Source organism: Ceratotherium simum, chromosome 38, assembly GCF_057802395.1.
Source record: "Ceratotherium simum simum isolate JZ-2026a chromosome 38, ASM5780239v1, whole genome shotgun sequence".
NCBI lineage: Eukaryota > Metazoa > Chordata > Mammalia > Perissodactyla > Rhinocerotidae > Ceratotherium > Ceratotherium simum.
Window position 1 is genome coordinate 1,150,856 of NC_141937.1, and position 60,948 is coordinate 1,211,803.

Consider the following 60,948-nt stretch of genomic DNA (forward strand, 5'->3'; position numbering starts at 1 on the left):
TCTGAAGGGGATGCAGCAGGTGGACCTATCACTGCTCTTCTCCCTGACAGGTGTGGGCTCCCCTTTAGATCCTGAAAACTTCCAGCACTGAGAACTAGAAGTCATTGCAGTGTGTAGTGAAACCTAGAAGTTTTACTGCCACTCGAATTTTCCGGGAGGAAACTGGAGGCAGGAGAGAAGAAGTGATGATAGATACATCTTGTATCACTTGCAACAAGTTCAGGGTAAGTAATTCCACTCTCACCTCTGTAAAAAGAGCAGACAAAAGGGAGAGTATTCTGTGCTATGCCCCCATGGCTTCATATTCCCAGTTCAAGTAAAGGGGCCGGTGGAAACTTTTCTGAGTTCGGAGCCTGGGTTAAGGGCTGAGATGGGGAAGAGAAGACCCCTGGGACTGTGGATTCTTGTCAAATATCTGAGGCCTGGCCTCTCCCTCATGGTGTCTGGACCTCACCAGTGGACAGTGATGGGCACGGTTCCTACAGGGCCAGAGCTCAGCATCTTCAGGAGGTCATGAGAGACTCTAGGAGCCAAAGGAATGCAACACATCAGCAAACACTTCCAACACCAAGAGAGACAAGTGTGGACATCAAACCCAACGAGGCAAAAGCAAATTCAGAGTTCTCCTTGAACCAATTGCTTAGAGACTGATATTGATAGAATTGGAGGGAGATTTGGTTGATAAAAACCAAGCAGAGATTCCAGGAGATTTCTTTAAATGGCTGTGCCTTCTCTATGAGCTGGTGGTGGCATGAAAATTGGGTAGATTGAGGTGATTCAAAAGGCCAGTGTCTGGCTGAGACACCATAGAAATAACCTTTCTACTTAAATAACTGATCCCTCCTTGATGAGTTTCTAGATGGCCCCCTTCTAAACAAGTATTTTTATATTTGATAGCATTCTACTTGTATTGCTCCATACTAAAGTATTAAATGACTGGCATAGCCCATTTTTGAGAAGATTCCAGACAAATTATGAGATTGATTCCACATGGTGTGTAATCTTCTAAACCAACATCATGTGTTCCAAGTGAAGAAATATTCAAGTAAGATTGGGAGCACATGCTAGTTTTTCTTTTATCATGATTTATGTAACACATGTTTTTTTAAAAAACATATTTGGAGATTTAGAGAACACTCAGTAGAATTCTATTATTTTAGTAGTAAATTAAGAGTAATTCTGTTGTGTCATTTAAGAATTTGGGGTGCATACAATTTATGTGTTTCTATGAGGTAAAAAAAATCCCTTTATTATACTCAAAGGAATTGTATATTTCTAGAATTCCTTAATTAGACCAATGATTTTGTTTATAATTCTTTGGATGTTATAAAATAAATTTATATTTAAAAGATTGTGCTAGAAACCACGAGTTTGTCTAGGCACTCAGTTATTTTCCTGGTGTCATCACAGGATGCTTCTTATCCTTCTCACTCTCGCCAGATCCTTCCAGGGACCATTGGGGTGAACTTGGGAGTCAGGAGTCCATTTTGCATGGCTGAACATGGAGACAGGCTCACCCAGCTGAAGAGAGATTCACTAAACCATACAGAAATGCAGCCCCATGACCAGTGTCTCCAGTAGCCTGCTCTCAAACGCCATCCGGCCTCAGATACACATAGTGCTAGTCTACCCTGTCAAAAAGGCAGAATGGTGTTTTCTCATCTCAGGTTATGTAGAAAAGAGTTTAAATGCCTTTCTTCTTTCTATTTGCACTCATCTTTCACCATCTTATTTCTGTAGGCTCTACTGAGGCACCTGCTGAAAGGAGGCCAGACACCCACCTGGGGCTGTCTGTGTGGCTCTCTCTGGTGCTATCAGGAAGTGGCCATCAGAGTTCTTTTCTGACTTCATTTCTGAGAACTCTGCCCTGTTATCAAACAGTGCTGTGAAAAAAGGAAGAAAGAAACCATTAGGCTATGTGGCAATTATCAGCTATTCTTCCTGCTCCGTTCGTATGGTTTCCATTTGAAATGATGGTATGTGGGCTCCAGGTGCTGTCCACCACATCATATGTCTCTTGAAAGAAATTATACTCTTGTTTGGCTTCAAGTATCTTGATTTTTGTGATCCGACTAGATGGTCATAGCTCATATGTCATTTATATAGGAATAAAACCAGACATACAGACAGGAATTTGAGATATTTGTGGATAGCCTTAAACAGATACCAATAAATACAGTGTTTGTGTGCATTCAGAAAAACAGACTACAGTAATCATGTGCATGAGAGAATCTAATCAAATCTGTTGTTAATATTTTAGCTTTCTGCATATACGGCTTTGTGTGTGCATGGCTGTCTTTGCCAACGGCGAAAATGAAGGAGACCACCTAAATTTGGCATTCTTCCTCTCTTGTTCCAAGCAGATTTGGGATTAATTATAATAAAAGCTATCATTTGTGGGCAATTTAATTTTAAAATGAATTTTGTATACATACATATATATATTTTACATGTATCTATAACATATTATATATATATTTTTTTCTATACGCATAGCATGTTGGTTGATAGCACAGTCTAGAGCTTTGCTGTGTGGACTTGGGTAATTCAATTTACTTCTCTTCCTCAATTTCCTCATCTGTGAAATAGAGGTGATAATAGGACCTGCCCACCTCTGCTCTTAGGGGATTTAAATGAGTTACTGTTAGTAAGTGTTTAGAACGGTGCCGCAGAAATGTTTGCTGACTCACACACTGTCTCATTTAGTTCTTTTCACGGCACTGTGTGGGGTGTTATTTTCCCTTTTTACAGAAAACAAAGACTCTGGTCTCTGAGAAGTGAAGGGACTTGCCCAAAACTGTACAATGACTTTCTTCTCTCAACCTTGAGGTCTTCCTGGCTTATTTAAACTGAAGCATTTTGTGAAAGAATATGTTCTCAGACATTTTTCAGTGTACATGGAGAGAGTTTTTTTAAATCATCATCATCAGACCGGCGTTTATTGCTTTACTGTTTGTTTTGGTCTTCTAGAAGCTTTACAACCAATCCAGTGCATATTTTCCTCATCCTCACCCCTGTGTCTATTAAGCATTAACTATAGTCACCTTCTTGGGGGAAATGGCAGATGTAGCGTTTTTCTTACCTTTCAGCCTTGTCCTCCTTCTGGCTGGAGCCTTATTCTTCAAACAATCTTTTTTTTTGTTTTTGTGAGAAGGATCGTCCCTGGGCTAACATCTGCCAATCCTCCTCTTTTTGCTGAGGAAGACCGGCCCTGGGCTAACATCCATGCCTATCTTCCTCCACTTTATACGGGACACAGCCACAGCATGGCTTGCCAAGTGGTACATTGGTGCGCGCCCGGGATCCGAACCGGCAAACCCCGGGCCGCCACAGCGCAGTGAGCGCACTTAACCACTTGCACCACCGGGCCGGCCCCCAAGCAATCTTTTTATATAATCCATTTCACCTACTTCCCGGGTACACCTTCCCAGGGCTCCAGAGCTTCCTACCCCAACCTGTTCTCTCAGTGTCCTATTCTCATAGGAAGAAAGAAGATCCATTGAGCCAATTAACATTAAGCTGCAAATGGTTGGTATTACATATGTAAACGGATTAGAAACAAAAAACAAATGTTTCAAATGTTTTTAAATCCTAAGATTGTGGATTTATTCCAGCTGATGATCATGGAACAATTCTCGAAATACCGAAGATGACACAATAATGAGTCAACAGTGTTATCCTCAAATGATCATAAATAGTGATTCATTGGCCATCCAAAACACATCAAAGGTATTTTGTCTTCATAGAAGAGATTCGGGTAGAGAAACTGTTGCAATATTTCCTATAAATTACAATCCCATCAAATGCCTACTTTCCTCACCAGAAATATTACCCAGTGCCCAAGTGAGAGGAGAATTTTTTGAATAGTGTATATACCCTTCCTCGTAAAACAATGGCCCTCTCAGTGCCATGTTTGAATGTATGCATATTTGCAGGTCTATACGGCTCAATTTGTATGTTTATATGGTTTAAAAGTGCATGTGTCTGGGCTGGCCTGGTGGCGCAAGGTGTTAAGTGAGCATGTTCCGCTGCAGTGGCCCGGGGTTCGCCGGCTCGGATCCCAGCGCGCACCAACGCACCGCTTGGCAAGCCATGCTGTGGCGGCGTCCCATATAAAGTGGAGGAGGATGGGCACGGATGTTAGCCCAGGGCCGGTCTTCCTCAGCAAAAAGAGGAGGATTGGCAGATGTTAGCACAGGGCTGATCTCCTCACACACACACACAAAAATAAAAAGAGTACATGTGTCTGTGTGTCCTTATATGGTTTCATACACGCCACTGTGCATGAAGTGTGAGGACTGATGTTCTTCGTCTCATTTTACAGTGGAAGGGGCCGCAATGGCTGTGATTTACCCAGTGAGGTGTTGCTGGTCGGTGGTGGAGCCTGTTCTCAGACCAAAGCATCCTAGCTCTTGGTCTGGCAGATTCTCCACTTTGCTCTACTACGTCTGCTCTTGGAACTTTTTATAGCTCTTTGTGACTTTTCCAACTCAAGGCTTTTAACATTCTTTTATATTGGGATGAAATTCACAAGATATGAAAGTAACCATTTTAAAGTGAATAAAATGGTGGCTTTTAGTACATTCGCAATGTTGTGTAGCCATCACCATTATCTAGTTCCAAGACATTTCCATCACCCCAAAAGAAAAGCCTATGCCCTTTAAGCACTCACTCCCTTTTCCTCCTGCCTCTAGACTCTGAGAACTACCAATCTGCTTTCTGTCTCCATGGATTTGCCTATTTTGGACAATTCATATAAATGATATCATACTATATGTGGCCTTTTGTTTCTGATTTCTTTCATTGAGCATAATGTTTTCAAGGTTCATCCAGATTGTAGCCTGTATCTGTACTCCATTCCTTTTTACGGCTGAATAATATTCCATTGTACAGATAGAACACGTTTTGTTTATGCATCCATTGATGGACATTTAGGTTGCTTCCATCTTTTGGGAATTGTGAATTGTGCTGCTGTGAACATGCGTGGGCCTGAATATGTTTGACCTCTAACATTTTTGAAAACTTACCAAAATAAAATTTTACCTTTGGAATCAACATTTAGTAATCAAGACATTATTAGACATTTAATGTGAGAAACAGAGGATAATTAGTTGTTTCATGATGTTTTGGGCTTTGATGTTCATTATTAAGTATAAATGGTTATTTGTAATTCCCCAAGGACTTTTAAGCTGTCGTTTCTTTCCTAAACCCTATGATTATTTTGGAGAATGATATTTATGGATGACCATTTTACGAGTGTTAAACCTGTAAACACTCCACTCTGAATCCTTCATCTAATGCCAGAAAAGTTACTCCGGGTCCTCACTGTCTGTAGACAGTTAGGATTCAAACTAGTTAGAAACCAGCAAATTTAAAAATGTTCAGCTTTTATGGAGATAACCTAAGGTTGAAAGACTGGAGGATCAGATTTAGCAAATCTTTAAACAACTTTATCTAGGTTACCAAAAGAGATTTCTGAAAATGACAGAGTGGGTAAACATACTGAGAAGGCATAGGAACGACCATTGTGCTATTTATGGAAAGCATCACAGATGATGTGTCCCTTATTTTCTATTCCTAAGCAGAGACAACACACATCTGCAAAATACTGTCTTATGATGCTCATAATATAGACTTATGCTTTTCTTTGTTTCACGTTTGTGGTTTACCTCTCTAAGTAGAAACTTGAAATTATTAAATTACTCTCTTTTGACTTATTGGTTCAGAATTATGGGCTATCAATTCAATTTGTTAAGAATACTTTGAATGAATTAGCAGGGAGTGGCTGGTAATTATAATTTATTCATTTTGTCGTTTATTATCTATTTAAAAAACATGAATTTGACTTATCTTCTATTACTGGCCAAGTCCTCTGGTGATAAAAAAGAGAGCAGATTATCTCATGCCTTGCTCGGGTGTTGAGGGGGTATTTTCTTAGCATTTATGTTCTACTCTTCCTTAGAGGTGTGTATGGATAAATTTAATTACATAGAGTGAAATATTTATCTAGTGAGGAAATTTATACATCCTGTGGTATCAGGAGAAGAGGAAAATGTCTTTAATGACATTGAATTTGTATTGATAAAGTTTAGACAAAATATGTTTAGAGGATTGAGCCACTGCCCTAAAAATAGAACATTAGCTGAGGAGGCAACTTGAAGAAGTTAAATGCTCAAAATACGCACAGTAGTTTTATGTGTTAGTTTCAGGTCTTCTAGCACAAGGATACTTACAAGAAGGTGAATCATCTAAAATCTTCAAATAACACATATTCATTCATATTTCTCAGAGAACAAATATAAGTGGGGATATCAATACCTTTTAGTCCCTTAGCTCCTGATAATGCTAATGCAGTTATGTTATTGCCATATGAAAGTAGACAGACACGCCTCAGGACCACACTGGGGTCTAGGAGGCTGAGGGCTCCTACTTCTGTGCCCTCAGGAGTTTCAGGCTGACATGGGGGTCTGATTACAGATGACATTTTTGATGGTATCTCATATTTGTCTTCTTTGAAACCATCCACACCTGACCTCACACCAGAGAAGCTGAGTAGGCAAATACACAATTCTCTTGGCATGCAGGGATGGGGTGGGGAAAATGCCCAGGATGCTCACACGTAAATAATCTTGTTACTGTAATAACTGCTGAAATAGGTCATTGAATTCAATCTGGGTGGACACCCAGCTGGCTGCTGGAGATTGGAATCTGGTGTCGATGGCAAATCAAGATGAATCTCTGCTCTTCCTGGATGAAAGGGGTCCAGTGCATCAACCTGCCACCAGCTGGCTGTTCTGCTTTCTGAAAGGATACCGCCTAATTAGGGGCTCAGCATTTGTTTCTGTATCTGAGGATTAAGCATTTGACAATGACAGGCAGAAGCCAAATCAGCTGTGATCAGTAGAACCCTATGCTGTTGGGTCAGGCACAGCCCTCACTCCTACTACTTCCGTGCACCCACTGTGCCAGCACTGTGGGGGTTGCCGCACAGGGTGGGTGAGTCATTTTGTCTACTTAACTTTGTGTGTGTGTGTGTGTGTGTGTGTGCACCTCATTAGTGGTAGATGTTCTCAGCAAAGAAATAATATGTAATAAAAAGAATGTCACTCCCATAGGTCATGATCTCCATTTGCAAAAGCCATGTGCCCACTCCCATAGTCCATATTGCTCACTCGCAGAGGTCATGATGCCTACTCCACAGGCCATGATGTCCACTCCACAGTCATGGTGCCCACTCCATGGGTCACAGTGCCCACTCCACAACCGATGATGCCACTCCACAGGCCATGGTGCCCACTCCATGGGTCATGGTGCCCACTCCACAGGCCGTGGTGCTCACTCCACAACTCATGATGCCCACTCCACAGGCCATGGTGACCACTCCACAGGTCATGTTTCCCACTCCCACAGGTCATGGTGCCCACTGCCACTGGTGCACCCACTAACCACTTGTCCAGCTCCTCTGCTCTTGTCACCCTTCTCCCTCTAAGCCCTGCCCAAACTGCCAAGCTATTCATCTTTGCTCATGTGTCTATATATATTTTTACTTTAAGTCAAATCTGTTTCACAAGCTGCACGTGATGACCAGTTACACGGCCTGAAGTTCTGCCCCTCAGCTGCTTCTCGGGCCATACCTGAGGGGGCTGGTATGCAGTGACAGCTCTCTATTTTCAGTTTGCACCTACATATTGAGATTTCACAACGGTGACCGAGCTTGTCCCTTTTCCTTCTCTGTTAGAGGACCATTCAGGACCCAATGGGTGGTCACAGGTGTCAAGAGAGGCAGAGGCTCCGGGCAACAGTGGTGAGTGGCATGGCTATTTACACTTGCATTTTACATTTTGGGGCTGCTTGTGCTCAGTCTGCATGAACTATTTCCATCTCTCGGGCCCACCTCACCACGTGGTGTGCTGGTGGATGCAGGATTATGTAACATCCCATGGTGAGACATTCCTCACTAGAAGAGATTGGTAACTCCCCAGGACCTGGATTTTGAATGGCAGATCATTCTCTGCTTCACATGGGATAGACTGATCCTAGCATTTTAGGAGCCAACATTGGGATTTTCCTACTGGGGACAGTTGTAAACACTGAGGGTGCTTTTTCCTCACTACAGATGCCTCTAAAACCATGGAGTCTTTGGGTCACAGGACCGAAGTGGCAGGGCAGATTGTGTCACAGCTTGGATCAGTTGCACCACTGCACTGGTCTCCTGCTGGAGAAATCATGGTGTCAGCAGCCATGACCAGACATTCAACCAAGGATGGTGCTCCACAGCACTAACCTCCAAACACTAGTTATTCTTTTACAATATGCTGGCAGTAATATGTTTTCTGGAAATCGTTAAAAAAAAAATGGTTGTATTCAGGGAATATTTACATTTAGCACGAAATGTAAAGGTCTCCTTTGACCTGGTTTGACCTCCTGGCATCTCCAACCTTCCAGTCTTTAAACCTGAGATTGAAGAATCAGGACACAGTCTCTATGTTAAGTGGAGGGATGATGCAAGGGTTCAGCCTCAAGAAAGTGTTTTCCTCCAGGCTGGTATTTGAAAATCCACGTTGATCCTTAATACCATTCCTTGTCATCAAAATGAAGGGAAATAATGTATGGTTGGAGATCCTGTGGAATCACCAGAAATAAGACCAGTAAAAGAAGATTGTATAAACCAGATCACATGTGCCTTAAACGCAGACGGTTTTCATCTACTGGCAACCAGGAAGGCTCCTTGTGATAAATAGGCAACATTTTTTCAGTAAGAGCATCCAAAGTGCAAAGCCAGCAAGATGCTCACCTCTGCCACTTTTGCTTAGCCAAAGCACTGAGCCATCGTGATAAAAGCAGCTTGAAATCTAACATCCACCTAATAATATAGCCTGGGGGAAGAACATTAGAAAGTATTTATTTAATACTTTAATAATAATATACATTTTTAGCAATAATATACGTTTTAGCAATTTCTACCCAGGCGCTGAGTGGTACATCAGCAACCCTGCCAACCTCTCTCAGATTCTCTGGTTAAGCTTCTGGAATTATCTGTTCTTTTCTTTTCTTTTTTTCTCTTCCCTTCCTTTCCCTCCCCTCCCCTTCCCTCCCCTCCTCTTCCCTTCCCTCCTTCCTTCCTTCCTCACTTCCCTTTGTTTCCCTTCCCTTCCTTCCTTCCTTCCTTCCTTTCCTCCCCTCTTTCCTTCCCTCTTTCTATAAAATAACTTTCAAATTACAGATATGGAAACTAAACTTTGTTTTTTTAATTTGTTTAGATTTTCCTTAGTCACAATTTATATGACATAAATAACTAGAAAAACACATAAATCATTCATGCCTTATTCTCCCACAGGGCATCTACTCTAGGCAGGCCCCACTCTGGGCATTGGGTCAGTGACATCCCTGCCTCTAGGTTACTTTCTCCCAGGAAGAATGTTTACCTTTACAAATGCTCGTTTTATCAGGACACTTTACCTCCAAGAGGAAGGAGCCTGGTTTTCAGGAAAGAGGGTTTTGATCCTGGTAATAAAGAGCCTTTAATGCAAGGCAGCTGGGGCATGTGAACTTGAAGATATATTTTCATTTTGGGTGCTTTGCTCCTGAAGGAACTGTCAGTAATCTGGTGTCCACATTGCCTTGTGTTAATAAAAATGGGGCAAGTGAGGAAGAGTTTATTTCCTAACGTGTGCGGTTGGAGAAAAAAATCACTTTTTGGAAAGATCATAACGTATTTTTACAGTGTGCTGAAATCAGAAGCTGAAACCCTGACTAGAAGCAGAGTTCCCAGCCATGGCATCAGTGTGGGTGTGCCTCACCTTCCCCAGCCCCACTCGCCCTTCTTCCAGGCGGAAGATCCACCCCGGGAGGGGATGCGTGGAAACGTTAAGTGGCTGTGTGGCTGGAAGTTCAATGTATCTTCTCCACTCTTACATCTCCCTGCTGCTGCTCGGACAATAACAGGTTATGACACACGACGTCCTCCATCTTCCTCCATCCGGAGCACAGTAAGGTGGCCAAGAAATTCCACCCTCACCAGCTGTCATGCCACGAGAAGTTGCAGGACCTTATACCAACAGCAGCAGGATGGACTTATAAAAACTGATTTAGCTGAATTCAAAAATACTAGAACAAAATACTTCTTTTACATGAAGGCAGAATATGTCTGGCTATGGATACACAGTAAAGAGGGAACAATACACATGAAGTCTGGAAAAGAGGGTTATATCCAATTATTATATTATAAATTGAGAGAGAGCTTCCCTAGTCAAGATGAGTCCAATGAATGAAAAAAATTAAACGGAGTCCATCTACATGACGCTGTGACGACTTCTCCTTCTAGTCCAGCGGGATGCTCTCCCTCTGATGTAGGGGAAGTGGCTTTGCCATTCCTATGGCACATATCATATCTAAATCTCAAAAGGGAGATAGATTTTGCCCCCAGCCCTGCCTCCATACCAGTTGTGGAGGCTCTCAGAGAAAGATTCTGAGGCTCAGAGGAAGACTGGCCCAGGAAGTGCTGCAGAGCTGTGCAGTGTGCTTATGGAGCCGATCCGGTTATTATGATTTTATTTCTCTCCTCTATTGAAATGGAGGCTTATGGAGGAATGCGTCTCTGTCTAGTTTTTCTTTGACTTTCTCATGATGGCTCCTGCTTAACCTCGCAGAACCTCAGTCCACCACAGTTTCTCTTTATTTCTATGAGCCTTCTTGATGCCAATGTCTTTCTTTAACCATCACTAACAGGTGGTTTATCTGCTGGACCAGAGGCCACTGATTCCTTGGTCCATGGTACTCTTAGTGTCACAATAATTTTTTTTCATAACGCCCCCTAGGCCAAAGGAAATATCCAGCAGGTGCTTTTATTAAGCAGTTAGATCCAAAGACCTTAATATGTGTTGGTTTCCCCTGAGCACAGCATGGCTTCTCATACTTGGGAATCAGGCTGGACACTGCCACCTCATGTCCTCATCACCACGTTGATTTTCTGAGGGTTCTTCCTTTTAATCACAGCACCTGGAGAAAATCCCGTGAAGACTTGACATCACTGAAAGGAAGGTAGAGATTTGGTGAAACTGAATTACCTCAAGCTCATCATAGTTCCACAGACAGATGTCACTCTATTTCTCTCAACAATTTACCTCACTCAGTGGCGCTCCCCGTGGAGCCTCAGTGCACAATTTGAAAACCATGGTGCTGGACCAATCTTTTCATTTAAACGCCTCTGGTGGCTTCTTGTCTCCTTGATAAAGCCAGATCTGCAAGCCTGGCTCTCAGCGCTCTTGGCCACCTGGTCTGCTCAGATCTGCTTCCCACCTTGCCCACCAGGCTGTGTGGGCTGATCTTCTCCTGCCCACAGGTCACTGTGTGACTGCCCGTAGGTTGATCCTCGTGTTCTCCTGGAGTTGAATGCTCTGCTCTTCTGAAAACAGAGCCTCTGACTAGCACTTGGGTTGTGTTCGTTGGGTTGGTTGACTTGGGAGTTGATCAAAGGCAGCAGGAGTGAAGGAGGAGAGAGTCAAATGAGAAAAGAGGAAAAGACAATGAAGGTGCATTTCCCAGGTGGCTGCTATGGACAAGGGAGGCTCAACCCCACAGGGACTTCTGAGAAGAGACAGACGCCTCCCAGAGGGATCCCTCTGAGGGATGCAGGCTGGGGCACTGTGCATGGGTCCTCACGCACCAGCAACTGCGGGCTGCCCTGAAGTCTCTGAGTCCCTGCTCTTCCAGGCTGAGCTGGCCTCTGAAGCTCAGGAGAAAGCCCTGAAGCAGAGCAGTGGAGAAGAGCAGGCGCTTGCTCCAGGTGGATGCTGCCAGAGCACACAGGACTGCCCACCCCAGCCGGGGCTAAAAGTAGGGGCAGCTTGGGGATGTGACACTGGGCACAAAACACATCTGCCTCATTGCTCTGTTTCACTCATAATTCTCAAGTAGCCCAAGGAGCCAGGTGTTATTACTGTTATCTCTGTAGGGAGGCTAATAAAACTGAGACTTAGAACAGCAACTTAGCACACCCAACGTCCTTACAGGCGTCATTGGCAGACTCCAACCCATATCTGTGAATGCCAAAGCCTTTGTCTTTGCTGTTACACTTTGCAGCCTCCACAAATTCTTTCCTGACTCATATCCTCATTAATCACTCATTTCTCTGCTTTTGTGTCATATACATTAGCCTTGAGTTACATAGGATTGCTGATGAAGCAGATCCTAAAATTTTGGATGGAGATGCTTCTAGCCCTTCTCTTTATAACTCAACTCAGCAAATCACCAAAATCAAACTTTCTATGTTCTAAATATCCTTGAATTATTCCTAGTCATTTATATATAGGTTAGTAGGCTCTCAGGTGATGTTGATGTGTCTATATTTGGGGTGGGTCTGGATCATTTGTGTACAGAATTTCTGGAACTTCTGTGAAAGAAAAGACTGTCACTCCTGCAGATTTAGGCTAGAGAAACACGAAAGGGGCAGGTTACTGACTGGCACGTCCATGCTAAGGAAGGGATACTACAGGTCCTAAGGGACAACTCCTGTGAGGGAAGGAGGAGTTTGGGCTATTGTCCTTGATGCGTATATAGACACAAGGGTCAAAGGATGGGTGAGGGCACGTGGTTTAGTTTCCTATTGCCACTGTCACAAATTACCACAAACTTGGTGGCTTAAACAATTGTCATAAGTTGATTATGTTACAATTCTGAAGGTCAGAAGTCTGAACTAGTTCTTAGTGGGATAAAACCTAGGTGTCAGCAGGGCCGCATTCCTTTCTGGAGGCTCCAAGGAAGAATCAATTTTTCGATATTTTCCAGATTCTAGAAGTCACCCACATTCCTGAGCCCATGGCCTCTTCCACTTTCAAAGCCAGCAAAGGCTGGCCGAGTGTTTCTAAGATGCTATCTCTGGGTCTGTCCCTCCCATTTCAGGACCCTTGTGATTACATTGGGCCTATCTGGATAATCCAGGATAATGAATCTCTCTATCTAAGGTCATCTAATCAGCAACTTTAATTCTATCTGCCACATAGTCACAGGTGCTGCGGATTAGGACGCGCAGATCTTTTAGAGGAAGAGGCATCATTCTGCTGACCACAGGATTAGTCTCAGCAGAGTCCGTGACTCAAGCTGGAAGCCGTTCTGTACTCACCCACCATTGCAAGTTCTCATAGCCAGAAAAACCGCTGGTTAGTGTGCATAAAAGAATGGAAACTTGGAACCTAAGGGTGGGGCAAGACTAAAGTTGGTGATGGATCTGGATGAACAGGGGCGTGATCAAAGCTGGGAATAAATCTGTGACTGAATGTGTGACCCAGTACGTGGGGCAAGGGCTTTGTGTATCTGAGTATACTGAGCAGCTGAGCTATTGGGTCATACTGGCTTCTGTGGTCTTTTCCGGGAAAGTGGTCTCACTACCACACTGCTCTTCTCTGTAGTAATGCTTTCCGCCTTCTTCTGATGTCGGTAGGGCTGTATGCAGCTTCTTTTGTTAAGTGCCTGCATGCTGTATTCTTGTATTTTTTTACTTTTGACCTTATGTGTCCTTTTATTTATGATGTGCATCGTTTTAGTAGCATATCATTTTTTAATCCAGTCTGACAATCTTAGTCTTTTAATCGGAGCATTTAGTCAATTTATAGTTAATGTAATCGCGGTTATATTTAGGTTTTTATCTATCACTTTAGTATTTAGTTTCTGTTTGAGCTACACCAGCACGTGTGTTTTAACAGAAACATGGTGTCGCAGTGAAGAAGAAAAGGATGCTGGTAAACTCATCAGATTCTCCAGGACTGTGTCATGCAGAGCGTCCCCACCGTTTGGAATCATAACTGCCTCCTTTGGGCACGGAATCTTCCAAAGGTGTGGGAACATTCCTTCTGGAGGTGTTTGTGGTGGGTAAAGTGTCTGTGGCCTGCGTGAGATTCACGTGACTTCCTATACTAATGGTGACATACTTGATTTAAAGCAGTTGATTGGAAAAGCATACATTGTCCCTGAGCTGGCACCGCCAGCCGCGGCCCCGTCAGCGAGTTACAAACCTGCCCTGGATGGTTCTTCAGTGCTTCCATATACTCTGGTTTCCTGCAGATGGCGATGCAAGGGCTGTGACACCAGGGAAATGTGGTGGGCCCTCGCGTGTCTCTCACAGGGGTACACCTTCACATTTCTGGGCTCACCACACTCACATTTAGCCGGTCTGTTTTTTTTTTTTTTTTCAGTAGCCTTCCTATAATTTCACCATTTTCCTAAAAATCTTAATGACAAACAGATGTAACGTTTCTACCTGAGAGAGTGCTTTGGAGCACAGCGACAACTACCTGTGGATTCTCCTCCACAGCGATCCCTTCCCAGCTGTATTGATACTTCATTGACAAGTAGTATTTTCAATAAAAGAAGGCGCTTAACATGCTGCTGTGTTAAGACTGCAGAATGTTTTAAGGGCGAAGCTCGGGTGTGAAGGAGGAGCTGTCATGTGGCCTGCAGGGACTGGTGCCTGGGTTTTCAGTCAGTTTACCCAAAGTCGGTGAGGCTCTGGGAAAGGGTGTGCTAACCAGACTCAGGAAGACTTACTGACAAAACAAGGCGTCCATTGTCAACCCCCACGAATTTCACAGCTAGTGGGAAGCTTGTTCCACTAGCACACCTGGGGCCAGAGCATGCAAGTATGTCTTCATGATGGAGGCATCTTCATCAGCATGGAATGTTGGGCACAGCCCCGCCTCCTTCCACTGTGTGGGCTGTGGATGAGAACTCAATCCACTTGTTCCTCAGTGTCCTCATGAGTGAAATGTGGTGGCCATTTTTACCTCCTAGAGTTTTTGTGAGAATTAAAGATGGCAACATGCACGGCACACAATAGACACGCGGTTACTATCCCGTTCAACTTCTCCCTCCCTTTCTCGTCCCTCCCACCTTCAAACTTCCAGCTCATTAAAGTTTCAGTGTCTATACTAGTCATCCTCTACTCGAAGATGATTTCTGCTGATTTTAATCAATAACAGGTTTTAGACACAAGAATTAAGCACTATTTGCAACAGTACCAGGATGTAATAATTTTAAAAAAAGCCTTATTTCCTTTGTTTTTTTGGTTATTCTCTGTCAATCATTTGACAAATGTGTCATACATGTCCTCAGGGCACAGGGTCCCTCCTTCCCTGATGCAACTCCTTTTTCTGACCACAGTCGCTTCTGAGTTTTACAAACTGTCCAAATGTTACTGGTGTCATTCTCATTCATGTTATGTCACCTGGCATTTGTTTGTTCTTGCACATTCTGTCTATAGGTATTTATTCAGTTCCTCTCCTCCAAATTCTTGGGTGGGGTGCCTCCTTGGGGCCCTCCCCTGACCCTGCTTGTCCATGGACATAATAATAATCCATCCAACATGCTTCCATTTCACTGGACATGTCAGGTTAAAGAAGGGGGAACATTCTAGTAATTGAGTATCACATGCTGCACGTGGAATTGTACTCGGTGTTTTAGAATTCATTAAATACTCTTCATCTCAAGATCACTTACTGAAATAGGGACTCAAGTCTGAAATATGCTACACACGGCTTCTTAGAATTTTTTTTTTCAATTGTGAAAAATAATGCAAGGTTGTAAAGCAGCTGGTTGGGAATGTTGACTACTGCTGAATCCTGGATATATGATAAAACGTCCGTGAAAACATTTCCTTCCCTGCTCACATGCTAAACGACTTAGTGTTCTCTGCACTCCGTGGAGGAGAGGGTAAGGGCTGTCTGCCTGGGGCACCCGACAGGTGAGCTGGGACAGGTGTGTGGGCGTTTAATATCTTGTCTCATTTTTCTTGAGAACCAGAGGAGGAAGCAACACACGTGGCACGTTATGAGAACTGGAGGGAGGGCAGAAGCCAGTGCTTCTTCCAGAAAGGCTGCGAGAAGAGATCTTCTCCCCACTATGCCAGAGGACAGCCCAGGCTTGGCTCTTTGGTGAGTCTCAGCTCGAGTATTTACCATCATCCCTGCCCAGAACCCCCAGGAGAGATCCCACTGGACAGTGTGTTCCTCCAGTTAGAGGTTGGAGGCCGTCCCTCCAGGAAGTCATGGCCTGGCTCCTGGCACTGTCTCCCTTCTGCAGACCTGATCTGGGGCCTCTTTTCCTCTTGCTCTTGACGTATGGGAAACCATGACCAACTCCCTACCCAACCCCATAAACTCCAGGTGGACTTCCCTGTAAAACCCCAGGTTCTGCATTGGAGGGGTCCTAACCTGGGTGTCTCCTTAGGAGGAACCGGAGGGACATGGAGGCTGAGTCCCAGTGCACCTGTCTGTTCTCTCCCCACATCCTTTGTCATGCTCAGTCAGGCCTTGACTAGAACTGACTGGTGTTCTTGTGTTTGTCATCTCAACACCCAGGAATTGGAGCGAATTGGTTCATGAAAAATAGTCAAGAAAAAGAGCTGGCCGTGGAGTTCTTCACTCCCTGTATATGTGTCAACGCCAGATAAACATTACATGGGTTGGTCAGAGGACCTTCCTGCCACTGCCTCACTCCCACTTCCTCCCAGATGCAGAGGTCTCCAGGACAGAAGGTGGAGGACACAGGACAGTGGAGTGAGAGCAGGAGGGAGGAGAGATGAGGGAAGCTTTAATGGGATGACAATGTGGACTTCTTTTTGTTGTTGTTGTTGAGGTAACACTGGTTTATAACATTATATAAATTTCAGGTGAAAATCATTATATTTCGATTTCTGTGTAGACTATATCATGTTCACCACCCAAAGACTAATTACAATCCATCACCATACACATGTGCCCAGTCACCCCTTTCTCCCTCCTCCCTGCCGCCTTTCCCTCTGGTAACCACCAATCTATTGTCTGTATCTATGCGTTAATTTGTTGTTGTTGTTGTTTTTATCTTCTACTTATGAATGAGATCATATGGTATTTGACTTTCACTGTCTGACATTTCACTTAGCATAATACTCCCAAGGTCCATCCATATTGTTGCAAATGGCAAGATTTCTTTTTTTTTATAGCTGAGTAGTATTCCATTGTGTATATATACCACATCTTTATCCATTCATCCATTGATGGACACTTAGTTTGCTTCCAAGTCTTGGTTATTGTGAATAATGCTGCAATGAACAGAGGGGTGCATATATCTTTATGCATTCATATTTTCACATTTTTTGGATAGATACCCAGCAGTGGAATAGCTGGATCATATGGTAGTTATATCTTTAATTTTTTGAGGAATATCCATACTGTTTTCCACAGTGGCTGCTCCAGTTTGCACTCCCACCAGCAGTGTATGAGAATTCCCTTCTCTCTACATCCTCTCCAACACTTGTTGTTTCCTGTCTTGTTAATTATAGTCATTCTGATGGGCTTGAGGTGATATCTCATTGTAGTTTTGATTTGCATTTCCCTGATAGTTAATGATTTTGAACATCTTTTCATGTGTCTGTTGGCCACCTGTATATCTTCTTTGGAGAAATGTCTGTTCAGGTCTTTTGCCCATTTTTTAATTGGGTTGTTCATTTTTTGTTGTTGAGGTGTATGAGTTCTTTATATATTTTGGATATTAACCCCTTATCAGATATTTGGTTTGCAAATATCTTCTCCCAATTGTTAGGTTGTCTTTTCGTTTTGTTGATGGTGTCCTTTGCTGTGCAGAAGCTTTTTATTTTGATGTAGTCCCATTTGTTTATTTTTTCTTTTGTTTCTCTTGCCTGGTCAGACCTGGTGCTTGAAAATATGTTGCTAAGACCAGTGTTGAAAAGCATACTGCCTATGTTTTCTTCTAGAAGTTTTATGATTTCAGGTCTTACATTCAAGTCTTTAAACCATTTTGAGTTAATTTTTGTGTATGGTGTAAGGTAAGGGTCTACTTTCATGTTTTTGCATGTGGCTGTCCAGTTTTCCCAACACGATTTATTGAAGAGACTTTCCTTTCTCCTTTGTATGTTCTTGGCTCCCTTGTTGAAAATTAGCTGTCCAAAGATGTGTAGGTTTATTTCTAGGCTCTTGATTCTGTTCCATTGATCTGCATGTCTATTTTCCTTCCAGCACCATGCTGTTTTAATTACTATAGCTTTGTAGTATATTTTGAAATCAGGGAGTATGATACCTTCAGCTTTGATCTTTTTTCTCAGGATTCCTTTGGGTCTTTTGTTGTTCCATATAAATTTTAGGATTCTTTGTTCTATTTCTGTGACAAATGTTGTTGGAACTTTGATAGGGATGGCGTTGAATCTGTAGATTGCTTTAGGGAGTAGGGACATTTTAGCTATGTTAATTCTTCCAATCCAAGAGCATAAAATATCTTTCCATTTCTTTGTGTTTTCTTCAACTTCTTTCAACAATGTTTTATAGTTTTCAGTGTACAGGTCTTTCACTCGTTGGTTAAATTTATTCCTAGGTATCTTACTCTTTTTGTTGTGATTGTAAATGGGATGGTATTCTTAAATTCTCTTCCTGCTTCTTCATTGTTAGTGTATAGAAACACAATTGATTTTTGTATGTTGCTTTTGTGTCCTGCAACTTTGCTGTATTCATTATTATTTCTATTAGTTTTTGGTGAATTTTTTAGGATTTTCTGTATATAAAATCATGTCATCTGCAAACAGTGACAGTTTTACTTCTTCCTTTCCAATTTGGATCTCTCTTATTTCTTTCTCTTGCCTGAGTACTCTGGCTAGGACTTCCAGTACTATGATAAATAAGAGTGCTGAGAGCGGGCATCCTTGTCTGGTTCCTGTTCTTAAAGGGATAGCTTTCAGTTTTTCACTGTTGAGTATGATATTAGCTGTGGGTTCATAATATATGGCCTTTATTATGTCAAGGTGCTTTCCTTCTATATCCATTTTATTGAGAGTTTTTATCATAAATGGATGCTATACCTTGTTGAACGCTTTCTCTGCATCTATTGAGATGATTCTGTGATTTTTATTCTTCATTTTGTTAATGTGGTGTATCATGTTGATTGATTTGCAGACATTCAACTGTCCGTGCATCCCTGGAATAAATCCCACTTGATCATGGTGTATGATCTTTTTAATGTATTGTTGTATTTGATTTGCCAGTATTATGTTGAGGATTTTTGCATCGATGTTCATCAGTGATATTGGAGTGTAATATTCTTTTTTTTGTGTTGTCCTTGTTGGGTTTTGATATCAGGGTCATGTTGGCCTCATAGAGTGAGTTAGGAAGCTTCCCATCCTCTTCAATTTTTTGGAAGAGTTTGAGAAGGATAGGTGTTAAGTCGTCTCTGAATGTTTGGTAGAATTCACTGAGGAAGCCATCTGGTCCTGGGCTTTTATATTTTGGGAGGTCTTTGAATCTTCTTTTGATCTCCTTACTGGTAATTGGTCTATTCAAATTCTCTATTTCTTCTTGATTAAGTTTTAGAAGATTGTATGATTGTGAGAATTTATCCATTTCTTTTAGATTATCCAATCTGTTGGCATATAACTTTTTCAAGTATTCTCTTACAATCCTTTGTATTTCTGAGGTGTCCGTTGTAATTTCTCCTTTTTTGTTTCTGATTTTATTTATTTGAGTCTTCTTTCTTTTTCTCTTGGTGAATCTAGCTAAAAGTTTATCAATTTTTTTACCTTTTCAAAGAACTAGCTGTTAGTTTCATTGATGTTTTCTATTGTGTTTTTAGTCTCGATTTCACTTATTTCCACTCTGATTTTTATTTTTTCCTTCCTTCGACTGATTATGGGATTTGTTTGTTTTTCTCTTTTAGTTCCTCTAGGTGCACTGTCAGATTGTTTATTTGGGATTTTTCTTGTTGTTGAGGTAGGCCTGTATTGCTATAAACTTCCCTCTTAGTACTGCTTTTGCTGTAGCCCATAAATTTTGGAATGTTCTATTTTCATTTTCATTTGTCTCCAGGTATTTTTTTGATTTCTTCTTTGACTCAATGGTTGTTAGCAGCATTTTGTTTAATTTCCGCATATTTGTTGCTTTTCCAGTTTTCTTCTTGTAGCTGATTTCTAGTTTCATAAAGTTGTGGTCAGAAAAGATGCTTGGTATTATTTCAATCTTCTTAAATTTATTGAGACTAGTTTTGTAGCCTAATATGTAATCTATCCTGGAGAACATTCCATGTGCCTTCAAAAAGAATGTGTATTCTGTGGTTTTTGGATGGAATGTTCTATATATATCTACTAAGTCCATCTGTTCTAATGTCCAACAAGAGGCTATAACACTTGTAAATATCTATGCACCCAACATAGGAGCACCTAAATATATAAAGCAATTATTAACAGACATAAAAGGAGAAATAGACAGCAACAAAATAATAGTAGGGGACTTTAACTCTCCACTTAACCTAATGGGTAGATCATCCAAACAGAAGATCAATAAAGAAACATTGGTCTTAAATGACAGATTAGACCAGAGAGTATGGACTTCTGACATGACCCTGGGCCAGATGTTCCTATAGAGAGTGACTATTCTAGGATTTCACCCAGGGCGGGGGAAGAAAGCAAGGTGGGAGTGACAAGGGAGATACTCCACGCTTCTATCCTACCAAGTTCAGCTCCTTAAATACAATACTTACTAGTAACTATTTTCTCATTCATCTGGTTTTAACTACATGAGAGCAACAAGCAAGTCCACTGATTTTTTTTCCTCCAAGTGTTCAGCATTTTTGGACTGAGTCAACCAGTTGTTCTGATAGTGAAGAGAACTAGTCTTAGATTAGCCAAATTTCTTGTGTTGGCTTTCACTTTGAGCCCCCAATTCTCTGAAAAGTCCACTGTATTTCTTTTATCCCTCCTTTCTTGTTGGATCAGAAATGCCCTGGCATCTACTCGTCCACACTGATTTGGCGAGGGTATGCAAAGTCGAGTGGAATTTGGAGTGGTGGAAAATACTGAAAACGCGGGCAAGACATTAACCAAAGCCAACAGGCCCAAAAGAATTTCCACAAGGATTCAATTTCAAACCTTAGACCAAGGTTTTGAATATTTTATTCCTGAGCCACTCCTGGGTAAAACTGAAATGAATAAAATGCAATGTGGGGATGGAAAAGGCCTGTTGTTTTCCTGCCTTGAAAACCTTCCAGTCCACAGATGATTGCTGCCAACTTGGTGCTCTGTGTGTCTGGATTATGAGGTTGGATCTTTGACCTCAAGGAATTTACCATCGCCTTGAGGATATGATATACAGATAGGTAAGATATTAAATAACAGTGACATAGAACTAGGCAATTTGTCCCACACTAACACATATTTTTTCCCAAACAAATTGCAAAGGCAGTAATTGTAGCAGACATTTAAAGGAGAGTAGAATCATTTCAATCTGGGCTGCTATAGGGAAATGATACTTTCCCATAAAAAATGAGACCCACACCTTCCCATGTTGGCTGTGGAAGGAGAGTACCCAACAGAGGAAGCATGGCCTAATCTTGTCCACTGAGACTCACCTTCCTCTTGGCTCTTTCTCATTAATAACCAGTGATGGTACCATTGTGCTGCATTCCAATGGGGAACCAGGGGAGGGCTTTGCTGTGTGTGCAAGTGTGTGTGAATGAGAGTGCATGTGTGTGAGTGCCTGTATGTGTGTGAATGAGTGTGCATGTGTGTGAATGAGTATGCATGTGTGCACACGAGCACATGTATGTGTGTGAATGAGTGTGCGTGTGTGAGTGTGCATGCCCCAAGCATGGTAATAGAACCCTTCCTTTCAAACCCAGCATCAGAGTAGAATCACAGGCTGGTGATTTAAACAAAATTCTAATAAAAGTTGGCAAATGACACAATGGCAGCATAGTCAGAGAGGGGCAGACAGTGACAATTTGATTTCCTCCTCTGTAACTTCAGAGACACCCTAGGGAGTCATCCCTGCATAATTCCCACTGCCTCCATGAGTCAGAGCTCTCATAGGCATCAAGACACCTTGGAATGTTAGATCCTGGGAGCCCAGACATGAAAGGACATGCCCGGAAGCCGATGGTTATTGGATGGTTCCTTTCCTGACCTTGTGGACATGTCATTTGTCATAGCAGAGTGGGATCCCAGGCCCAGAAAAACCCTGCTAAGGAGCAGCGGTAGAGTGGAGGTCAAGTGGTATTCCAGGTGGGCCAGACAGTGGGGAAGGTGTCAGAGAGGCAGGACAGGGAGACGTTTCAATGTCACATTTAGAAAATTAATTTCACTGAGCAAATTTCTTAATTGAACCTATTTTGGAAAGCAAATCCACCAGCATGAAGGTTCAGAGCGTGGGCTTTGGAGAGCATCACCCGTGGATTCCATCTCCTGCTCCATATGTTACTCCTCTCTAAATCCCAGTTTCTTTGCGTGCTTACGGGTTCGTGACACATTCCTAGAGAACCACTTGGATTAGTGCCACCAATAGGAATATAACGGGAGCCAAAGGGGTTAATTTACGTTTTCTAGTTGCCACACTGAAGACAGTAAGAAGACACTGGTGATATAAATTTAATAAAGTGTCATTTAACACAAGGTATCCAAAATATTACCATCTCAACATGTAATGAGCATAAGATCATTTTACACTTCTTTTGCTTCCTGAGTCTTCAAAATCACTTGTGGAATTCCTCTTCCTGCACATCAGCTGGGACCAGCCACATTTCAAGGGCTCAGTGACCCCACGTGGCTGGTGGATTCTTTATTGGAAAGAAGAAGTTTATGTGTTTAAATAGGTAATCACAGTGAGCACACTGTCTGATAAACCTCCACTACATGGAAATGTTCTTACCTGCATTTTTTTCCTGTCTTGTTGTATTTCACACACACTTTTCATAAGGCATTTTGTGACACTTCTCTCCTTCCTGATGTTGAGGTCACTATGCTTTTGAGAACAATCTTTATATATTTACTCCTCTGGGAGCCAGCTTTGCTGAAGCTCAGAGTCACATGCCAGCCCCAAATCCAAGCTGGGTGTCTGAGAAATGTCTGCCACTCGTCAAAAGAAGAAGGGTGATCCAGGGATGTCTGGGTCAGTGAAGGCCCTGTGTGCTTGTGGGAAAGAGGCCAAAGGCCAAGAGGTTGGGAATAGTGTCCAGCTCGTCCAGGCACAAGAGCAAAGCAATTCAAGAATCCAAGGGGAGCCCGCCATGCTGTGGGCAAAAATCGGACCTTTGCATGTTTGGGTCTTCACTGATTCAGCATCTGCTCTTGGAAGAGATCACTCAATATCTGGACACCCTACGGACGCATGGATGAGATAACGAATAAAGAGATGGTAATTTTTAAAAAGCTACTTTTAGGTTTATTGGCCCATGTGGGATTAGCTCTGTGCCCACTCAGGACCAACTATCAGAATTAGTTTTAAGTTTTAGGGAAAGCCTTTTAATAAAGGGTAAAACTCCAGAGGCTCTTTCTTTGATTCTTTTCTGAGACTTCTCCAAAGAAGCTTCCTCCCGGGAAAATGAACATATTTTCATCTTCACCAGGATTTTTCATGAGTCACTGGTTGCATCAGAAAACTGAAAATGAGGCCTGGACATGAGACGTTTGGACTGTTTGTGGAGGTGTCCTGGGGATGGGGTGAGTGGGCATTCGGAGACGCAGCAGACAAAGGTAAGGAAGGTATGGGAGCTCCGTGGTTGAGGGAATGCATTGATTTAAAAACATAATTTGGATATTCCAGTTACAATCTTTAGTAGCTGTATGCTTCATTATTTTCAACCTGTCTTCTTTTCTGTTACAGAAAAAGACGAAGACAGAAACTCAGCTCAAAAACAGATAAATCTTTGCTAAAAGATTTACTACAGGGTTAATTTAACAATTTGTAATGTATTTTATTACATATCTAGATAAATGTATTTGTCAGAGCATGCCATTTATAGAGCACAGAGAGAAGTGTGCACATATATTTACTGTACGGCTTGAGAGATTTTGTGAAATGGACACAGATGTGTAAGCACAAGCCAGGGGAGAGTGAGGGCTGATCAGCATGCAGAAGACCAGCGCCCTCAGTCCTGCCCACGTTCCTCCACAACGTGGTCCCTAATGGCTCCCAACACAACAAGGAGCATCACCTGTTGACAGACTATATAAAGAGGATATTTTGTTTCCAGCTTCTTTCTCCCTCTGTTGTGCTGTGAGATTCACCCATGTTATATTTAGCAGTGTCATGTTCATTGTCCGTGCACCACATAATGATGTTTCAGCCAATGACCACCTGTACAGTAGTAGTCCCATAAGATTGCTACCATATAGCCTAGGTGTGTAACAGGCCATGCTATCTAGGTTTGTGTAAGTACACTCTGTGATGTTCATACAAGATGAAATTGCCTAATGAAGCATTTCTCAGAACCTATCCCTGTCATCAAGCGACACATGACTATATAATATTCCACTGAATAAATATACTACAATTTATTTCTCCATACTAAGGTTGTTTTCACTTGGGATTGTAAATAATACTGCTACGAACGTTCCCGTACATGTCTTTTGGCACACATATGCGTGAAGTTCTGTTGGGTATATCCTTAGGAGTAGGGTTTCTGGGTCACAAAGTATTTATGCAATCTGCTTTAACAGGGACTGCTGTATAGTATTCACCAGCTTTCAATTCATAAGACTTTTGGTTGCTCGTCATAATTCCCAACACACAGTATGATCAATCTCCAATTTTAGCCATTCTGGTAGGTATGTAGTGATATCTCCTAACGGATTAAATTTACACAGATTTTCGATCATTATTCCTTAAATATATTTGCTCTCCCATTCTCACTTTATTTTCTTCTGGAACTGTCATTAGGTGTATGTTAGATCTTTTCATCCTGTTTCTCGTGCCTTTTATTTATTTCTCATGTTTTAACAGTATTTGTAATTCTGTTTTTTTCTGGGTAATATTTATAGAAATATTTCTTAATCTTTTTCAACCTAAATCTTTTGAACTACATCTACAATGTTGTTTAAAATAACCCATAGGATTTTTCATTTACAATATATATTTATGTTTGTATGTGTATGTGTCTGTCTACGTGTACGTATGTGTGTGCATTTTAGATGTTCTATCTGGTTCTTTCCCAAACCTACCTGTTAATTTTTGATTGCCTCCAGGTTCTTCCTTATATTTTTAATTTTATTATTTTTTCTTTAAAGTTTGCACCTACTTGTTTTGTAGTCTCCATCTGATATTTCCAATGTCTGAATTCCTCGGGGGTCTAATTTTGCTATTTTTTTCTGCAGACTCTTGTTTCTGGTAATTTTTTTCTTTGTGTTTTGTAATTATGGACTTCAAGTTCACCAACCTTAGTGGAAATTCAAGGGACCTCCACTGTGAATGTGTGCCTTCAGAGAGAATTACTGTCCTCAAGGGACCACTTCAAGTTAATTTCTTAGCTCGGAGTTTATAGCATCTGTGCTGTGCAATATGGTAGCCACTAGCCAAATATGACCACTTAAATTAAAATTAATTAAAAGTAAATAAAATAAAATAAAATCAGTTTCTCATTCACACAAGCCACGTTTCAACTGCTCAACCACCACAAATGGCAGCTGGAGTGTATTCCTATCATTGCAGAAAGTTGTATTTGAAAGTCGTGTCCTGGATCATGCAGACTTATATAAATTTGAACCCCAAGTCAACAGGCAGTACTATAATGATATTGTAAGTGAATAGTGTGTTTTCCACATGGAGAAGGAACTATTCTGTCCTTTAAGTAACCTCTATTTATGTAAGGGACTTTATTCCAAATCCCCACATTCTTTGGCTGAAGACTTGTCTCTATTCAGCTGAGTGGCTGGTGAAACCCGAAGCTGTAGGTTCCTGGGAGAGCCAGTTGTCCCCAGGGAGGCTGAGAATCCAGTTCTGCCTGGTCTGTGTTCGCTTTTGACCTCTGGGGATTTCCTGTTCAACATCATTGAGCTTAATTAAGCATTTAAAAGACTAGGGTTGTAATTCATCTAGTTTTTTGAAGTATTTTGCAGGACTATGTATGTAATATACACATATTTCAGAAAACAAGATCCCTGCTTACCCTTAGCTCAGCATCTGTCAAGAATGGAGAGCTTCACCGGCAGCAGCACTTCCTGGCCCCAGGATGAGACACGTGCCTCCTGCATTGCTTCTTCATTCACCTTTAACACCCACCCTCACTGCTCTCCTGCCCTGATCTTCACTTCTGCCTTCCCTCTCCTCTAGAAGCCTCTTAAGATCAGCAACAGAGCTGTATTCATCTCTGTAATATCACCACCTGGCACTCGCCCAGCCCAGAATGGCACCGATTCACGTTCTTAATTTTAGCATTTAAAATAGTATCTTTTTAAAAACACCTTGTTTGGGAGATCTCTTTCACAAATAAAAGGTGTCCACCCAAAGCTGAGAACATCATGGAGATGGCAAACCTGCTACATCTCGTGTGTTTCCCAAAGTGACAGAGCTCTTTGCCCTTTTTTTTTTTTGTGAGGAGATCAGCCCTGTGCTAACATCCGCCAATCCTCCTCTTTTTTTGCCGAGGAAGACGGCCCTGGGCTAACATCCGTGCCCGTCCTCCTCCACTTTATATGGGATGCCGCCACAGCATGGCTTGCCAAAGCAGTGCGTCGGTGCGCGCCCGGGATCCGAACCAGCGAACCCCGGGCCGCTGCAGTGGAGCGCGCGCACCCAACCACTTGCGCCACTGGGCCGGCCCCTGCACTTTAAGAGTTCATAATCCAGGATTTCACTCCTAGATTTTAGAAAGCATACACCACTAGGAAATTACAGTTCCATAGGAAGGATATTGATGAGAAGACTAACGGTAGATCAGGAACCCTAAGGTGCCTGAAGTTGTCGATTACTCTCCCAACCTGAGTTATGCTACCATAACGTTTTGTGTTTTGCTTTATGGATCTGCTAGACAGCAATTTCTCAGCACAGAAGTCACAGAAAGTCTTTTTAGTTCTGCTTTTCATGTTTCCATTTTTTTTTTTTTTTTATAAAGAATCTGTAAAACATATGTTGATGTTTGTGGCAACACAAAGTAAGTATCTACGGCTGGTTAGTCAGTGTGAGTCTTTGATGAGGCTCCATTCGCTGATCTTCAGGGTCTGTTACTAACTCTAGGGTTTCTCTAACGGGAGTACGTCTGTACAGAATGTTCCTGTTGATGTTTTCAAAACACTCTTCGTAACTCCCAGAGTGGAGTTATTGAGCTTGCTTTCAGATGCGATGCCTATGGGAAGATGAGACGTTAGATGAACACAACACGTTGGTGGGTCTCCTGGAATGACCACTTGAACTTTCCACACAGTGCAGAAACACATGTGCTTTAAGCTTTTTATTTTCCTTCTTGGAAATTGGCCAAGTGAGCAGAATCCTCTAGTGTGAGTCATTCCTTTAAATAATCAAAAATAGAATGACTTTGGTTAAAATAATGCAAATTGTTAAAACAGCAAATCAGTTATTACAGCAGCAAATGACCAACTCTGTGCTAGGAAGAAAGTTCCTAGCACATTAGAGTTCCTTTAATTGTAAACCTACCACATGAGGGATGTTGAGTGTAGACTGCCGCCCATGCAATCCTACAGCATATAGTGGAAGGGCCAGGTGCCGGGTAAGACAAATCTCGGTTTACACATTAACACGTGGCTTTCTGGGTGTGTGGCCTTGAGGAAGTTACCTCTAAGAATCAGTTTTGTTACCTTTAAATTGGAGACAATAATTCCTACTTGAAGAGATCATTTTAAAGAGTAAATGAGATGAAGTCTTTAAAATATCTCACACACAATAGACATTCAAAGGTAAAATAATATTACTGAATAATTCAATAATCATTCAATAATAGTTTCCTCCTCTTCCACACAGGTAACCTTCTATAAATGTGAGCTAAATAAAACAGTTTGGGTTATGATTGTGTACTGAGTAGCCTTTCTGCATTAAAATCAAGTGTCAATATGGAAAACAGTGTACAATATACCACTTTTTCTAAAAAAGAAAGAATACAAATATATATGTATCTCCTTAGATTAAACTAGAGAACTTTTAAAGTGCTGTCCTACAAGAGGAGGTGGTAATAAGGTAGCAAATATGTCATGATGTTTTTACCTTAAAACAGGACCCAGAACTCTTTGAATATAACTTGTTTTGTACATTTGACTTTGGAGTCATACAGATTATTTATATAAGCATGAAATACAAGCAAATTTTAAAGTTCAATTTCTAAAAATCCAAACATATAAAGAAACAAATAAATCCTAATGTGTACACAGTTGGTGAAATAACTACACAAAGAATAGTTATTAAAATGACTCTAAAACAGTATATTGTACATCCTTTGTGAAGTACATATTAAGGATAAAAAGAACTTTGAAAAGCTAATACTTTTTGTTGTAATCATACTGTTGGATAAGCATGTTAACATTTTTATTCTAAGACTTTGGGTGTGGTATTGTGGGATAAGGAAAATTAGTAATTCTATGTTATGTCGTTGTGTCACTTATAGCATTATTTAGAACCATGTTTCCTGGCATGGGGTAAGGAAAGCGCAGATGTAAGAAGTAAGAGGTTTAGTATAAACCCAGAATAGTGTATGTAACTGGCTACATCAGAATGAACTCATGATGCATTTTGTATTTAAAAAAAGGCCCCCTAATTTTTGTCACTGAAATGGCCAAAGACAATGGCCAGTGGAAGTGAGCACCCCTAGTGCCTAAACTGAGGTCCTGCTATATTATTTCCCCCTAGAAGGAGCCAGGCTCCTTGAAGAAACACTGTGTCTAGACCTGGAGTGAGAAGTGTATAAGATGAGCCTGGACCATCTGGACCTGGTACACAGCAAAGAAGCTATCAAAGTCGTCAAGGATAGTGTCAAAAGATCGCAGGAGCAAACCTGAAGAAGTTCCACTGACCAACTAACTGGTCCCCTCTATAGGATGCTAATGAACTAACTCATTATTTTGAAAAATGGTAAAAAGACATAAAGAATTTGCAAGTTATCTTTCCTTTCCTGTCCTAAATGACTACAAGTTAATAATCACAGATCAGGGGAACTTTCTTTTATGGAAGGATGTTAGCTAATGCATGAAGAAGGAAGGAGAGAGTATGATTATTTTGTAAATCCCAATGAATTAGTCAACCTAGATATATTAACCAGCAGTGGCTGCTTATAGCACAAAAAGGACAACTACCCATTTTGTGCCTTTTTTGGACAAAAATAATCTATCTCTTATAACGTTAACCTCCCTAAAGTAGAGAAAATCAAGTAGAACCTTAACGAGCCTCTATATCCAATTGTCAATTTACAGGAAGTAAAGAGAGCAGAGGAGCCTGTTAGGGGACGCCACAGGGGGCGATCACCCAAACCCAGGCTGTGAAAATGCTCTAGGGCAGACGATCCAGTTTCTTCAACAACTGGAAACAAAAGAGAAAGAGATGGACATGGGACCTATAGAGATAAAAGAGGTTTAAGAGATGCATCCACCAGTCATGGTAAGCAGCTCTTATCTGGATCCTAATTCAATCATCACCACTAAAAAAAGTGGCACGAAACAAAAGACAATTTGAACATTGGCAGAATATTTGAAAACAAAGATTGTTAATTCTTAAGGTATGGTAATGATATTTTAGTTAATTTTTAAACAGACCTTATACTTTAGGAATACATACTATACTATTTACATGAAATTCTGTGATGAGCACATTTCCCACAAGATAATATTGCAGGGTCGTGGTGGTGAGTAGGTAGGTAATAGTTAAAACATAATTTGTATGACATGATTAGAAATAAGCCGTTTTTCCATATCTAATCTGTAGAAGTTGAGATAACACTCTGTACAATATTAGTTTCACTTTCTAAATGTTATATGGACTGATATAAATTATATCTTCGAAAGTGCAAATATGTCTCACTTTATAGAAAATGATAAAATTACCTCACCTGGAAAGTAGTATATCTCACTCTGAATGGTTTTTCTGGGATTTTGATAAAGACAAATACACATTATCTAAGTGCACAGACCTCACTGACACCCTTGGAATATAGTGGAGACCCCAGAAATGCCATGTTTGTTGTAAAGCTACTGTACCCCAGCACTGATAAAGCCCCAAATGAAGCCACAACAGCATCAGGCTCATCTATCAGTTAATCAACTACTTGCCAAAACATAACACTCTTTTCTTTTAATGGTGAAAAAATTTGTATTTAGAATTAGGCAGCTGGAGTCAGTTTAGATGATCCTAATGTTGGCAACATTCGCAGCATCATAGTCAGGAGCCAGTGGAACATGTGCCTTCCCTCCATCAAGCCTGATCAGCGTGTTGACCTGGGCCATGTCAATGTCCTAGAGCTTCTTCACAGCCTGTGTGATCTGGTGCTTGCTGGCTCTGATATCCACAATGAACACAGTGTGTGGGTGTCTTCTGTCTTCTTCATGGCTGACTCGGTGCTCAGGGGAACTTGATGATGGCATAGTGGTTAAGCTTGTTTCTCCTGAGGGCGCTCTTCCAAGGATATTTGGGCTCTTTAGAGCTGCGGGATCTTGGGCTTTGAGAAGGTGGGCGACATGAACCTTTTATTTGTGACTGTGAACACCTTTCAACCTGCTTTCTTGACCTTCAAGCCTTTGCTTTGGCTTCTGCTTTGGGAGTGGGAGGGGCTGAGAAAAGTAAAGAAAATGAGGGTGCAGGATTCAGAAACCCTTAGCTTCTGGCCTCAAGACCTGTAGTGGGAGCCCCATGTCACATGTGCATCACTGGTTCCTTTGAAGAACACAACACTCTGAAAGGAAGAAAAATATAACACAGGCTTTTAACCAAGCAGCAGTCACCGTGTTCTTAATCTAATCAGAATGGATAAACAATTTAAAAAATTACTAGTTAGGCATAGAAGCAGGAAAATGTGGTCTATAAAGAGGATACAAAAACAGTAAATAGAAACATACCCTCAAATTGCCTAGATACTAGATTAACAGAAAAGGAATTTAAAACAGCTATTGTAAACACGCTCATGGATTTAAAGTAAAAAATATACGTATTGAGTAAACAGAAGGGAACTGAGTAGAGAAATGGAAACAATGAAAAAGAGCTAAAAAAATACATCTGAAACAAAAAAATCACTAGAGGGCTTAAAAGAAGATTGAACCTGCAGAATAAAAGATCAGTAAAACTTAAGTCAATGGAAACTCAAAACTGAAGCTGCGTGGTGGTGAAAACTCCAAAGGGAAGTCCGCTGTTTTCCTGGCAGAAAAGAGCCTGCGTGGGCTGGAGGGTGAGGTGGAAATCCAGGAGAAGAGGGAGCTCATGAAAGGGATCCACTGCTCTGCGTATAAATCCACACGAGTGTCAGCCTAAGCCCTGAAGTGTGCACGTGTGAGATGGACCCAATTCAGCACAGCGAGAATTTAGAGAATTAAATTTTGACTTCAACCAGTGCCCACAATAGGTGAGAAAGACCTTGTGGTCTGAATTAAACTGGGTAGTTAGCCTGCTAAACCAAAACCAACAACAATCTCAAGAAGATTAAAACATAACCAAGAGACTATGCAAAATAACATTCAAAACGTCCAGCATACAATCAAAATTTGCTGAACGTACAAAGAACAAGAAAACGTGGCCTGGTCTCAAGAGAAAAGGCCATGAAGATGGAACTCTGAGATGGTTCAGATGTGGGAATAAGCAAAGATTTTAAAGCAGCTAGTGTAATTATACTCTTTGAGGTAAAACAAAACAAAAAAAAAAACACTGGAAGTGAGTGGAAATATAAGAATCATGAGCAGATAAGTAGATATAATTTTTAAAAAGTATCAAATGGAAATTTTAGAACTGAAAATACAGTCTGAAAAAAAATCACTGGATGATCTCAATAGCAGAATGGGGATGACAGAAGAAAGAGTGGACTCGAATAGAGATTGATTGAAATTAACCAATCTGGAGAAAAGAGGAAGAGGACATTGCAAAAATGAACAGAGCCTAGGACATGTGGGCCAATATCAAATAGTCTAATATATGAAAATTAGAATCCTGGGGGAGAGAAGAGGAGACTGGCAGGTGCGTTAGTCTCCTGAGGCTGCCGTAACAAAATACCACAGACTGGGCCACTTAAACAACAGAAGTTCATTTTCTCCCACTTCTGGAGTTGGGAAGCATGAGATCAAGTGTCAGCAGAGTTGGCTCTTGGTGAGGCCCGCTTTCTGGCGTGCAGATGGCTGCTTTCCTGCTGTGTCCTCTGTGTGCATGTGGAGGGAGAGAGACCTCTTGTGTCTCTCTCTCTTCTCCTAAGGACAACAGTCCTGTTGGATTAGGCCTCCATCCTTATGACCTCAGGTAACCTGTGTGACTTCCTTGCAGGCCCTCTCTCCAAATACAGTCCCATTAGGGGTTAGGGCTTCCACTGATGAATTTTGAGCAGATGCAATTCAGCCCAGAACAGGAGAGAAACCATATGTGAACAACAAATGACCAAAAGCTTCCTAAATTTGATGAAAGACTAAATGTTCAGATTTAACAAGTTCGGTGGAGCCTGAGATACCACTAAGGACCCACTAGAATGACTGAAATAAGAAAGGATGTGTAAAATTTGTAACTCTTACGTGTTGCCTATGAGGGTGAAATGGGTAAAATCTCTTATCAAGTTAAACATATGTCTACCCATTGAGGTAGCGAGTCTACTTCTGTGTATATGCTCGATAGAAATGAAAACACACACCCACAACACAACAGGTACAAAAGGTTCAGCAGGTGCATCCATAGCAATAAAAACACAGAGCAAGTGCTAACATCCATCAGTAAGAGAATGATGAAATATAGTATATTAATTTAACGAATGGTACTCACTAATAAAAAACAACAAAATACTGAATCTCAAAAACATTATGTTGAGAGAAAGAAGCCAGACACAGAAGAGTACATACCATACTATTCCATTTATATGAAGTTCTAGAACATGTAAAACTAATCTATGGTGACAGAAATATGAACAGTTGTTGCCACCTGGGATGTCTGAAGTTGACAGACGGGGGCCCCAGGGAACATCCTGGGATTGTGAAAATATACATCTTGATTGTGGTATGGTTTCCCAGGTATATGCATTTTCCACAGCTCGACAAATTGTACCCTTAGGATTTGTGCATTTTACCATATGTGAGTTATATCTCAAAAAAATGCTTCAGATTTTCTTTCAACATTGTCCTGCAGTTCCAGCTGGTGCTATAAAGCAATGACAGGAAATGGAAGGCACGGATTGGAACAGAGAACCAAAACTGTCATTCTTTGACTATGGCATAATTATGCGCACAGAAAAACCAAAATAGGCTATAATCTATGGTCATACTGATAGAATTAATGAATACATTTATCAAAGCTTTGGATACGAACACAGTTTTTCAAATAAATTGTATTTCTATATACAAATAAATAGAAAACTGGTATTTAAAAATGATAGCCTTTATAAATCAATAAGTGAGGGAGAAGGGACAAATCATTTTTACAAAAGAATTTCAAATATTCCATGTAGATACCTCCCCCTTTCCAGGAGCTACTAAAATGACGAACTTTGATTTTGTTAGACCAATTGCTTCAACGGTAGAATGTATACGAAGAAATATATTCATATACATGTTCTCTCCTTTGCTCTAAAAGGGTACCTACTCTTATTTTATATTACCCATGCATTTTCTAAGATGATCATGCTTGGCACTTTTCTAATTTGCTATATCAGTACATTTCTGATTGAAAAGTTATTTTTTTAAAATTATTCAAAAGAGTTCACATTGGTTTATGACATTGTGCAGTTTCAGGTATACATGATTTCAGTTTCTCTATAGGCTGCATTGTGTTCATCACTAATAGTCTAGTTTTCATTTGTCACCATACATATGTACACCTTTACCTTCTCCTCCCTTCCCCTCTGGTAACCACTAATCCGTTCTCCTTATCCACATGTTTGTTTATCTTCCACATATTGTGAGTGAAATCACAAGTATTTATCTTTCTCTGACTTATATGGAAAGCAGTATGGAGGTTTCTCAAAAAACTAAAAATAGAAAACCATATGATCCAGCTATTCCACTTCTTGGTGTTTATCCAAAGAACACAAAAACACTAATTTGAAAAGATGTATGCACCCCTATGTTCATTGCAGCATTATTCACAATAGCCAAGACTTTAAAGCAACCCAAGTGCCCCTCAACAGAAGAATGGATAAAAAAGATGTGGTATGTATAAATAATGATGATAAAAAAGATGAAATTGTGCCATTTGTGACAACGTAATGGACCTTGAGGGTATTATGCTAAGCGACAAGGTGCTTTGATTACCAGGCATTTAGATGTTGTAGAAGAAAGAAATGAAATAAATCAACCATCTCTTATTTATGAAAATTCAACCACTGTATTATTTATCTGTATGATCTTTGAAAACATAATACCATTATTTTATATTAAAAAATTACAGGATATAGTTCATTGGTTAAAAAGAATAGATAAGTAAATACATAGACACACACATACACACAAGCTAGTGTTGGTATCTCCACGTTTCATCAGAGCACTACGTCATCCTCAGTATTGATTAATGAGAATTTTAATGCATGTAGGCATACTCTTTTTGCCACGGTTTTGAACTGAGCATATGCCGTTTTTCATTTTTGGCATCACTACTAAATACATCATTTGTGTTGAACAAACAAGCAGATAATGGTGATGCAGAGTCTAAAATACCTCTTATTGGGTAAGTGGTGTAGTGGTTAAGTTCACGTGCTCCACTTTGGCGGCCTGGGGTTTGCAGGTTCATGTCCCTGGGCAGGGACCTACACACCGCTCATCAAGCCATGCTGTGGTGGAGTCCCACATACAAAATAGAGGAAGATGGGCACAGATGTTAGCTCAGGGCGAATCTTCCTCACCAAAATAAAATAAAATAATAAAATAATAAAATAAAATACCTCTTATCATTCTCTATTAGGAAACGTGTTTTAATTAAACTTGGATTTTAACCTATCTTTTTTCCTTGATGTTCCTGCTCTACTCCTAGGCAAAATGTGATAGGACATATTTATAACAACGTTAAATAATGTAAAAGCTTGATATTTACGCACAGAATGTGAAATTGGCAATGACCTAAAAAGATTTGGGTCTTTGATGTTGATGTTCTGAATTCAGTCTGTTGATTTGTCAAATGTTTTAAACAAAATAAGATAAAATATTAAGCCCCTTGTTTTAGATTTGGGGATTAGATCCTTTTAGTGGTGAAAGCAAACCTAGAGACTCCTTATCCAATGGCTCATAAATTTCACAAATGGCCAGGATCACCTGGTGAGTTTAAGAACATCCTGACACCTGAACTCATCCTGACCATCTCATCAAGGGACCAACGGTGGTACCTGGGAACCAGTGTTTTAAAAGCATAACGATAACTTCTAATTGGAACCATGGAAGTCCCAATCCAATATTCATAGGCGAGGGACATCAGGGACTTGATTGAGATGACACGACACGTGAGTGGCTGTGGACACAGACAGACATTATTTGAGAATTTATTACCCACTTAATCCACAGTCAAGCCCACGAGATAAGTACTATTCTGGTCCCATATCAAGCTGGACACTGGAGCATGGGCATTAAAGCCATGCAACCATCAATGGCAAAGCTGAGGTCTGGACTGGTGTCTGCAGAGGCCTCCTTGTGTCATCCTTGGCTTTCAGGGTTCTCCTCCCAGGCCAGGAGACTTCCTGTAGAGGACGTCCATGTTTTTGCCTGGGTTTAGTTTAAACCAGGAAGGCTTTCAAGTGGTTGCTCTGGGCAGTTAATTTTCATTTACGTTTACTCCCATGTTGACTCTTTTGGTGCTACTCAATCCTACCTGTGCCTCCTGTATCTTTCTGGAATCATTTTCCTAAGAACGCCCTCTAGGACTTCTTGTCATGCAGCCCTATTCATTTCTGAAGACGATTTTCACTGACACAGAACTCTGGTGGGCAGGTGTTTTCTCTCAGCCCTTCCAGAACACATGTCAACTGCCTTCTGACTTTCATTATTTCTTTTCAGAATTCAGCAGTCATGTTTGTGATGGCTCTTTGGAAAAGTTCTACATTTTTTTCTGGTTGCTTTGGAATCTTCCCTTTGGTATTCAGCAGGTCGTCTCTGATGTGCATGGGTGGGGGGTTTGTATTTATCCTACTGGGACATTGCTGAGCTTCCTACATCTGTGGGCTTCTTTACCAAATTACTAAAATGCTTACAGTTATGGGTTCTTTTGATCAGTCTGGAAAAACTCTAGGTCATTAACTCCTTGAATATTGTTTATGACTCATTCTCTTTCTCCATTCTTACTGGACCACATTGTGTACGTGTGTGTGTGTGTGCATGTGTGTCCACTTTATTTTGATGAATTATATTGATCATCACTCACATTTACTAAGCCTCTTCTGCTGTACTAGTTCTCCTGTTATATCTATCTACCGAGTTCTCTTAATCATTTTTATTATGGTTCTATAGCAGCCTTATTGAGGTGTAATTTACATTAATTGATCAATTTCAAGTGTACATTTTGATGAGTCTTGGCAGTAAACATACACAATCATGGAATTGTAACCACAGTCATACCTAGAACATTCCCACGACTCCAAAGAGCTCACTATGCCCACTCCCAGCCCCTGGAAAACACTGATTTGCTTTCTGTCACTATGTTTTTTTGCATTTTTAGAAATAACTGGTGTACTTAGACCATCCACATTTAAAGTGATTACTGATGTGGTTGGATTAATATCTGCCATGTTTGTAACTGTTTTCTATTCATTGGACTTGTTCTTTGTTTCCATTTTTTCTTCTGCCTTTTGTGCCTTCTCTGCTGTTAAGTGATAATTTTATGATTTCATTTTATCTCTTCTCTTAGTATATTATTTATACTTGTTTTATAAAAAGTGTTAGTTGCTGTCTTACAGTTTTCAGTATGAATTTTCAATGAATATAAATCCATCTAAAATAAACTATCCCATATCATGAATAGGGCAGGAAACTTATAGCACAGCTTCCCCATCATCTCGGTCCTGCCCTTTATGATATTTGCATCATTCATTTCATTTATCCGTATGCTATTGATACCCAATGCATTGTTACTCCCAATGTTACAATTTACACAAGTTATCTTCTAGACTGGTTACAAATGAGGAAGATAAAGGATTTTGTTTACCTTGTTTATTCCTCCTCCAGCACTCTTCCTGTTTTTAGGTAGATCCAAGTTTCTGACCTTCATCAAGTCCCTTCTCCCTTGAGGACTTCTTTTCACATTTCTTGCATAGGCCTGCTGGTGAGGAATTCCTTCCATTTTTGTTTCTCTAAGACATTTTTTATTTCCCCTTTAGTTTTGAAGGATAATTTCACTGGATATAGAATTCTAGTTTGGTGGATTTTTTATTTCCATACTTTAAATATTTCACTTCATTCTCTTCTTGCTTGTATGGTTTCTAAAGAGAATTCAGCTATAATTTATATCCTTGCCCCTATATAAGTAAGTTCATTTTTTTCCCTTCTGATTTCTTTCAAGATTTTCTCTTTGTCTTTGGTTTTCTGTAGTTTAAATATAATATGCTTTATGCCAGTGTGCTTATTTACTTTTGTATATATTTATATATTATGTATGTATTTATGTATATATGTATGCATGCATGTATTTGTTTTTATCTATATATTTATATACGTGTGTATGTATGTATGCATGTAGTATTCACGTATGCATGCATTTATGTATGTATCTGTGTATGCAGACATGTATGTATGTATCTACGTATGTATTCATTCAGTATTTATCCTGTTTGGTGTTCTCTGAGTTTCCTGGATCTGTGGTTAGTTGTCTGTCATTAAATTTGGAAAATTCTTGGCCATTATTACTTCAAATATTTTTTTCAGCTCCATTATTTCTCCTTTTGGCATTATAATTATGTGTATGTTACACATTTTAAAATTGTCTGACATTTCTTTCAATTCTGTTCTGTTTTTATTTTTTAATTCTTTTTCCTATTTGCATTTTAGTTGGGAAATTTCTATTGACATATCTTCAAGTCACTGATTCTTTCCTTGGCTATGCCCAGTCCATGGATGACCACATCAAAGGTGTTCTTTGTCAGTAATTTTGATTTACAGTTACCTTTTGATATCTTCTTAGAGTCTCCATCTCTCAGCCTACATTACCCATCTTTTCTTGCATTTTGTCGACTTTTGATATTAGAACCCTTAACATATTACTCATAGTCATTTTAGAGTCTGCTAATTCCAAAGCTATGGCCTATCTGAATCTGGGCAGCGTGCTTAGTCTCTTCCTACTGCGCTATTTCTTGCCTTGCGGCACTCTTTGGAGTTTTTTGTTTGTTTTTTTAAAGCCAGACACAGTGATCTGGGTAACAGGAACTGCAGGGACAAACTTCAGCATGAAGTCTGGCAGGAGTTGGGCTGCCTTCAGTGTTTTCTGTGACTGAGGTGCCAGAGGCTTCCCGTTCTTCGTGCGCTTGTTTTGTCTCCCTTGTTGTCTGTGCTCCCAGAACTTCTCCTTAGGTAGAGTCTGTGTCTTACAATCTTTTAGGCTGTTTTTATACAGGAGACCTGCCCTGCCATAGTAAGATGTGGGGAGGGGACATATTTTATTGACTTTTTCCTTGAGTCTTGGCTTGCAGTGGCCTTGTGTTCCTGGGCTGTTACCTTCCTAGGTGTTTCTTAGCTCTTTCTCCCTTGAGCTGAGCTGGGGGGCTAGAGGAGGCTGGAGTCAGGTGTGTGACTCCCCCAGGTGGGATAAGCTCTGGTAAGTCCTTTTCCCTGGAAAGCATGCCTCTGAGCATATTTCAAAATAGTTACTTTTCTCCTCGTTCTGCCAGAAACGCAAGTGATCTTTCTGGGCTCTTCACCATGAGAAACTGGGGAATTCTTGGAGGTAAAACCCACGAACCTGTGAAGTCCTCCCAAGCCTGTGGCCCAGGGGGTTCTCGCTCTTATGCTGTTCCACACTCAGCCTCCTGCAGTTCATCAAAATGACCATGTAAGTGTCCCACCAGTTGTGGCTGATCTCGCTGTGACTCTGATGTACCTGTCTCTCCAGATTTCAGGGTGCCCTCAATTCTCTGACGGCTCTAAGAAAGGTTTTTGAATTTCAGGATGTTCTGATTTTCATTGTTGTGAGGATGGGAGTGACCTCCACGCTTGTTATGTGTGAGTCTGAGGCTGGAATTCTTGTTATTATAGATTTCATTTTGAGAGCTCTTCGTAGCTCTCTGATTTTTTCCCTTTTTACTGAGCCCTGCTCTTGTTTCATGGGTGTAGTATTTTCTCTGAAAATATTAATTATAGTTTCTAATTGGTTTAAAATCACCTGCTTTTCCAAGGACACTGTGAAGAGAATGAAAAGATAAGCCGCACACTGGGAGAAATTTTTTGCAAACCACGTATCTCATCAAGGACTTGTATCTACATATAAAAAGTATATCAAAACTCACAGTAAGAAAACAAACAGCTTGTTTAAAAATGGACAAAATATTTAACCGACACTTCACCAAACCAGATCTATGGATGACAAATAAGCACATGAAAAAGTGTTCCGTGTCATTAGACATTAGGAATAAGCAAATTAAAACCACACGGAGATAGCACCACATGTCTATTAAAATGGTTATAACTTAAAAGACTGACCGTAGCAAGTGTTGGTGAGAATGGGCAGGAACTAGGACTCTTCCATACTGCTGTTGGAAGTGTAAAATTGTACAACCGATTTGGGAAACAGTTTGTCAGCTTCTTAAAAAGTTAAACAACACTCACCATGTGACATGGCCTTTCCACTCCTGAGTATTTACCTAAGAGAAGTGCAAACAAATGCCTTAACAAAGATTTTTACATCAATGTTCAGAGTAGCTTTATTTTTAAGAGTCAAGAACTGGAAACAACTCAAAATTTTATCAAAAGTGAAAGGGTAAACAAATTGTGGAATATCCACACAGTGGAGTACTACTCAGCAGTAAACAATATTGCCTGTCGGTACACGCAACAGCATGGCTGAGTCTCAGGATAAGTATGCTGAGTGAGAGACGCCAGACAAAAAGCACTGCATGCTGTATGATGCACGTACGTAAAACTGTAGCAAAGGCGAACCAGCCCACTGTGACAGGAAGTAAGTCAGCGACTGTCTGAGGATGTGTGGGGAGCAGGGAGGTGCCAGAGAGAAAGATAGAGAAGCGCAGGAGGAATCTTTGGCGATGCACATGTTCATTATCTTGATTATGGTGATGGCTTCACAGGTAACATACGTCGAAATTTACCAAATCGTACACTTTAAATACATACAGTTTATTTTTCTTCAATTGTATATCAATAAAGATTTTAAAACTAAAAACAAACCAAAAGTCACATATTGTACAACTTTATGGAGATTCTAGAGAAGGGAGAACTAATTTATAGGGACAAATAGCAAATCAGTGTTTGCCTGGGCATGGCCGTAGGGAGTTTTATGGCAGTGAGGTGCGTAGGAATCTTGGGTTCATGGAAACGTTCTGTATCTTGATCGTGGTGGTGATCATTTCGACATATCCACTTATTAAAACTTGCCCAACTGTACACTTGACAAGTATGCATTACCCAGTATGTAAGTTATACTCCAACATCTTTTATTAAAAAAATCAAGTCCAGTTCCTATGTATGGGTTCCATGGGGTTATGTTTAGGAGAGACAGATTTAAATAGCTACTGTGGAGAACAGCATTAGGAATCTAAAAGAAATGAGTGAACAATTAATGTATTGAGTCCCTGTTATTTCTTCAACTAAGGAATGGCTCACTTGTTGGAGGATTTCTGGGTGACTCTGAAATAAATCTGTGTCAAACGAATGTTTATAAGATGTCTAAAATTGTGGAACTCTTCTTTTTTTGTTTTCATGTAAGGAAACTCCACCTTAGAAATGGTGTTTACATGAGTGCAAAGACTATTTAAAGTATAAAAAATTCATGAGAGCAAAGAATACACTTTGTTCTGAGATTCTGATTCAATCCACCTAATTCCAATTATTATCCTACAGTAAATGAATTAAAACCATCTGATTTAGTAATGTTTGTAAAATGATCTTATTAGTAAATACTTTGAATGTTTTAATTGTTTATTTTTGTAAACTTTTGGTAACAAAACCCCCCTTTTAAAGTTTAGATGTCAAACAGATGTCAAATGAGTAATGTAAAAGACCTGAGTGTATACAACAGTCATGTGTAATACCCGGAAACGTCTTTAATAAGACTTTCCTCAGTGGGCTCCTGCCTGGAGAGGCTATGGATGGTTTTCATTATTTGTTGAAGATCATGAGTCTATAACATATTAAACTATGATGAAATGGAAAGAGTATTTTGAGGCAGCTACAGACAGAGCCCTGCCTGTCCAGATGAAAGGCTGAGAGTGAGTCACCCGGCAGAGGGAGACCGGGTCACATTTCCTAAGTGAGGAGGTCGTCTCTGCAGGCCGATTGCACAATGGGACGACCCTCTCCCAGCAGTCCCGAGAGGCCCGGGGTGAATGTTGAGTCAAGACCACTGGGCAGAGTGGCGCCGCAGACGCCCCGGTGGGAGTGGGCATTGCTCCCCGGCCATGCAGAGCTGCGCTCCTGGAGGAGTCGCCGGTGTGGTGATTTTTGCTTTGGAGAATATCTAAATCTGCAAATGTTGTGCACATATGAATGAGCTCCTGGGGAGCCATCCCCACTCCGACAGACAGACAATGCCTTTATAGCATGAGGGCTGTCGCTGAGTGATGGGTGCACTGGGAATCGTGCTGCTTGTATTCAGGCTTTGGGGGTAAATGGCTGAAATAAGGAAGTAAGAGGTTATGAAAAGGTCAAGGAGACTTTTAATCGAGATGATGCCAAGAATTCCTGCTTTAAATGCCCATCCCCACTCCAAACACAGCAAAGATAGAGAAACAATAAATAATAAAGTAAAATTGTTGCAGGATAAAGATGAACAAAAGGAAGCAGTCAGAGCTAGGCTTAGACCTTTCAAAATAAAACCTAACACAGGAGAGGCCCCACTGCGAGTGAAAGGGGTGACGAAGACCACAGAACCTGGGATAGATGCTTCTCCACGCCCCAAGCCTCCAACATAAGGTCAGCAGTAAACCACAGGACAAAGGTCGTGAGCTTGGAAGATGAAGAGATGAGCGCGAGTCACCCAGGAGTGCGACATCAGCCATATTTCATGCTGATTCATGTTCTTACACTGCCTCATCTACACATCTGCCCCCCAAATTCTGAATAAACTACTCCGCAGTCTTCTCGCTGCACTCAACCCAGCACTTGAAAGGGTTAATAATTCCAGGGACATCATTCCTGTCAGTGTCAGAAACCACCAACCCTGACTTTATTATAGCATATGGTGGTCACAGTCTAGAAGGAGTTGTCACATAACTGAAACACAAAGTCATCAGGACTGTGACAGAGGTTGGCCAACAGTGACACAATGTGTCCCCTGAAAAACCAGTAAGTTCTTCTGGAAATGGGGAGGGAGGAGGCTTATAAGGACGTTATGTGGGCTCTGAAAGAGGAGCAGACAGCAGACTGTCAGATAAACTAGGAGGTGAGTTTAGGGTATGAGAAGTCTACACGATGCTGAGGATATAAAAGTAGGCAAGGCAGTGCGTAGGAAGTTAACAGAGTGACAGCCTCAATCAGCCAAGCCTGTGAGCAGGTTGTCCACGGGGATAGGTGCTACAGTGTGGAGAACTCCGGGCCTTGTGGGGCACGGAGAAAGGGCGCTTACCCCAATCCTTGGCACTAGGGGGCAGTTTCCCAGAGGAATTAGCTTTGAGCTGAGTCTTGAAGGATAAGAAAGTGGTAGTAGGATGAACAGGCACACAAGATAAGAAAGGAATTCCAGAAAGAAGATGCAGCATGTGCAAGGCACAGAGAGAAGTGACCCAGTGAATTTGCAACTCGAGTGGTGCTACTGATGCAGAAGATGGACGCAGACATACTGGCTGGTAGCAGGTGGTAAAGATTCTTAAATGCTTTCTAGGAAATCTGGGATTCTTCTGTTAGCCAATGAACAGCCATTCAAGGCGTAAAGAATCGGAAGGGACCAGGCCCATTTTGAATGAGAGCTGTTTTAGAAGGGTAAATAAATTCTGGTACCAGTGTGACTGGGGACAGACTTGAAAACCAGGTGAGATCATGACAAGTTAGGACGATAATCCCGTTACTGGCTTCTGGCCCTCTTGGTCTTTACCCACAGAGTGCTGTAATCGCAGTCACCTTGTGCTGGGAGACTGACAAAGGTACTTCTGGAAGTTCTTTGAGGCACATTGTTCACACACAGGCTTGTGGTTCTTTGTGTTCTTTGGGTTCAAGGGTATGGGCTTTGAGCCTGACAGACCTGCATTCTAACAGTGATTTATGCCTTACTAGCTGTGTGATTTGGTCAATCGGGTTAATCTCTTGGAAATTCCGTTTTCTTGTCTATAGAATTTGAATAATAACACTCAGCTCTTCAGATTGTCCTGAGGGTTAAGTGTGTGCTACTTGGAACATGTTAACAGTGGTGATTACTCACCTAGCATATCTGCCCCATGTCCTGCTCTCTGTGTGAGGAATGACCAGCCCTCTCAGGGTGATCTCAAAAGATAAGGTCACAGGATTGGAGTTGGGAAACACTTTGGAGTTACATCTATTGAAGGAAGAAAAGACATTCATGCTGCCACCACCTGTCCCAGGAGATCCAAAGGAAGGTTTAGGAGAAGATAATGACAGCATTTTTTTTTCCTGAGGTGAATCAGAGGTATCAGGAAACATCTGGTAAAGAATATTTCATTTGTGACCTGAAATATAGAACTCAGAGGAGAATTTGGGTCTGGATATGTAAATCTGGAAGTATATGTGTGGAAAGCTGAGATCATGGAAACAGATGAGGATATGCAGAAGGAATAAGGAGTAAGGAAAGAGAAGGGCTGAGGACAGATGCTTGGGATCCACATGAGAATTGTCAGGGGAGGAAAGGAGCCAGCGCAGGAGTTAGAAAGAGCCTGAGATGCTACAGGATCCCCTGAGATGGAGGACTCTGGCACGGAATCCGTCATCATGCATACAGTACTGTCTTGGTGGTCCCCTCTCCTATAAATTAAATGTGACATAGCCGAGTGCAGTAAATTTACTTTTCTTGTGATTATTTTGGAATTCAACCGAGTCTATTACACTACTTGTTAAAAACACACCCTCATTTGGCCTGAACAATACAAACCCATCACGCCGCTGACAATTCAGTTAAGCTCGTGCTGCCTGCTTTAGGTACCTGAGGAAACAGCTGTGATTACGTGAACCAAATATTCCCACTTCCAACTGATAAAATTAGTAGCATCGTCACTTTGTTGCATTGGCAGTTATTCATTGTGTTTTATGCTTATCTTTGCTCTTTTTTTTTCTTTTTCTATCACGGCTAGTAACCCGGGAATCTTGAGCAGAAGAAGCTACTTAAACATCACACCCAACTTTCACATGGGCTGGATCAAATTGAGAGTGCTGCCTGGAGAGAAAATTAGCAACTGGAAACCTGAAGAATCATCTTTAGCTTCTGGAAAGGGTGAGGGGCACGTGCACCTGAGGTTGTCAAGGTGAAGGGCCCACAGTTGTGGCTGTGGGAAGAAGTGAGAGTCTATTGTTTCTGATCCCAGGGAGACAATGCTTTCTGTAAGAATTCTTTCCACTAAAGTCCTTGGATGTGGGGGTGCTGCCCGGGTGTGGGTGATGGGTGGCTCACTTGCTCCCATCCTGCACATGGCCGGGAGCCGGGGAGGTTGGAGTCAATTTGCCACCTGAACCGCCCATCGGGATGCCTTCTCAGCGCCCAGAGGAGTAACAGAAGTTGGGTGTTTGTGTCCAATCTCAGATCACACAGAAGGTGATGATGCCTGAGTGCGTGCACGCACAAGTGCACACACGTGTATACACACTCACACACACATATACACACAAGCCACACTAGCAGGCTAACCTCTGGCATCGGGAAGCCTGTTGTCAAATGGTAGTCCTTACCGATAGAACGATCACTTAATCTTTTTGCATCTCATTCTCCTAAATTTTAAAATAATTTTTAAATGGTCTTAAAGTTCTTTCTAGTCCCACCTGGAGATGACAAACAGCTAATAACGTCTCCCATTCTGTCTCCTGTTCACGGGTTCTTGCTGACTGGCCCCCTTCCTCAGCCTCACTCTGAACCCCACCTTATCACTGCGCTGTCCACTTACATGGAAGGCCACTGAAGAGCGTGGCGCTGTCTGCCCAACCCGTATATCTTGCCCAGTAGTCCTTCCCCTGTCTCCACAGCTTTGCCCATATGGTGCACATAACTGGACTCCTCCTTTCCCTGAAAACCCTTCTTCCTTTCCTTCTTCCCATAGACTAAAGCCTGTTACGTCCTTCATGACCTGTCTTCTGGTCGCTGCTCCAAGAACATCACATTCTGATCCCTGTCCAAGAATCCCGCCCACTGTACGGGTGCTGCGTGATCAAGACACGGGCTCACTTTGTGTGTGTTGTTTTATGGTTATGTGGAGACTGAGAAACCCGTATTTCCATTTCCTTCAGAGCAGAGCTGTTTAATCTTTGACACAGTCCATAGTAACTGGTTGGGGTGGGACATGTAAGTCTCCTTACCAATTATAAGCACAAGAGAGGATGAACATGTACGTAAGATCATCTACATTTCATTTTCCCATTTTTATGTTTACCTACTATTGGTAGATTTAAGTTAAATATTAATCATTTTTGAATAGTTAGTACTCGGACATGGCACACAATTTCAAATGTTCCAAAGGACGTAAAGGAGAAGGTCTCCCGTGCGCCTGTGCCTCACCCGCCAGCCCCTCCCAGGAGCGGGCTCCATCACATGTATCACGTCCTCCTCTAGAGATGTCCCATCCCACTGTGTGGTGAAGGATGCTTTAATTCATGTAGCTCTCTCTGTGTTCAGATTAAACAAACAACACAGGAAATAATCAAATATCAGGAATGAGTTTATCTGGTTCAGAAGGTGGCTCCAAGATCTCATGTAGGGACTTGGAAGGAAGGATGGACATAACACTGTGTGGCTCCAGTAGGTGTTAGTCTTGGGCCCACCTCCCCAGAGTCAGACTCGGCCCAGAACTGAAGCAGCAGCTGGGCTGCACTTGGCAGGATATTGGATCTTCAGAGAACAATAAGTTCTCTGTCATTCATGTATCTCCTGTTGTTAGACCTGAAAAACAAACAAAACATGTTTTTAATCCAGCTACAAAACTCAGAAATAGTATTTATCTCGTGTATTTTTTGAATATGTAAGGTTTGCCTTACTGCAATCGTGGAATTTTTATTCTTTCTCTTATGTTGTGCCGTATCCTTTCATCAAAAGAAAATTACAGAAGCACACACGTACATCATATAAGCGAGTTATTGAGAATAAAAACTTTTGTTGTGAAAGACTTCTTGGCATGCAGCTAAGTCAGGGAGTTCTCTTTCAAGAGTGATTGGCTATCGGGGTGACGTGGCAGAACCAGACAGCAGCGTGGGGTCCACTCCCTTTATGAAGGAAATGACTTACGCAGAGACCTGTGACCTTGAGAGGCGTTTTCCTCCGCGAGCTCCTTTGCTGCTTTGCTGGCGTGGAAAACACATGCACAGGACCAGCATCCCTGACTAGAGGGATGAGAAGACCCAGTGGGGTGGAAGAGGTGTGGACAGGGAGACAAGCCAGGTGACAGCGTGGTGGCCTGTCCGGCTATGCGTGGGATTCCCGAGGGAACTCATCACCAGGCTGCACTTTCAGTCCAGGACTCCACTTCCTTTGGAAGATAAACATTTTGAAACTGTGTTAAAGAGTCTCTGAAATCAAATATTTAATGAAAGACAGCTCTGTTCTCTGTTTTATCTGCAATGCCTTGAGTCACAGATGTGTCAGAACGCTGGCGAGTCAAAATGTAATGAGCGTGCCTTGTTGTGACTAGTTTTACAGACTGAATTCATGGCCCTCAGCACCTGCTGCTTCCCTCTCTCCCACGTGTTCTGCATGTGTAATTACTTGTTCAATGTGTCAGCTTTCAATAGCGTAGGAGAGTGGATGATGTCTTAGTCCAGTGTCCTCAGCCCCTGGTGCAGTCCTGGGCTCATACCGGAGGAGGGCACAGAATGTCAGGTGAGGAATCAGGAGTGAATGAGTGCCGAGAAAGACCTGGATCATGTACTTATTAATGATGCCCATGGCATTTTTTTAATGCGTTGGGTTTTAGTGGCAATCTTCAATGACAACTCTTATTCTACATAATAGGATTAACTTATTTTTTGCAAATCATCACATTGTACACTTAAAATATCTTACAATTTCATCTGTCAATTATATCTCAGTAAAGCTGGAAAAAAACAAGCTTATTTTTTGTGAGGATGCTTCCATCAGATCCCCCTCATGGGACTGAAGACTCCAGATGCTCAGCAGGTAAGAATTTTTCTTTTTCTTGGAAAATAGATGGAATTACAAATGGATATGACACCATCCCATATGTCCTTTCCCCAGAAAACAAACCACATAGAAGGCTGAGAAGATAAAACACTTGTAGATGAAACTCATTCTCAAAGTCTCTCAACTTGAAGATGGGCTGACTTGCTTTCTACGAAGGAACAGAAAGAACCTTGGCTCTCTTTGCCTAGCGGGAGGTTAAAAGTTGTGATTGAGTGTCACGGAAGATCTACCCTGAATATGCTAATGAGGCATGATCGGGTGGTGACAAAGGCACAGAGTGTCTGCCCCATAGGGGGAAAGTGGTCACAAAGTGTGCTTTCATTAAAACATTTCAACTATTTGTTCCCATTGAACTTGGTTCTGGCTTTGGACAAGTTCTCTGGTGCTCCCATCTCCTTATGAGAAGGGCGACAAGCTACGGAGTCCTCCGCTGCTTGGGCCCAGATCTCACTCAGCAGCCGCTGCGAGCAGGAGGGCCGTGCTGGAATGTCCCTCTCATTGTCCTGGAAAGGGATGAAAGGGAAAACAAAACCCCGCTGGTGGGACCCTGTTTCTTGATGGCCTGAAACTTCTCTCTTACCACACTTTGAAGCATCAGAGGAAGGCCCAGGCAGACAGGGAAGTCGCTTTGAATTCTGGCTGCTTCAAAGGCATCCTTGAAACATCAATTGTTATCACTTGACTTTTTTGCAAAGATATGGCAAATGGGTAGGACCCGGCCTTGCCCTCAAGAAAATAGAGTGAATCAGTCAAAGTTTATCTTGGTACATTTCCATCTCCCTTACTCATCCACCAGGGCCTTCTACCATGCAGTCTTTCCCTCTAGAAGGAAGTAAATACTCATTTTGTAAGAGAGAGGGCTGTCTAAGGAAGGGTGGGTTCCCACTGAAGTCTGTGTCCCTTCCTCTCCCATCAGTGCTGGGTCTCTGTCCTTAAAGAAGACCCCCCAGCTCCTACTTCCTCTCTGTGGCAAAAGTCCCTTGTCCTCTAGTGTTCGTTCTTTCCTTGTCCTTCAGGAATACAGTTCCCGAATAATTTTAGTGGATGTGGGAGGCTACATAACGGCCCCAAAGATGTGCAGATCTGAGTCCCTGGATCCTGCAACTGTTACCTTATATGGCAAAAGAGACTTTGCAGGTGCGATGGGATTAAGGGTCTTGAGATGGGGAGATTATCCTGGGTTATCTATGTGGGCTCTAAATGCCATACAGTGTCCTTATAGGATGGAGGCAGAGGGATATTTGACAGCACAGAAGAGGAAGGATGTGACGCGAAGACACTCTGCTGCTGGATATGGAGATGGAGGATGGGCTGTGAGCCATGGAGGCTGAGAAGTTGGAAGAGGCAAGGAGACAGACTTCCCCAAAGTCCAAGAGGGAAGACTTTATTTTGACCTAGTGATGCTGATTTTAGACTTATGGCTTCCAGAACTATAAAGGAATAAAGGCATGTTGTTTTAAGCCACCAAGTGTGGTCATTTGTTACTGCAGCCACAGGAAGCTAACACAGAGGACAAATGTCTGCCGAGAAGGAAGACTACATTTCTCAGCCTCTTTTGCAGCTACATGTAGTCAAGGTACTAGGTTCTGATCAATGGGTCATATGTGAACGTATGGTATCAACTTTCAGAAAGTATTCTTAAAGAAAGGGGTCTGTCTTCTCTTTCTCTGTCTTCCTTCCTGCCTGGTAGTGCCCACACGTTCTCTGGGTGCCAGCAGCCATCTTGGACCATGAGATGAATTTGGGAATCAAGTCCACACCCGGTGGATCAACAAGAGAGAGTAAGCCTGGGAACAGACCCCCGGGGGCCATACCAACCTGGGCTGCCTGCCCAATATTTTATGTAAAGGCGAAATAGACTGTTCTTAAACAGTAAGTGCTATTCAGGCCTTTCCATCAGCGGAACCTAATCATAGCCAAGAGAAATTAACCATAATCATGACAATGTATCTCCTTTTCCATCTTCTCCAAGGGGCCTTGCAGGTGAATGCATGATTCTCTTTCCCACTCACTAAAATTTTTAGCATGCTATTGATCATAAATTGATAAATAGGAAGAAAACAGTCTGATTAGATTAATTTACAACAAGATGTAGTTGACTAAGAAACTTCTCATGGTTTACATTTGAAGAATAAGTATATTTTTAATTAAATGTCTCTCCTGACTGTACATTTCAGGCTTCAGGACAAAATAATAGGAGAAAGAAATGAGGATACATCCCCTACGGTCACTCTCCATCATTAAAGTTTCACCAATGGTTGAACTGTTTGGAATTGCACGTGAATTTGGGTTTTATTTTTTTATTTATTTTTTTATTTTTAGGTATTTGTAATTGCTGTTTAATTTTCATGTTCACTCTTGTTTTATTTATCTCTGACTCACAGAAGACAGGAGTTTTCTATTTAGGTCTATTTCTGAACATCCTAATGTTGTTCTCAGTGCACTATTTTATGGGAATTGGCTGGATGGGTTCTCCCCAGAACCCATCTGGGAGAACTCCCCAGATGGATTCTTTAGAAATAGTTGCTTTTTCTCTTTATGGAATTCCAGATGGGCACCTTAAAAATAAAACAGTAGTAAGATTCATAAAATCTAAGCATCATTGAATCATATTTTTCCTTCTGTTCATGGAACAAAGCTTCACTTTTGTAAGTTTGTTTCCAAATCCTCTTTCTCTGCGAGGCCGATAGAGATGGAGTTTCAAACGCTGGCGTCTGGCCAGTGACCCAAGACACGTCCTTCTTGCTGGAGTGAGAGAGGATTAAAGTTGGCCCCTGAGTGTTGGTGCTATGGAAAGTTTCTGAGAAACGCATTGACAGTGAAAGCAACATTTGATTTTGTATAGCTTATCATCAAATGTTGAGTAAAGCACTTGAATCTCCTATGAAATCTCCTATGAAATTGTTGCCTAGTTTTGTACGTTCCTGTCTTCAACTAGGCCAGGAAAAGACATGTCTTTTTCCCTTTTCTCAGCATCTTGGCAACATCTGTTCCAGTTCCAGCCAAAATCTAGAAGTGCAGAGAGAGGTGATTGAGAATAGCCATTAAAAAAAGGCCAGTATGTTTAAAACTACACAATGGGTTGGCTTGAACTTGGAAATGAATATCCAACTCAAATCTTTGTATCAGCGTGGTTTCAACAGGTTTTATTGGCTGCCTGTAGGGGAATGACTGTATCTTTATCCCTTCAAAGCATCATGGAGCACCCACAAGGAAACATTTCCAAGTTAATGGAGTCATAGGAGCCAACCAATCATGACCTTTTCAGAAACACATTGAAGAGCATCAATGTTTTCTAGTCAAATTTGATATTTGAATTTTCATGGATTGAAGTTATTTAGATTTTTAAGATGAATACTATTCCTGTGAGATTTTGCATCTTTGAAAGAAATACTAAATGTATCTTTAAACATTGTGTAAGGTCTATTGTTGGGAGTCTGTCATCTGAACTGTGCATATAAACACATTAACTGGAATCCAAAGATGCTTTGGAAACTGGATATTTTAATAGGAGGAATCAGGGTTTTAAAAGTAGAGTGTTGAACAATGGCCTTCTCATTGTAAATACCAAAAGGCTAAGAAATTTTTTAAAATTTTAAAAACTTTTAAAAAGCTTTTAAAAACCTCATAACAGTTGGTATGTGTGTGGGTGTACAATTGATAATGAACTTGGTGTCCATGCCCTGAAGTGGGTGAGGATCTGAAGTTTCTGCCTGAGGGTCTACACTGACTCACTACTCCTTTCCACAAGCCTGCCTGTCTGTCCCCTTGGCCTTCATGCATTGCTTTATTGGGATAACCCATTTTGTGGGAACCATCTGGAAGTTTCTGGGTCAATGACAGAGAGAGCTCATTGCTATTGGAAAAGTAATTAAGAGGTAAGTGGCTGTGGAGGTGTGGGTTAATGGAGATCTATTCTTTGTGGAAGAAGGAGTTGTTCTCACGCAGTGCAGTCTCTCCTCAGCAGCAGCGGCTATGTTATTCTTCAGGGATCTGGAGGGAATGAGGATTCATATAGAGACTGAAAGATTTATTTATGTTACTAAATGGTTCATTACTGTATACAGAGTCATTGACAAAAAATGACAGTAGCGTGATTCATAATGTCTTCTACATTGAATCCCTTGATGATGGGCCCAAAAGAATGATGGGAAATTCCCTGGCATCCCATTGCACCAGTGACACTTCTGCAGTGTGGCATTGTGTCATTTCAAAGGACACTTAGTTTACAATAATAAATGTAGTTTCTAACTTGAGGTATGTCAAACACGTGTGTTTACTTTGCAATGGTTCTGAGTCTTCCTTTTCCATTTTAAATACAGAAAAAGGATCCATAAGGTGTGGCCTTCCACCTGCAAAACTGCAAATGTGCTCTCTGCTAATAAATTGAGTGAAATAATAGTTTGTGCTATCTGAGATGCCAACACATGATGTCAGAATGCAGAAAATACTTCATTTTTTTTTATGTCACTAAATGAATGAATGAACTGTTCTCACTTAGGTGGGGCGTGGAAGTACAAATGTGAGAATTTAAAGGAAAAAGATAAATTTCACTTGAGATAGCCAGCAAGTGTTCAAGGCCACCTCTAAACTGGATCTTGGCAGGTGGGCAGAGCCTTCTCAGGGGTGGAGGGCTCAAATCCTGTACCGTGAACTCCCTCTTCTGCTCAGAAGTGTGACAAGGGGGCTGTAAGCCCAAGGAGATGACAAATGAGGGTTGCAAATGTCACCTTAGTGTATCAGTCAAGTGTCACCTAGCACAGGGCTTTCTGGTCAACATGGTGGCATAGCCTGTTCCCTGGACCAAAAGCCTGTAAGGACCTCCTCTCTCTGTGGACCCTACACTCCACACTCAAGACTCAGGATTTTACTACTTCCAGCTGGATACATTACATAGGAGACCAGAGTGTGACAAACATGCTTAAAGCATGTTAGAGGAGGAGAGAAAACAAGTGGAAAGGGTGTCGAGAATGAGACCAATGTCACGAAAGCACTCCACATACTGAAAGAGAAAGCAACAGAGGGACGTGAATCTCTCAAATATCACGCCCGGCTCAGCAGTCAGGGGATTGTGAGTCCTGGAATGTGACGCACCTGATGGTTGAATTCTCCTTCCCCTCCGAGTGGGGAGTAAGGAAAGCGTTGAGGAGAAGGATATTCCCTTCCCCACTGGAGGGTTAGTAGACGATGTGACTTCTAACCACATGGCACTTCCTGCTTCTCTCTTGCCTGGCTCAAAGCTGCTTCATCCTAGACCTCTTTGGGTCAAAGAAGATGGAAAGTGGTGTTGGCTGTCTTGATTCCATAAATCAAGGGTCAGTGACGAGGTAAAGGTAAAGTATTGAACCCAGAGACCAGCATTTACTGTGAACTTTAAGAGAACAATTATCACCTGCTCTTCAAGATACCATTCTTCACAGTAATTAAAATATGAGGGATCCAAATAATACCATGGTCTCAGTGCCCACATGATGTTAACACCATTACCTTGGTGACCACATATTAATATCATTTCCTTGGTACCCACATATTGATACTGTTCCCTCGGTGCCCACATGACATGCTTCAGTTGTTCTCTTGAGAAGGGAGCACCCGACTCTCTCCTCAGCTGCCTGGACACAGCTGCCCCTGGCTTTCTTCCTTGACACAAGTGAGTCCTCTGCCTGGATTTTAGGGGACCTGGTGGAGGTCTTTATCATGTTAATTAAAAGAAACAAACAAGACAATTCCTCTCTTCTGCCTATTCACATTCCAAACTCATAAAAGCTCTGAGCTAATCAATTTCCTTCCTCGCCTTCTTTAGCAGGGACCTCCCTTCCCAGGATGCTCATTCGATGGGAATTAACAGCTAAGATTTTCTTGTGGATGTGTACCATGCAGTGGGGAGAAAAGTGTCCATTTTTCTATCACTCATTTTATTGGAAAGAACTCAGCCTAAGTATTAACAGGAGATACTCTAATGGTTGGTGATGTCACGGAAGATTCATGTCCGGGGAAGCGTGTGTTGGTGGATCCAACCTGAGTGACACAGACCCCACTGTCTGCATGTGCTTATATGGAGGCTGCTAAATTCACGTTCAGGTCCTGTGAATGTGGGATTCTATCACCACTGTACCACGTGTCATGTCATGGAATTGAACATAATTACAGCAGTACCGTTAATTGAAATCTTACTATATGCCTGATGTCTTAAGTTTTATATAAATTATTATATAATTCTTAAAATGAATCTATTAGATACAGTGATTATTATTATTATTATTATTTTTTTTGTGTGTGTGAGGAGATCAGCCCTGTGCTAACATCTGCCAATCCTCCTCTTTTTTTGCTGAGGAAGATGGCCCTGGGCTAACATCTGTGCCCATCTTCCTCCACTTTATATGGGACGCCGCCACAGCACGGCTTGCCAAGCAGTGTGTCGGTGCGCGCCCGGGATCCGAACCAGTGAACCCCGGGCCGCCGCAGCGGAGCGCGCGCACTTAACCGCTTGCGCCACCGGGCCAGTCCCGATACAGTGATTATTTTATATATACCAATTTATTTAAATACACCTGCCAGGCAGGGTAACGTGCCCATGGTCACACAGCTGGTGCAGAGGTCTGGGGATCCCGAGTCTCAGGCCTGCAGAAATCTTAAGCTCCACAACACCACCTCTCACTGCTTATTAATCAAGAAACACAGAAATAGAAGAACAACGTTGTTTGGGTCTTTTCCTATTTCTCTGGCATGAATAATTTATTCTTAGCATACACAACATAGACAATGTCAACACATGTCTTTGGGGAAATAATTATTCAAAAGCAGTGATGCCATTGCAGGGGATTTAAGTGTTTGATGTAAACTTATTTTCAGATCTCTGGATCTTGAGAATTGGTGAAAGTAATGAGTCATGTCATGTCACTATGTTTGCTTTAGCATCAATTTTAGGGTCATGCAGGAAGTGGCAAAATGAATAAACTTAGATTAAAAAAATCAAACCATAATCTCTTACAGCCTCTCGAATGAGTGGAAGCCAGGAAGGCCTTAGGTCAAACTGGCTAGAGAACTGAGTAGGGGTCAAAAGTGGACAGGCGAGACGGGGAGCCAGGACACAGCAACAGCAATGCTCCCAGAGGTGATGTAGAGACGAAAAGTCACTGAGGCAGGAGGATCCGGTGCATATTGTGTAGATTTATTTCAAGATTAGGTTTTTCACAAACACTGTTGCTTATGGTGTACATTGTTAAATTCCACCGAATAGTACATTCAATCAAAAATTCCCTTTTCGATGCTTGCTATGAACCTCAACAACCCTAGTCCACTCACCCTCACAGAATTGATGAAGTTCCCGTGTCCCTGCTCCGTGTCCCTGCTGGAATTAGCCTCCACCCCAGATGGTGGTGTTTCCCTAAACATGGGAATTAATATCCTCCCCACATTCTCTCATACTCTCCTCCCACAGGGAGTGGCAGTGACACCCGGAGTGCACATGGGGTGATTGTCTGTGACTATGGGTGAAATCCACCAGAAGATCTGGAGTCTGTCCTCAGAGCTCAGGGGCGGAGTGGACTTGTTACTGTGGCTCCTGGAATCTTCACGACTCATGGACGAAGCTCCTTGAAGGGGCAGGATGAGGTGACTCCTGAAAGTCAGGAAGCCTATGTCATGGGTTTTTTCAAATGACGCCTGTCAACACCCTCTGAAGGTAATCTCGAGGGGTGCTTTCCATTCCAACAAGATACCAAAGGGGACGTTTGATCCCACATGAGAACAATTCTGTGTCACTTTGCATTTCTGTGGCTCAAGGACTTGAGATGTCATCGGCCGTCCAGCTCTCTCTCACCAGCCCCCCTTCCCTGCCTGCTCTCCTGGCTGCTGTCTTCCGGTTTCCTTCCTGGTTCCAACTCCTCTCACCTCCCAACTGCTGGTCTCCCGATTTTTTGTCTTCCCTCCTCTTCTAACTCCACCCCTCCATGGGTGAGGCAACAGTGCCCCCGGTGAAGGCTGGCATCTTCCAGCCCAGCATCCGCAGTGCGGGCCTCCTCTGACGTGTTCCCACTCATGCGTCTGACTGCCTGCGCCTCTCCGGGGGAAGGTCAGACCCACCACGCCCACTGTCGTTCCTGCTGTCCCCTCAACCAGCGCCCTGTCTTCATGCCCTTTCTTGACTGAACCATTCCCCTTCCACCTGCTCTGCAGGGTCAAGTCTTGATTCTTCTCCCATTCATACCCCTGACCATCTCTTCAGTCCCCAGATACAGCAGTTCTAGTCCTCCACGTTCACGACCCGGCCCTCCTTGGTACGGTCTTATAGGAAGTCTTCATACTCTCTCGCAGGGGCTGAGACAGTGACCTGGACCTTTACCCTGGCTAGCCTGGTTTTCTCCCCTGACCAGCCAATCCTCATATTGTAGCTGGGATTATCTTCTAAAATGCAGAACTTGTGATGTGTCTGCTTAAAACTATTGGCTACTCTCATACTTCACTGGAGGAAGGGTGAACTGGCACCTATTCTGTGGAGGGGGATTTGGCTATAATTTTCACAATTAAAAACTCACACACCCTTTGATCTCGAACCCCATGGTGATATTGTCATATGTGTGGAATGACATACAGATAAGGACAGTCATTGGGGCCCTGTGTCCATCTTCAAAAGTCGGGAAACATCCTGACTGTCCATCAACAGGGACACTGGCTCAACGAAGAAGTCATCAAACAATGAGATGGCATGCAGTTGTTGCAAATAATGCAGCAGCTCGTTCTGTGCTGATGTGGGAAGGTCTCCAGGATGTGCTGTGCTGTGCAGGTAGACACTGTGGTTTTTCTGTCCAGACCCCTCCGAGCCCCTCAAACCCGGTCCTCCGTCTCTGTGTGCCCTTTCACCTGCTCTGATGAGCTGTCCCCCACTGGCCAGCACGTGCTTCCCCTGTCGAAGAGTATCCCTCAGTCTCCTGGAGCTGTTCCACCTGCCTGCTAAGAGCTGAGAGGGCATGAACACACTGTCTCCCTAGAATGGCCCTGAGTTGCTGACTGACAGGTGTGGAGCTATGAAAACCCAGCTTGTATAACTTATATCCTGGTTTCCTCTGCAGGATCGGAATCAGGCAGGACCAGCTTCATGGGCTACAACCTGTGTGGTCAGACAGGGCCCTGTGGTCAGAGGCCTCACACTTGGTCTAAAGTTCTGCCATTGCTACATCTCAAGAATTAATAAAGAAAAAATTCATTCTAGATGTGACTAGTAGTTATACATCTTATTATTGACCTGCACCCATTGAGAAACTCAAGTCATCAGAGGAATTTTTTTGTTTTCTCTTCTTTTGGTTTTTAATTTTTGCCTATATAAGTTGTGATGGTTAATTTTATGTGTTAACTTGACTGGGCCATTGGAAGCCCAGACATTTGGTTGAACATTATGCTGGGGGTGTCTGTGAAGGTATTTTTGCACGAGATTAACATTTGAATCTGTAGATTGAGTAAAGCAGATTGCCCTCCCTAATGTAGGTGGGCCTCATCCCATCAGTTGAAGGCCTGAATAGAACAATAAAGCTGACCCTCCTCTGAATAAGAGGGAACTCTTCTTGCCTGACTATCTTTGAACTGGAGCATCGACTTTTTTCTCCCTTTCGGACTTGACCTGAAACACCGACCCTTCCTGGATCTTGAGCTTACTGGCTTTCAGACTGGAAATACATCACGAGATCTCCTGGTTCTCAGGCCTTTGGACTCTGACTGGACCTCAACTATCAGCACCCCCACATCTCCAGCTTGACGGCTGCAGATCTTGAGACTTGTCAGCCTCCATAATTGCCTGAGCCAATTCCTTATAGTGAATCTTTCTGTATATATGTACATCCTAGTGGTTCTGTTTCTCTGGAGAACCCTGGATAATACATAAGATTTGCCAAGTATTCTTCAAAACAATCCAAAATCGAGTAGAAAAGGAAGGCCCCGAGCCCTTCATATGAGGTCGTGCAGCTTAGGAGATCTTGCAAAATCTGGCCTTATCACCAACTTGCAATGACCTCAAAAAGAAAGAAGATACTTTTAAGCTATTTTCTGTAATTGCACTTTGTGAAAGGTCGAGCTTGCTCAACATTGGGAGTCATATTTACATCTGTCATGCTAGCTGGGATATTTTATAATCACTGGAATTCTTCCGCTCTTTTTGAGTAAATAATGAATTCCATAATAACACGGCACACACATGCACACACCAAGTGAGCCGTAAGCACAAAGCCGGTTGACCAGAGCATCTTCCCATTTTGTCTCTGTGCTCAGATTCCTGCCTAATTACAAAAATATCGTGTAAATGTCAGTCACATGAATCTGTTTGTGAAAACCCACTGCCATGTGTGTGCATTCTCCCAGGGCACCACGCAGCGTGATTCAGTGCTGAGTGGTGTCCCTGCCGAAAGACAATATTGAGCAAAACCCTCCTAAAGTTAAGCAAATGTGGGCAAAACCTCGCCAAAACGCCACATTGACAAGCACGCGTCTTAATTTAAATGTGTGCTGACAGCCACAGGCCCAACTGCGACCGCAACAGTCGGATCCATCCTGGAGCCCTGGCTGTTCTGGAAGATCCTGGTTTTCTGTACATTGTGTGTAAGAGCATGGCAGTCGTTAGGGTTTGAGAAAAATAAAAGTACCGGACATCTATATCAAGTAAAATGACATAAATGTGTGTAATAAAATCCTCATGAACAGAAACAGAGCGAATACTTTGTTCTCGCAGCTCTACTGAATGTGGCAGCTCTGCAGTTTCGAGAACTACGAAGATCCTACAGGTGGATTCAGAGGCAGCTTTTGTTCGAGGTTTTGTGTAGAACAGCGATGGCTGTGGCCACCTTCCGGAGGATTCCGCATCAGCTGTCTTGGGGGGGGTGTGCAATGAGTGCAGGTGCTCCCGTGGCCCTTGGGATGGACGAACTCCAATTTTTCCTGAAGAGGAGGCTGCCTTCTTATTTATGCCCGGTGTCCTTCCTGGTGCAGTCATAGGAAATGCTCAAACTTTCTTCTCTGGCTCCATTTTCTTTCTCTGTCTCTGTGTTCTCTGTTTTATCCCAACTCCAAGAACCTTTTAGAGTCAGGGCTGCCCAGAGCCTCACCCTCCCCTGGTGCCTGAGGCCATCCTGACCAGGTAGGACAAAGGTGTCCAGCCTCAGCACCCCGTGTCCAGGTGTCCGCTCTTGGGGTCTGCCTTGCTGTGCCCCAGAATTCCACTTATGAACCCACCTGTCAGCTCAGCACCCCAGTTTTTCTCTGGAACTTCTATTCCTCAAGAAGCCTGAGGCCCTTCTTTAAACCTGCTGGCCTCACGGGCCTGGTACCCTGCAGGACAGGACGCGGATTCTCGCCTCCCCCAGCACATCACTGCTGCGGCCCAGGGACTTCACCTTCTCGCTCCTGCCCTAACTTCCCCCACTGTTCATTACACCTGCTGAATTCACACCCTGCACCAGTATCTGCCTACAGGAGGCTGCATTAACTTGGCCTGTGTGACAGTGGGGGTGGGGGCCAGCCTCCCCCAGGCCACTTTCTCCAGCCTCAGGCCATTTGGCTCTGGCTGCCTCTTCCGCTTCCCAGGGCCTATGGTGTTGAGGCCTCGCATGTGCCTGGGTCAAGCCCACTCCGGCATGACTTGACATTGCAGATGACCTGCTAGAGGTGGGGCCGCTGGGGGCAGTGAGAGGTCCAAGGTGATGGAGATCCATCCAGCACCGACACGCACCTAACCCTTCGTAAGGGCACCGACTGTCCTTCCTTCCCATAGATGGACCTCGTTGGAAGTGAGCCTGTGGTCTCCCCCGTCTCAGTTCCATTATTACTGGGCCTGTGGTCGGCCTCAGGAGACCTGCCGGCTCCCTCACCATCTGGCACCACAGTGGACCAAAGGTATCTCTTTGGATCGTAAGACTCTTCCTCTGAATACTCTCAAATCCGACCCACATCCTGTCCCAAAGCCCAGGAGAGCAAGGCCCCGGGACGCAGGCTTAGTCGTGACTTTGCTGGTGTTGGATTCACAGTTCTGGTTCTGATCCTGCCATTCAACACCCAAGGGATGTCCAATGTTTTCTGTTTATGCTCCCGGTTCTCTCCCTCAGCGACTCTGTAAGCTCACACAGCATCAACCTTTGTTTCTTTGCATGTTTCTATCTGGCCGTCAGTCGGTTATTCCAAAATCTTTCCTAAGTTCCTTTGTGCCAGATTCTGGGAAGGGAGTATTAAAAAGACAGATCCTTACCCTCAAGGATCTCACAGACATATCTGGGAGACAGACTTAACATTCATCCCCAGCCTTGATATTTCTGCGAGGGTCCCCTGCCACATTTTCTGTGGCACACTGGACATTCCACCACGAACTCCGTACACCCCGTGAGCCGGTAGCATTTGGGGACACAGAGCAGGGGCAGGGAGGGTGAAGCTTCTGGTGCAAGCAGACCTGAGGCAGGCCAGCTCTGCCACCATCAACGTAAGCAAGTTATTGAACCTTTTTGATCCTTATTTCTATAAAATGTGGCTGATGGCACCACCGCAGAGTTTTGTTGTGAGAATTAGAGATGGCACATCTAAGTGGCCGATAAGGGGACTAGCACAGAGCGGTCTCGCATGCTTGGGTCCCCGATATCCACCTTCCCTTTTCTATCAATGACCCACCAGCGGGCGGTCATCCCAGACTGGATCTGTGCCTCGTCCTCCATCCAGGGAACTTGGATTCACCCTCCCATGGCTTTCCTCTTCTCTGAGCACAGTCGTTAATTTTCTAGAAGAAGCTCGAGTGCACCCACCCGCCACAGAGACAGGGGCTTCCTGGTACTGACCCCCAAGTGTGACGTGGATTCTGTGCCTGTGGGAGCTCCGCGGAGAAGACGATGTGGACGGAGGGTTTTCTGAAGCAGAGGGAGCCCTCCATCGCTTTAGACTCTCCCTGATTCTGGATAGTCGCATCTTAGACTTTGTATCAGAATGTAATCGATGTCTCCACCAGGCTCAGGCAAGGGACTCCTATACAAAGGAGCCATTTGGACCCCATCATTCCTTTCGATTCTCAGCCTCACATCTAGGATGTACTCAGTGATTAGCGGGGTCTCAGACACATGATGTTTATTAACTTTATGCTGATTGACTTAGCAAATGAACAAAGATACTAAGGAGTTAATTTCTGCTGGATAACCAATTCTCCTCTGATAGCATATGTTGACGATAAATGGATTCTGGCGGGAGCAACTAGGTGAGCTTCCATCTCCCCCAGCTAATTGTCTCCCACACTCACCGCCAAGAGTGGGGCTGTGTGCAGGGACCTGGACACCCACTGATTCATTAGCTCAGCCAGTACTCACCTGGCACTTCCTCCCAGCGGGGGCCATGGCAGGGGCGAGGCAGCGAACCCTGCTCTCCTGGACCTTCTGTTCCATGCAGATCATGGTCTAGCACAAGGAGAGTGTATCATAAAGGAAGATGCAATGAGGGAGATGATTCCAGAGGCTGCTAAGATCAATGAGAAGCTGAGAGATGAGATGACAGTGGGAGGGCTGGGGATGGGTGGGGAGGGGGTCTCTGGTTGGCTGACCCTGGAGGGGACTGTGGAGCTGAGACCCGAATAACTATTAATAGAGAGAAGCAGCCGCCCGAGCAG

The 60,948-nt window shown here is 42.4% G+C and overlaps 1 pseudogene; it reads right to left on the reverse strand.

The window, feature by feature from the left end:
• Positions 1-30,073: 30,073 nt before the first annotated feature.
• On the reverse strand, positions 30,074-60,736 carry LOC147912225 (large ribosomal subunit protein uL23-like; annotated as a pseudogene).
• Positions 60,737-60,948: the final 212 nt, after the last annotated feature.